This window comes from Nothoprocta perdicaria, unplaced genomic scaffold, assembly GCF_003342845.1.
Source record: "Nothoprocta perdicaria isolate Ctin4 unplaced genomic scaffold, notPer1 scaffold_348, whole genome shotgun sequence".
Taxonomy (NCBI): Eukaryota; Metazoa; Chordata; class Aves; order Tinamiformes; family Tinamidae; genus Nothoprocta; species Nothoprocta perdicaria.
Window position 1 is genome coordinate 74,126 of NW_020455586.1, and position 71,698 is coordinate 145,823.

Sequence of the window (71,698 nt, forward strand, 5' to 3'; positions counted from 1 at the left end):
CCAAGTTTGCATCTTCACTGTAAATCAGCTCCGAGACACCTGCCTGAATGCCAAGCAAGCCAGGCGCGCTGTTGCCCACGCTTAAGGCGRCACCTCCTGACAGGCAGGCACTAACAGAAGCACTTGGGCTTTTACAAATAGAGGTTACTCTGTTTAAAAAAGCATAGTCCGAGCAAATGGTATAAAATTTCTCCCTTGTGTGAGTCACAGGGCATCCCCATGGGTACAGCCCATCTCCCCGGGAAACTAGGGATGCAGCGGGGGGCTCCGACACGCAGTAGGGCTTCACAGGATCACGGAGAGGCGCCTCCGGGGATTCCTTCCCAGGTCGGTTCTCTGTGTTTCCATTGTTTCCAGAACCATTCTCCTTTTCATCTTCTGAAATGTTAGGCATTGAATGATGCTGAAAAAAGAGTAGCGCACAGCTAAGAATATASGTATTTAAATTGCTGTTACAGCACAGTCTACGTCATTGCAAGATACTGATGAGGTATCTGGGGAGAAAAACAAAAAGGAAAAGAGTTAGTGCAAGTGCTTCAGCTGCTAATACATCAATAGCTACAAAGCTTATTTTTGAATTTAAATCCTATAAAAGATGACATACTCTTCAAGATACAGTACACATTCTGCCTGAACATAATTTTCCCAAGCATCTCTAGACTTCTAAAAATTGATTTATTGTGAACCATCATCCCTACACATCAGGGTGATATCATGATGGTGACATCATGTGAAATTGGATTTTTAAATCAGCTCTRGATTGAAAAATTAAGTTTCCTACACATACCTAATCGTGGTTGACCACTTCTACCCTTCGCAGTCAGAATATCTGACATACGTGGAACATAATTTATGCATATTAACAACTTACAGAGACAGCCACTTAAGGACAGATTACTGAAAAAAATAAAAAAACTACCCATTTTTGGTGCAAGTGACGCTCAAACGTACAGAAAATGACGGCCACGATAATCTCTTGTTTATTACGGCCTGTCAACACCCGACTCAGTGGGTCCCGCTGCTTTATCACACGCGGCGGCCGGGAACCCCAGAGCTCCCGCGGGGGCAGCCCCCCGGCGGAAGCCCCGCTCCGTGCGGGCGCCTGGGGCTCCCCTCGGGCAGCTGCGCAGGATCCGCGGGACGCAGGAGACTCCCCTGCCCGTCCAGCGGCCGCCGCCACGAGCCCCGCGGTGCCGGCGGCGCCGCTGCTCGGGGCCCCGCGGCAGCGCAGCGCAGCCCGCGGCTGGAGGCGCTCCCTGCAGCCCAAGCGCCGCGGTGGCAGGGCCCGACACCCGCCTCCCGCCGCCGCACGGGGAGGGGAAGGGGAAGGGAAGGAGAGCGACGCGGCCCCTTACCTGCGCGGCGCCGCCATTACCTTCGCCCTGGCGGGAGCGCGCCGGGAACGGAGCATGCGCGGGGRGGGGGGGGGGGCAGCGCCGCGCTCACCTGCGGCCCCGCCGGGCGCCACCACCTGCCGCCGCTGCGCGGGGGAGGCCGCGGGGGGCGCGGTGGATCCGCCGGGCAGAGCCGGGCGTGCCCCGCCCGTGAGGCCTGCGCGGCAGCCGCGAGGGGCGGCTCTGCCGCCCCCCTCCCCTCTGCTGCCCTTCCCCCCCCGCCGGGGCGCTCTCGTGGTCTCGTCCGCCGCTGCCCGGCGGGAGGGGATGGAGGGGAGGAGGGGGCGGCGCGGCGCGAAGGGGAGGGCGGGATGTAGATATTCCTTTTTTTTCCCCTAAATAATAATAATAGTAGTAATAATAATAATATTTAATAATGGTTGGAGGAAGCCAGAAATTTGTTTTTTTCCTGCTTGATCTCTGCCAGGAAGGCGCCTAAGCTAAGATGGGTGCCTGGGTGCAGGAAAATCCAGTTGCAAATGACCTGTTGCTGCCTGGAAATGCCGGTGCTGACAGAGGGACACGTGCGGCCGCGTGAGGCTGCCCGGCTGGGCGGCCGGGCAGTTATTTATCCATCTGGGAATGCGCAGACTTGGAGTGTTGAATGGCTGCTTATACGGCTCTGCATCGCAGGACGAGTGAAATTGAAGCAAGAAACGGAGAAAGCGGGAAGGAGTTGGAGCCTCCTGCTAGCCAGGGATTCGGGGTTGTTGCTCATGTCTATTCCCTGTGATTCACATACCGGGGTGCCAGGCTCGGCAGCCATGGAGAGGAGCGTTGGAGCCTTAAGGGTGTCTCATAGCTCTCACYGATGCGGTGGAGGGATGTCGCAAAATTGCTCTAATGCACCAAATTGGTAGTAACAGTGCAGCATTTTATACGGCTTCGTCGTGAGGAGATTGACCTCTCGTAACTGAGAGTGTCTGCCCAGGCTTCGCCRGCTGGAGAGCCTCAGCTGGCCAGCAGCCTTCAAAGTGATTAAACAGTTCTGCCTCCAAAGCGTTTTTAATTTGAGCCAAATTACAGGCATTAGGGTAGCAACAAAGCTGGCTTTGCCAGGCAGGACTAGAATTGGGGTTTATGGTTTATTTTACAGCTTGTTTGGGTGCTGGAAAACAGTGCCAAATGTGTACACAGATTCCCTGAGCGGTATTTATGCGGGGGAGGAAAATCCGGGAGGCAGAAAGACAAGAGGGTAGGAATATGTCACCTTTACTTCATGGATATTCTGCTTTTTTTGCTAAGGTGCCAATCCCTCTTCACTAGGAAGAAGGAGTGCAGTATTTGAAATCGTTACTTATGGCATTTCTTGTTAAATAAAAAATCTTTAGGATTCTCTTCCGAGGACGTTACGGAAGATAGTCTCAATATCTTATTTCATACAGCAAAACCCAAGCTGTGTAGTATATTTCAGTTTATAAAATAAATATCATAAGGCAAAAACTATTGCAGCTGAAGCTTGGAATTTTTTAAGGCATTCTATGATGAAATTGCTTGTCAGAAAAGTCTAAAGTAACTGATCTAGATGGTCCTTTCTCAGMCTACAATTTTCTAAAAGCAATTGATTTTTTTTTTATGCCTTTCTATAAAAGTATTTGCAGTCTTTCAAAATGCAAACCACAGAATTCAAAATCAGACTCCTTGATGAGATTTATTGTTTGCTTTATCCAGAGAAGAACAGTAAAGAGCAAAACTGAAGCAATCTTTTCGGATGGAAGTTCTTCCACAAAGGAGCCTTCCTGTTCATGAGGTTTTTCCAGCTAAATAACTAAGATAAGCATTTGGGTATGTGTGTGCACAGATGTATTAAGAGCAGTGTCAGTGCTTGACACTTTCTTTCCATGTTTGTTCTTCCACACAGAAGTGGCATCGTTTTCCTGAGTTCCATGGTGTTAACCATAACCCGCTTCAAGAAACTGAAGACCTTTTAAACCTTTCTCTCTTGGGCATCAGGGTGGCATCTTGCAGCCATCAAGACCTTGGTTGCTGCAACCCAAACCACCACGCTGACACAACTCCGAACTATGCAGTGAAATCCGCCGCAGCTGCCCACAGCTGTCCCTGGTTGTCCTGGTCCACACGCCGAGCGCTTCTTTCCTTTTCTCTGCAGTCCAGGGAATGTTCCTTGATGTTCCTTTAAGCTGATCCTGAACAATTTGAAGRTACTGGAGAATGGAGGCTTTCCCTGAAGCCTGAGGGCCACCCGTCTGGTCTGGGTGCCTTTCCACACCCCTATACTACCTCCCCATCTGGGAAGGGGATGCACTCCAGCCTTCACAGCATCACTCCTACCTTCATAAAAACATGTGGATATACCTATATAATCATTCAAAAGAGCACAAAATTATGACAAAACGCTATGTAGAAATGCGTTGAGTGTGTAATTGCCGTGCGGCCAACTTGAGTCGTCTTAGTGAGGCGGGCAGTCCATCTCTTCTCCAGAATAACTGGATAGAACAAGAGGAAATGGCCTCAAGTTGCAGCAGGGGTGGTGTAGGTTAGACATTAGGAAGAATTTCTACACAGAAGGAGTAGTCAAACGTTGGAACAGGCTGCCCAGGGAAGTGGTGGAGTCACCATCTCTGGTAGTGTTCAAGAAATGTGTAGATGAGGCGCTTGGGGACATGGTTTAGCTGGTGTCGAAGGGCTTACAGTTGGACTCTATGATCTTGAAGGCCTTTTCCAACCATAATGACTGTGATCTTGGCTTGCTTTCTTGCTGATAACTCAGAAAAGCTGTATACTGATATATTTTTTTATATATATATTTGTGGTTTATATTTTTATTATTTATATTTTTGTTGAATAAATTTTAAGATGACAGTCAATATAATTGTGGTTCAAAATACTTCTCAGTAAGCTGTGCACCTCTACCATTTTTAATCTGCTTGCAGGGACAGAATTTGGATCATTTTGCAAACACAGAACGTAACACTTTCAAATAGGATTGGCTCTAGACAGTGCAGCGGACTTAGGTTAGCAGGTACTGTTTTTATCATCAAAGATCCAGTGCCTCCCCTGGGACTGTGGGATGTGACTATTTGGATTATTATATTTGTATTAATGCAAATATACATCTGTGGCACTGTGAGCGATAGTACATCCCAGCTATACATAACATTGGGGGAAACGTGCAAACCTAGCCACACAGGCCTTCAAAGCTAGAAAATTGCAGGCTAGGGAGCTTAGTCACGACACTATCTGTTCCGATGCAGGAATTTGCCAACGTTTTCCTGTTCCGATRCAGGAATTTGCCAACGTTTTCCTGCCCGTTACGCCGTTTCTCACACTGAGGAGGGTGAAGGGCAGCGCAGAGGCGTCACGCGGCCTCGCGAGGCGCTCGGGGGGCGCTGGGCGGGGCGGGCGCCGCGCCCCCAACCGCCGCCAACGKTCGCCGGCCAACGGCCGCCCTCGGCGCCGCGCGACTACAAGTCCCAGCAGCGCCGGGCGGGCGGCGGCGGCTCTGGTCTTTTCGCGCTGAGGCCGCACGGAGGGAACGCGTTGTCGGCCCCTGCTCCTGGCTCAGCCTCATGCCGCCGCGCCGCGGGCGGGACTGCGCCGGGCGGCGCTGAGGGGCGGCTCGGCGGGCGCGCTCTGCTCCGCGGCTTTGCCTCGCGCCCCGGCGCCCGCCCGCCCCTCTGCCCCCTCGCTGGCTCCCCGCTCCCCGGCGCCGCCGATGTGCGGCCTCGGGCTGCTCTGCCTCGCCCTGGCCGTGGCCGCGGGCGGAGCGCGGCAGCCGAGCGCAGAGCGCACGCGGGTATGGGGGCCCGGCCTGAGCGCCGAGGCCGCCCTGCCCACCCGCTACTTCTACGTGCAGGCCGTGGGCGAAGACGGGCTCGAGTAAGTAACCGCGGTTAAAACGGCGCTTGCCGACCCCCCCAGGCTGTGCTTTCATGGCCGCCTCCCCGCTGCCATCCAGATGGTGGGACTGATCGCACGGGGAGTTGGAGAGCTCTCTAACTGGCCTGCCCCAGGCTTACCTCCGCCCTCCCATCCCCCAAATATATTTTTTATATATATATATGTGTGTGTGTGTGTGTGTGTATGTATGTACTTTTTTTTGGGGGGGGGGGGGAGGGTGGTGGTGGTGGTGGTGGGGAGGGATTGGTTAGTGCATGTGAAACTTTGTGCTTTCCCTCGCTGAAGCACAATGCTAAAATTCCCATTGAGATCCATGCATCCTTAGCGGGACTAGCCTTACCTACTCGCACCCCTCCTGAACTACTTCAAACTCTTACTAACTTAGTAAAAGCACTGCTTGCTTTTGCTAAAAGTAGTAAAAGAGCTGCTTACTTTTGGTAAGTGCTTGCTTGCTTATTCTTTGCAGAAAGGGAAATAGCTGATGCTGAAGGCTCCTTATGTGGCTTGTGCAGTATGTAACCTGGAAAGCTAGTTCAATCTTTGCATGGGTGTCAAATGCTATGTAACACTATCCTTATGTTAATTCTAGCCGACCTGTTTGCATAAGAAATGTCTGGTTTGGGGCAGTTTTTGACTAAAAACAATGTGCAATAAACTGTAAAGGTGAGTTCATTGATGGAATAGAAGACCACAAAGGAGTCTGTAGAGCTAGACTGTTTCAGCCGTTGGTTAATTTGTCGAATTGATTTGATTTTTCTGATCCACAAGATGAAAGTAGGGAATTGTCTTAGTTATTATGTAATTACAGTCTTTTCCAAATTTCTCAGAAGTTGTTTCCATTGTGTTTATATAAAATCTTTTATACCATTTTTATACCAAATTTCATATGAGGTAAGCATTTTAAAAACTTAACAAAACAGGCACTTTATTCTGCTTTTTCAAAACCTTAGCAATAAACCATTAATTTATTATATGCATTCTCAGATTTCTCTGTTTGTTTCCACTGCTAGGTGTACCTGTATTTCTCTTGAACATACAGTCACCAGATCAATATAGTTAATTGGAAGGTACTCCAGACACCATTGGGTAAACTGGAAGCATTTTAGTTTTTTAGTTCTCTCTCTATATAAAATAATTACAGTATTAAGCTGTAGTACCTCTTCATCACTCTGCTACTATTGATAAAGGGCTGTACTACATTTTAAATGTTCTGTGTTTCCATATAAACAACAGCCAAAAAAAAAAAAGTATTTCCTATACTGTTCAACATGTAACCTCAAATAATTCTGGAAGTGTGTTCATGACTTGTCTGAGTGGCAACTGCAAGTAACCTAGTGCTTCTGACAGCACCAGACAGTGTGTCCTTACCTTGCAAGGTAACTTATTAAAACTCTGTTTGGAAAAAATCATGCCTTACCTACCTGAACATTAGGACATTGTGGTCACAAAGTCAGCCCCAGTGAAGTCTGCCAACTTGAAAAGGAGTAGATGAAGCTCTAAGAAAATGTTTGTGTGGTTTTTTTTCCTAATTAAGCTTTCCCTTATTTTCTGGTTAGGTTCACTTCGTCACCGGGTGAGAATGCGTTCCAGGTGAAGATAACTGCTCCAGATGAGCAGTTCACTCGGGTTGGTGTGCAAGTATTGGACAGGAAAGATGGTTCCTTCATTGTGAGGTACAGGATGTATGCAACTTACAAGAACCTGAAGATAGAAATTAAAATGAAAGATAAACAAGTTGCAAAGTCTCCATATATTTTAAAAGGTAAGRAGCAGCACTGTATAGAGATTTCATATTGTGGCTTTTTCTCCTAATCTGTGCATTTTGTCTAGGATTAGCATGGACCTTCTCAGGAAATGCTGAAAACTATCCAATCCCTCTGGAGTTATGTACAGTTATAAGTGCTCTGCATATACTATTAAGTAGACAAAACCAAAATACATGCTATGAAACTAATGCATATTGAGTACATGTAAATCTTTCAGTCAGAAGCAGCCAGACATGTTCTTGCAGTCAGTACGTGTCCTTGCAAAGTTGCACGAGGATTGGACCTAAACAGGCAGTGCTCAGTGTCTGACCCTTTTGTTCTGATCTCAGTGGCTTGATGGTTTCAGTTTCTAAAAATAATCTAATAATTGTATTTCTAAAAGGACCCGTTTACCATGAAAACTGTGACTGCCCTCAGGAGGACAGCAGTGCATGGCTGGAAGAAATGAGCTGCCCACAGACTATTCCACAGATTCAAAGAGACCTAGCAAATTTTCCCACTGTTGATCCAGACAAGATTGCAAAGGAAGTTCCACAGAGGTTTGGACAAAGGCAGAGTTTGTGTCATTACACCATCAAAGATAACGAGGTACGGTATGAGTTGATCTGAAGTCCATGTGGAGATCTGATCAGTTAAGCTACTTGGCTTTTTGCAGTTCAAAAAAACTATGTTAATCTGTTCTTTTAAGAAACTGCTTTTGCTTCTCTGTCCTTCAAATTGAATATTTTAAATACAAGCTCAATAATACTTAACAGTAAAATGTGTTCTGTCAACATTACAGCCTAACAAATTACTCTCCAAAACTATACAACCCCTCAATAGGAGAACTGGGAACACAACTGAATCTCCTAACTAGTGTCCAGTTTTCCATCCTCTGCATAGTAACTGCTGTGAAGTGTCATGATGTGCATCAATAAATTATGCTGTGCATAATTCTGACGTAAAGAAGTAACACCCAGCTCTGTCAGAGCTATAGTTCTTCATTAAAAAAAAAAAATCATTAAAATTACTGTCTTGAGTACAGTTTCACAGGGAAATGAGAATAAAAGAACACGAGAAACAGGCAACAGTTTCTTCCAACAAAGACAGACCTAGAATGTCTTCAATGAGCAAGTAAAGCTTGTCTTTTTTTTTTTCCCTATTTTCCTATGATTCTGTGAGAGACAAGATTTCTAAAGCTTCCCAGCTGGTTCATAGTTTGTATGATTTTATTTACACATTTATCTGACTAGATCTTTACTATGAAGCTAGAAGAGTTTCAAATTATGCCAGCCGTTCTCTGAAATGAAAACACCAGTCCAATAAAAACTTTGGATTGTTTTTAGGTTTATATAAAGACATATGGGGAACATGTTGGCTTCAGAATTTTCATGGATGCTATACTTCTTTCTTTGACAAGAAAAGTGAGTACATCTATACATTTATTTATGTGTCATAATTTAAAGRAATGTGAACTCAATAAATGCACTTGGGTATTTTTATTATATTGGTTATAAGCTGTTTTTGTTCTTGATTAATAATTGAAAGATCAGATGGAATTTTTTGGCTGAAGTTGGGATATTCTGGAATGCTATATGAACAGTGTATGGAATATCACAAATGTTAATTGATTAGCAGAGTCAGGTAGGCTTGAAGAGTTTGGTCTTTTTTTTTTTTCTACAGAGTAAATTAGCCATCTTGTAGGATCTGTGCTTGCTAGAGAAAAAATAAGAGACTTTCTCCACTAAATTTATCATTCTCCACTAAATTCAATGTGTTGAAAATAAGACAGGAAGCATCAGAAGTCTACATGGCATGTGGGAAAGGTCCCTCATCTATAGGCAAAAAGCACCACCCAGGCTCTTTGCTAGAGCATCTATTAAAAAAACCCTGATGTTCTCTATGTAGAGGCAGAAGGAATAATTAAAAAATAAAGGACTGAAGTTTCAGCACACACAGATTGGGACACCTGTAAGGCACCCTATGGAGTCTTCTATAATTTGGACAAGTTCCGTAATATCTCTGTGATAGAAGTGATGACCTGATGCCTACAGAAACCTCAAGCATAAGAGGTGCAGAAATGGCTGTAAGTTTGGGGAGCATTATCTTCAAGGCAAGTGTTCAGTGTATCCAGTGTAAGCTCTAAGTCCAGACTTCACGAACGGTAACCCTGGAGAACTGAAATCAAATACCAACATATAAGGTAGAGAGCAGCTATGAGGAAAAAGCGAGTTGTTAGTGACACTAATAAACAATACCAAGGGCACAAGGACACATTCCTCAAAGCCAACTTGGCCTCTTCCTATTCTTGCTAAGGAACCAGCTTTCCAGTGACCTGATGTGCAATAAGGAATTGGAAGAAGTGGAAACTAGTTCACATTACTGAAATATCCATTAACGTTGTTAATACATGTGATTATTATGTACACAGAGTAGCTTCAGAAATAGGAAGGTGTCTGAGTTAAACAGTATCTGTTTCTGTCTGTAAAAATGACACAGTACTTGTCTTTGAAAGAGGAAGAGATGGGAGCTAACAAAGGATGGGAGTTGTTACCCTAACTAAATTACTTAGAAATCCGTGTAAAAAAAAAAAAAAATCATATTATTATTTTTATGCTTATCAGTATCAAACAAAATGGAGTTACTATGAACAAAGCCAGACATTTATAATTTTCATGAATAATAGATTTTGTGTGTGATGACAAATGTTTCTATTTTAGAAAGGCTTCTGAGGGTTCAACTCTGTTGAGCTTCTCATGAACAAGATAGAAAAACTTCGATTAGAAGAAACTGTGTAACATGGTTGGAAAATGTTTCTTAGAGAATAGTTGCAACAGGTGAAAGGTGCCCCAAATGTTTCTTCCGAGATTTGTCCTAGGCCCATTTAGTAGTGTTTTGACTGAACAATGAATAGAGAATATACTTAGTAAATTTACAGATAACATAAAGCCTGGGAAAACCTGCAGGCACCTTGCAGAACAGCATCAAAAGTAAAGATGCTCTTGATTAGTAAGAGAAGTTGTTTGAAAAAGTGCATGTAAATGAAGTAAAAGGGGCATCATCCAACATAAAGGCAGAATAAACCAGACAATTAAAATGAGTGGTAGTTTCTGCTGCAAAATGATTCAGTTAATGACATTGCGGAGGAAAGTGGTAAGAATGACTGGAYGTACAAAGCATGATTCATTTAAATAAGGAAAGTTTCATCTCGCAGAAACTGATGGAAATATGAAGAGAGTCTTTGATTCATTTATAGGGTTGCTCTGTGGAAGATGGAGGGAAACTGTTCTCTGTGGCAGTAGTGAAAGATAAATAATGGAATTAAATCTCATCACAGGAATATAGGTTAAGTGTTGRAAAAAGACTTGTTAACTCCAAAGAACATTTATCATCCCAGAAAACACTGTTTGCTTCATTCCCAAAAGATGGCATAGGATTTTTTTGTTCAATAATGTGATTGAACAGCAATGCAGTGGTTGGTTTGGAAAAGAAAATATAACCTGTTGGGTGATTTTGTTACTACTGATATAGACAAAATGTAATTTGTAGTTTTTTCATGTCCGTTAGATGGCACTATGCTAATTAACATTACTGCTGAGGATGGGAAAGTGTATCCAAGCTCCCTTTGAAATGAAGATACACAATGAAACCTCTCCTGACAGTGCGTACACAGAAGGCAAAAGCTACCGCTTTGGGCGCTCTCTTTAGCGCTTCAGGATTTGTCTGGCAARGCTTTGCATATATTATCAGGCTAGAGAAAGTATCTTCAGCCACTCAGGAGTATGTACCCCTCGTTTGATACCTGACAAATGATTAATTCCTATTTCTGTCCAAAAAGAAATGTAATGAAATGTATTTGGGCCACTGAAAATCCTGAAATGCTAGAACATGACCAGGTGTTCTGACTTCAGGAATAAAGAGGTTTAAAAGCAGAAGTTTTTTCATAYATAATATAGCAGGGAGTCAGCATGCTTATGCTTTATACTTGTAACAGTATCTTTTATGTGCATATACTTTGTGAATTATTAGCCTGTTATATGCAAAGTGTTCTTCCTTCAGAAAAGCTACTTTCTCATACAGAAAGTGACATAACATGAACAAAATATTCATAATCATACATGATCTCTAAATTATCTGATACTAATCAGGACCAAGATCCTGGTGCTATTCCAAGAGTTTTCTAAAAACAACAACTTAATAATCAGATGCTCATAATATTCAAATACTGCATTATGAATTATTAAGGAAGTAAGAACAAAAGAAAAAAGATGGTGTTTGTGTATAAAAACCTGTGGCCTTCCTGCCTGTGAATACTGTGTGCAGAGCTCATTTCCCTCAAAAAGGAATATACAGGGACAAGGGTGTTCGCGTGTCAAGTGACTTGCACAGCAAGACAGGCTAATTAACCTATCTTGCTTTTGCTTTGAAAGAGGCAGCTGCAGGAGATGTAGAGATTTATCTACAAAAAGTACACCATGAAGAGGGTGAACTGGGAACAGGTAAAGGAGTTTTGAAGTCACACTGGCCCTGCATTCAAGCTTCTGTAGAACTGTATTATTTTCCCTTCAGCTTTCTGCTGTTCACGTTGAAGTGTCCCACATTTTTAGTTACTCCTTACAAGGCAGCTGGTTGATCCCTATCTGAGGAGCTGCTCTCCCTTGTACCTTCTCTTACTTTGCTGCAGAAACCAGAACTGCACACGATGCTCAAAATCTGGGCACATCAAGGCTGTTACATAGCAGCAAAATGATGCTCCCTGTTCTCACAACATCTCCTGGTGATGGTCAATATCTTGATAGTCTTTTGGCTGCTACTGCACATTGAGATGTCATTTCAGATAATGGTTTCAATATCATTTTAAAAACTAAGGATGCAATGCCACGCTTAATTAGCAACCCTAGTGTTAACTAAGGGTGATCTTTCCATTTTGGTTGTTCGTTCCTGTTACTTGTGTTGGATCTCTCCACCATGCAGATAGGTGACAGATCAGATCAGTTCACTGATATGTCAGAAAAGTAGCTGACCAACTCAACAATTTTTCATACAGTCCACAACACAGTCCAGCTTGTGCTGGAAGCAGACAGTTGCTTTCTAGATTCCAATGCTAGACTGGGACAGGGAATATATGGCTAGTTATATGAAGTATAATACAAAATCTTCTAAACTGAAGTGCTCATATCCCTGAAAATAGATGTGATTTGGTGCAATTCTTTAAAAAATATATATATCTTGTAATTCTTGCAGTTACTGTTGGTCTAAAAGGTTGAGATACCACCAGAAGAATGCTTCTTTTAACTAAAGTACATTTAAAGTATATTTGTGCCTTTTTTGTTTTTGTGTAGGTGAAAATGCCAGATGTAGAATTTTTTGTTAATTTGGGGGATTGGCCTTTGGAGAAAAGGAAATCTCCACAGGCTCTCCACCCTATTTTCTCATGGTGTGGGTCCAGCGAGTCAAAAGATATTGTCATGCCAACATACGACTTAACAGAYTCAGTTTTGGAAACTATGGGAAGGTAAGAAATCACTTAAAATTTTCACAGCATTATTATAGTGAATAATCTTCCAAAAAGACATTAACGTTACCAATGTTAACTGTTTAATTTTTTATTTATTCAGACACTAGTAGCCTGTAGATAGGCTAAGAATATGCAATAATATCTTCGTATAGCCAATTTTTGCAATGTATAACATATGTATATTCAAACATACTTCATTTTTATTTCGGAAATCACAATTATTCTGAATATGGTCAAATCAATGAAAACTGCACTTGGAGTAAACATTTCAAGTGTGTTTAGGATTTTTTTTTCTCACTCTGTCAATATGTTGATAAGTAGCCAGATCTCTTTCTTCACAATCTTCCTAGAATCTATTTTTTTCTTTTTAAAGCCCTGMTTAGCCAAAACTCTCATCTCCCATTTTGATTTCTGTTAACTTTTCTTCGTAACAACTGTATTGCTGACTTCAAATACTACAAAATCAATTTCTAAGATACCTTCACTATCCATTTTTAATCTATTTACTATCTGTTTAGGTATCCGTTCCACATGCCCTGTCACCACTGAACTGTTGCTGTTTGCCACAAACCTGTTAAACAAGGAATGCCAAGTTATTTTTATCTTTGAAAGAAATAGGAGTGCAGGTGCATATATAGATGTACCATGACTGACCTTGYATACCGGTGCTATAAATTCTTTCAGATAACAGTACTGAAATAAATGCAAGTAGTATTCCAAAAAAGAATCTGTTTATACTCCTTTATTAAATGATTTCTCTCTCCTCTTCCAGAGTCAGTCTGGATATGATGTCGGTTCAAGCTAACACGGGCCCGCCCTGGGAGGAGAAAAATACCACAGCATTCTGGAGAGGACGCGACAGCCGGAAAGAGAGGCTTGAGCTTGTAAAACTCAGCAGAAAATATCCCGAGATCATAGACGCTGCTTTCACAAACTTCTTTTTTTTTAAGCACGATGAAAGCCTTTATGGCCCAATTGTGAAGCACATTTCATTTTTTGATTTTTTTAAGGTAGGTTATTAATTGCTTTCTGTAGAACTAGGTCCTCAGTGTTTCTGATTATCGAATAACTTTGTATATATTATTTATAATAAAGGCCTGCAGTTTTCTATCCCAGCACCAATGACAAGCATGACTAGRTACCTCTCTAGTGGGCTTAGCTGCCGTATAGCTCAGACTGAAGATAATTGTTTGCTTTGCATCTAAAGGTTCATTAAAACCCCCTTATGCAATCTAATAACTKCAAGTTCCTTTTTATTTCTTTTTCCTGATTCAGTGATCAGGACTACTAACATAACTAACATAGTTGGAAAAATCAGTGGATGAAGTGGCACATCTACCCTCACATGAGAGAATGAGCATCTAAGGATGGCCGGAGACCGTAACTGATGAAGAAGGCCTCTCTGTACTCTCTGCCTTGTGATGAATCCCATCCTAAATAACAAAAACTGCTTAAAAATTGATGCTTGCCTAGCCAGTCCTGCCTTTCCCAGTATCAGCAAGTCAGTAATACCCAGTGCTCCCAGAATAATAAAACCTAACCCAGCTACTCCAATCTTCTGTTTGTTAATAACTTCTGGTCATTTTTTTTTCAGTATAAATATCAAATTAATATTGATGGCACAGTGGCAGCATACAGATTGCCTTATCTACTAGCAGGAAACAGTGTCGTGCTAAAGCAAGACTCCATCTATTATGAGCATTTTTATAACGAGCTGCAGCCATGGAAACACTACATTCCATTTAAAAGTGACCTGAGTGACCTGCTAGAGAAGCTACAGTGGGCAAAAGAGCACGATGAAGAGGTAAATATGTACTCATAATGCAGTGTCTCTGGACAAAACAGACCAAAAAGTGCCTAAGTTTAAATTAAAAAAGAAAATCTATTAGAAGGATTTCTGATTATCACTGTATAAAAAAGAAAAGCATTTCTTTACAATACATAAAACTACAGTTAATTTGGAAATTGATTTTTTTGACAAAATAAAAATAATTTTCTTCTCATTTAAAATTAAGAGTTCTTAAATTAATCTCTTCCATTTATCAGTAGATTTATGTTATTTTATGGGCAACTCAATTCATGGCATATAGCTACYAGGTAAAAATAAATGATTGTAATTATTGTAAACAATCAGTGCTGTACTTAACATCAGAAGCAGTATCGGCATCCTGAAATAACTTTGACAGGATGTTTTTTAACTTTTTGTTTTCACAGGCAAAAAATATTGCAAAAACTGGACAAGAATTTGCAAGAAATAATCTCATGGGAGATCATATTTTTTGTTACTATTTCAAACTTTTTCAGGTTAGTACGTTTTTAAAAGGATTTTCTATTTCAGTGATGGTATCAGTTATTTTTTATTTTATTTTATTTTATTTTATTTTATTTTATTTTATTTTATTTTATTTTATTTTATTTTATTTTATTTTATTTTATTTTATTGTGGGGGCGGGACAGAGCTGCTGGAAACTGGCCACTCTAGCACTGAAGCCACAAAGCAAACAGCAGCAGTCAAACTTTACCTGGATTATAAACACTGTATGCATTTATCTTCTATGAAACCTCTTAAGATTGTGTTGATAAATTGAGAGAAGGAATCAGATCCCATAAATCTTGATTTAATCTGCAATAATACTTTGCCCACAATGATCCAAGAATTCCATATCGCCCTGTGATTCATCCACACCCTGTGAACCACAGCTGAAAATATCTGTGCATTAGCACCAAGATACTGAAACTCCAGGGAGGCACCCACAGGGCTTCCAGTCAGTGATTAAGTGTCTGTTTACCCTTYCTGTGACACTGGATGGAGGTTTAGGAGGAGACGGTGGAGCCACATTAGTTTTACAGAATTATTCAGCTGAGTTGTTGCAGTCATTTGCAACCAGACATATAATCTAATAAGTTTATAAACTAATATTTTTTTTTAACTAGGAATATTCCATTTTGCAAGTAAATGAACCAAAAATCAGAGATGGCATGGAGAGAGTGCAGCAGGCTGACGATGACCTTTTCCCATGTACTTGCCACAGGAAAAAGGTACAGTACAGAGTGTTAAATGCAGTGCAAGAGCTGAATGTCTTCACCTCATTTGCAGTGAACCTGGTGTAGTTATTTTGTAGTAATGCATAGGATCAGTTATCACAGTATTAAAACCTGTTAGTCTTGGAAACTTCTTTTTCCCCCCTTAGAGCATTTATAGCGCTAGRCAGATGAAAATTGAGATTGCAATTAACTGAAAAAATGACTGTTCCTTCTTGATTTTCAGACCAAAGATGAACTGTGACAGAAATGAAATTTTTTGATTAGTTGCTCTCATTAAGAATCCCTTCTTGAGGAAAGAAGGGAAATTTGAATTAAAACTTCACTGGCCATGACGAAGTTTTTTGCATCATGGTCTCCATTCGGAAGAAAACCAAACGCCACCAAATTTCTTTTTATCATGCAGTCATTGAGCTTTGTTCAAAATTTTTTTTTTATAATTTTTTTAAATAAAAAACAACTTCATAACAGAGTCTGGTGTTCTTGTTCTAAGATACCTTTCTTAAAAATAACCCATGTGCTATCCTGGGGCTAGTCACAATTGTGTTTTGCAAAAATGGCTAAATAGGAATTGCAAAGCTCCCACCCCGTTCATCTCTCCCAAATGGTCTTTCTCAGGCCATTGCTTTGTTCCTTCTGACAAAACCAGTGTTCTTTGGCAGTAATGAGATAATTAAGTAGAGTTTAACAGTGACTACTGAAATTAAACTCATTGTTACTTCTCAAGGCTATTTTGCTTTAAAAATACCTACTCTGTTACAACCACATTAACATCATCTCAAAATGCTATATAGGTAGATTAACAGTCAAGTCTAAATTTATGAAGTTCGAAGAATGTATGTTTCTGAGGATTTGTTTTACTTCGAATCACAGAGCCAGTCAATTTAAAATCTATATAGCTTCTTTCTTTGAAAGTCTCTTTTGGAAATAGTTTTGAACATTTAACTGTATGCTGTGCTTATTMAATAACATTACTGTTGGGAGATCAACATTTAGGAGAGACATTGTGAGAAACAGTGGAGAAATATTTTATMTGCTCACATTTACCTTTCACCTGTCTTGATTATTTTTGCTATAGCAAAAAATAGACTACAAGTGTAGTTAGTTGTTAGCAGTAGCCTTCTRCATCCAACACTGTCAACCCAGAATTGTCAGCAAAGTAGTTTTAGAGAACCAGTTCTTGCCGAGGAAGCTGAGTGGCTGGCTTAGTATCATATATAATTTACTGCAGGTCTGTCTTTTACTGTAGCAGTAGTCTCTCTCACATGGCTAAAAAACAAGCCATATTTGAAATTTAACCAAAAAAAAATTCAAAGCAACCAGGCCAGCTGGCTCYGTGCTTTCGAGATCTGAGTTCTGTGAGTGATTTCAGAAAAGTAACTCTGGACAATAGGGAATACAATGAATACTTTGTTGGCTCATTTGGTAGGCCACYTATGCTGTATATTTTTGAACTATAATGAGTTGAAGTCTTCAGTYATATTTTTTAGATTGCAACACCAACCAAAGCTGTTGGTCCAATCTCCTGCCTAAAACCTTGCAGAAATCTTCTGAGCTCAGCAGGGCTGACTCAGAGCCCACTGAAACAGCTCTGCAATGTCATTCACAAAGCAGCTCCTGGGAAGGACCTCTAAGCTAGAACTGACCTTTCCCTTCAGCCTGATCCTCTGTAGCTGTGAGCTACAAGCCTGTCAGGAGCAGCCTGGGAAACTGTTGGCAGTGAGATGAGCCCTACACTCGGGAGGCAACATCGGGAAGTTTGTCACAGGACTGGCCAGCCCTTCAGCTCAGCATCAGGGCTCCTGGCTATAGCTGAAAACAGAAGCTTTTCAGTCACTTCATAGGAGACCAAGAATGGGGTTCCTTCGAAGGCCCAGGTCTGCAAAATCTCAGTTGGACCAGCGAGTACCTCSTGATGGGAGAAGGTACTCAACCAGACGAAGATCTCTAGGCCTTTAGAGACAAGATGCAAAAGATGCTGTTGGCCTGGTGAGATAGTTGGTACTGGCTCTAAAGGAGCAGCACACAGAATTTCTAGGCTTATATTCAGTTTCAAAACAAGGCAGCAACCTCTTTGGTGATTATCCAGGCCAGATTCCAACAAGCCTGCAACAGCACCTTGGTATCAGGCCTCTGGGTAACAGCTGRGCATCACCTGGGACACTATCAAGGCTTTCTGGATGCACAACTTGCTGAAAAGCATGAGGCTGATCCAAGAAAGTGGCCTTCCCAGAACATCTTTCCCAAGAGCCTGTCCAATTTCAGAAACCACCTCTGTGGCACAGTCCAGCACAGCAAAGCACTCCAAGTTCATGTTTCAAAAATTTCTCCAGGGATAAACAGATTTTGTTTCCCACAAAACCAACACCAACATCACAACACTACTTTGCACACCAACACAGTGGCTGTAGCACAAACCCTAGCAGCTTCCACCAAAGCCCCCATTCAAGCTGAGCTGCTACTGAACAAGTCTTCTGACAGTTCAAGGCGCACAGGCCTCGCTTTCAAGATGAGTTTGACCCCTGCACAAGGCAGCCCTGTCCTGCTCACTGCACAACTCACACGCGTGCGGGAAACTCTCACGCCCAGCACAGAGCTTGTTCTCACCTCACAGATGGATGAGATGTTTTTATTAGATTCGCCAACAGTGTTCTATCCAGCAAAGGGCAAGGGAAGATTCAACAATTACCTCCAAACCGGTTCCCCCTTTGTGCATTCACTTCATAACTTCAGCCTGGCATTCTGTACTCTGCTGGTTCATTTGAGCACACTGCTCTATTCTTTGGCTATACCAGCAGACAGGAYACCCCCAGCCCACAGTGGGGGTGAAAACGCACCAGCTACATACCAGGCTTCAGAGCTCCGGGTTGGAGATTGCTCCATGTCTATCACAGTTCTTGAAGTCGGCTGAGCTCAAGGATCTGGCACAAAGGTATGTGGGGGCGGGCACAGGCCGTATTGGGCAGTCCTGCATGGCAGGCTCACAGGCTTCTACACATCAGTAGAATAACATTTCATTTAAAACATTTTGAAAAGTATCTTTTCAAAACAAGCCTAACATCAGTAACATAATCAGAAATAAAATAAACCTAAGGATTCAGAGGCTTCAAAATAGATTCCCCCTCCCCCAGAATATTACTTTGAATATTAGAAAAAAAATTTATTTGGTAATGTAGATCAATAAAAAGATACAGGCATTTTCATGGAGATCTAGAAAACAATGCTGCCCYGATACAGAATATTTGGTAATTTTGTTCTTTCTTTAAAAACAACTCTTCCTTTTACACAGTTTTTACATTCATAAAACGTTATACYTGCATTTATATATAGACCTCTCCAAAATACTTGTTTTCAAAAAACCATCAGAAATAGACTCTAATCTGCTATATTTAGGAAATGTTACCCTAATGTATTGATAATCATTTGTGCTCCAGTTCAATATTTTCTGTGAGCCAAGAGAAAACCTGTGTGTTTATTTCTTCCATGATATCATCTGTTGTTCGGCCTTTAACTGCCATCCCATGGTTTGCTTTATCAATCCAATGGATTTTTTGAGGGGCTTTCATTTTCCTCACCACATCTTCTAACAATTGCTACRGAGAAAATCAAGAATGGGAAAAGTCAGAGAATCAGATGCTAAAAACGGTGCCATTACAGCTGTTTCTTTACCTGTGCACAATATAATAGGTAAACAAAAAAACTAGGCTGTGTGCGGATTAAAAATATGTTGGCAGAAAAGTCAATCCCCCATTCAGTAATGAAATTTGCTAAAAGGTGATCCCCCCCATGTCAGTCTTCACTCAGCTGGAAACAGCAGAAATTCAGAACTTCACAAAACTGCAGATGTCAAGGCCCTGTGAAGGTTCTTTCCGTGATATGACAGCATGATAGAACTTAAGTCAGAACTGTCTACAAGAGCAGAGTATCCGTGTCACTCCCTAGAGACCAGCTTTGATGCTACACAACTTTCCTGGTAAGTTTAAGATAAACGATAAGCCAGCCCAGAAAGAACTGAGATTTTCCTCCATTAAGAAGACACTCCAAGTATCTTCTGGTCGCTACTAATTTTGGTTGCAATCCTTCATGAAAGTGTTATGAGTCGCTATGACCTCTCTAGGCATGGAAAATGCTAAGCAGGCAGTCCCAAATTCGAGTAAGACTGTTTAAGGACAACATACATGCACCATGCAAGAAAACAGAGCAGAAAAACCATCTGATCATTAAACACTTGAGTTTTTATCTCAAGAAAAATATSACTTTCTTTCACGGATGTCTTTCTTGGGGGCAGAACTGCTTTGCTGCAAAAATGTCTTATGAAAATATGATGAATGCAGACTGGGGGCATAGTACAGTTTGATTTACAACCTGAAACGGTTAAGACAGAGTTGAGACAGCATAGCAAAAAACTCTCTCCTTCCACATACTATTTATAATTTGGCACAACCTATCCTATCAAGAAAGASAAAACACTGAAATCAGCAACATTTTAGTGGCCTAGAAATGAATTTATTACAGCAGCTGATCAAACATGAGCCAGAAATGCAGAGCAGCAAAAGAAAGYACCTCAGATTTTCTTAATTCTAATACAGACATTTCCTACCCAAAGCTTCCTTCAGAAAATATATATTTAGAGAAGACTATTAATCAAAATCGCAGCTGTGGCCACCAATATTAAAGTCACTGAGATTAATTCCTATTCCTCCATACTGCCCTTCATAGCACGACTTACTGCAATACTCACCTTTTCACACATCTCATCTGCTGATCCTGAGACAAATAGCACTGGACACCTGATAAATAATAAATCCTCATCACGGAGCTTGGACTGAAGTTTTGGTCGATGCAGCGGGTAAGATAAACACACTAATCCTTGAATGAAGTCATCATCACCATCCTGGCTAAGCTGACGTATCACTGAGGCAGCAGCTCGCGAACCCATGGAACGGCCTTTCTCCCATGTAAAAATAAAGCAAGAAAGTTGATCCACTGTCATCTCATCTGTGTTCTATTAGAATAAACAATTCCTAAGAACAATCCTATATTTTTTTCAATGCACCAGTGTTACAAAATGATAGAGATACTTTCATTCATCAACTCTGTGGAAAGTACTAACCAGAATTTCTTGATGAGATAACTGACTGATTATATTATGGTTTCACGTCACTATTTAAGAAGAGGAAAAAGAAACAAAGAGGGATCTTTTGGGATACCAGAAAGTGTAATAGTTCATCCTATTAAAAAACATGCGCTACATTCCAGACCTTTGAAATTCTAAATAACTATGCTATTATCTTGTATTGATTTCCTTATGCTGCTCTAAGATTAAGATTTCCTTAATCTGCTCAAAGTAAAAAGAAAGTTTTGGGGCCCTTGCCCCCAAACCAAATCTAGGAAATGTTTATGAACACCTCAAATTTCAGCCTAAAACTAGAAGTAAAAATAGAAGCGAGGGCAGAAGGGGGAGAGATAAATAACATATATATTTTTATACTGCATAAATAACAGCAAGGGGGTATCAAAATATCTCCTTAAAGGAAGGCATATGAGTTTATGATACTCTAAAATTGAATTTTACGAGTGGTTGATTCCAATGGGACTAACCTGTATTAAGGTGGATTTGGTTTAACTTACTTGGAGGACACTCCAATTTTCCACTATCATCTAGTTAACTCTAGTCACCCCCAAGGAGTCAGCAGGATGTGCTGGGAACCCAATCATTTATTTTTGCATTTTGTCAGAGAAAAACATTCAAGATCAAATAAAACTGCAAAATCTTCCCATACTGCATCCTAAGCTTCCCCTGCACTGCCATGCTTTCCAACTTTTTGCCAAGCAAAAAAGCTAATTRGCACGTCTTCTGTGTCGAGCTTGTTAACAAGCACTATTAAACAGATCAGTTCCCAGATTGGATCTTGAATTACATCAGCATCCAACACTAGCTCATTAACCCCTCTTTTGGCTGCTCCCTTACCCATCTAACAATTCTGGTACTAACCTCTAACTAAACTACTTCCCTCTTAGTTATAAAGCACAGCAGTAATTGAAACCCAGGGTAGGATGCATCTACTTCACTTTTCATATAACACAACTGATTTTTTATCTGCCACTGGGTTTATTTACCAAAGCGTGGCTTCGGAGAACAGCAACTTGCAAGTAACTGAAACACTTCAAGACCTGTAGTAATCCCATACACATGTCCTATCACTTGAGAAGAAAATTATCTTTCAAAGAAGCTGGAAAACATGGCCTATTTTTCTTCCTTCTTCTAAAGCAGAATCTGCAGCAGCTATAAGCATGGTGAACAGGTCTGGACAACCGCACTCCCAAGAGATTCTCTTGAACATGTCAAGCTAGATATTCCCATTTTTGATGCAAGCAGCAGCACTGCTCAACACAACTGCTAGGGAACTGAGCTGCACACCCGCCTGGTTTATCCACCAGCTATGGAACATAGAGCTTTCAGCCCCAGGTTACAACACCCAAAGGCTGTAAGTGGATTACCAAAGCATGTAAGTGGATTTGGCACCTATGTCCTATAGTATCTCTACCTAATGAGAGTTTATTTAACTTGTTCCTATGCTAGACAACAAGCATTTCATGCCTATCCCAGGCCAAAACCTGCCCCCCACATCTGAAGTTCATTTGTTCTATACCAGACTTCAAAAGCAAGTAATTAAAATTATTATAATTAGGATTGTTAAAACTGATTTATAAGAGAGAAAAATATAGATAGATAAAAATAGATAATGATTATCTTACCTGCAAGGAAGACACCTGAAAGTTTATACTTATCAGAGAGCTTTAAATATTCCTATAGAAACAAAGAAAAAGTACAGCAGCATTAAGACAGCTGAAGGGCTTTGTTCCTGTGCATGGCTACTAAACATGAAATGTGAGGCATTTCCCCTTACCGATTAAACAAAGATACATACATATATGCAAGATTTTGTGTATATATATACATGGTATATATACAGTTTGTGTGTATATATATATATATAATACACGTATACAATATTTTCTTGTTTTTCACACAAATAACCACATAATATTTCATTGCAAAAATACAAGATGAGTAATAATCATGAGCAACTTCACATTAGTTCTCRGCAAGTCTGAAAGTTCAGAGCGGCTATCAAGTTCCAAAACGTACCTAATTACTGTTGATCAGCCTAGTTATAGTAACAGACCACATTTAGGTTTTTGGCCCTTCACATAGCACAGTAAATTAACACAAAGACCCTTCACTGAGGGTTTCAAGGTCATGTATTTTATCYCATATTCCAAACAAAAAGATTAAGACACACAATCAACTGCTTCTGACTGAAACGATAAAATTCAGCAACTGAATTTTTCAGTTTATAGAAGAAACTGATTTTTTAAATCACTCTCTACCATCTTAGCAGAGGCCTTTAAACTACTGCTATGCACTAGTACATTACTATAAAGTGGCTAACAACTTTCCTTATGATTTGAAGAAAAATATCATAGAAGAGATGCATGAATACTAGCAAGCAGGGGAATAGTTCACTCCTTCATACACTCTTTACAACATGGACTCTAAACTAAGGATTAAGGACTCTYAAACTGATAATATTATATTCAAAGGTTGTTCATTTTAACAAAACTTAGGTATGTAAGAACATCTTAAATAATCAGTTGGAACAAAAAGAAGCAAAAACATGTAATAGCTCAAAACTGATTTTGTTACTAAAAATTTTTCAGTATCTAAATCCCTCACATGCTATTTTCAATCTCTCCTGACCCCAAACCTTCTGCGTCACAGTCTCCTGCTTTATTTTCCACAAAGTTTGTTCTCTCAGTGTCAAACACTCAAGACACAGCAAAATCCCAGGGTTAGTTTATTTTCTTTGAAATCGCCTCCGAAAGCTGCATCTCTTATTCCCCCTTCTCCTCACCAAACAGCTCACCGGGTGCCCAGGACACCCTAGTTTTCATTCGCACCCTGCCCAAATTCTTTCATTTTTTTTCCCAGCTAAAAATTCTCTCCTGCCAAGCATCCTGCTTCTAATCTTTGGTGGTAATTTAAGAAATGCAAAGGCAGACAGAATTGTGTGTATATATATATACATATATATATATATATATATATTTTTTTTTTTCAATTAGCTGAGAACATTTCAAATCAAGAAAAAAAAATGAGGTATTATAGCCCGCTATGGAAATACATCATATTAATTGGTCAGAGCTTTGACAGATCTGGTCACTGCTTACCACAACTGTTTTGTATGCTCTAGCCCTATATGCAATGTTTAGGCCTTTGCAAGTAAATCGCAGACACAGAACTCCGTGGGATGCAACATAGGCTGCCAGGGAAACCAGCTGAGGGAAATTCATATCTCCTCCAGCTCCATGGGTAAGAATCACTCCATGTGTAAATGTCTTTGCTGGGACAGAAAAAATAGCATCCAGATATTTGTTTCCAAAAGGTATTTTCACTTTAACCTAGAAACAAAACCAAAAATATTATGAGAGAAATGAAAGTATTATTTCCAGTCTATAAATTATGATGAAAACCAAATTATACAGAAAAAAAAAAATCTGTTTAAGAGTACTAGACAGCACTATAAGAGAGTAACTCTACCTTTCATTTAAGGATTTTCCATGTGACCATGAGCAAACAACTTAGCAYTCTGCACCTCAGTTTCTCCATATAGAAAATGAAGGAACCAAAGCTTTTCAGCTTCTCAGGATCTTTCRCAGCATAAACTGACTTCTTACTAGACATTCTACGTATCTCTATGTCTACCTGAGTGCTAAATAGCATCACTAACTTAAATAGTTTCCTCGCAATTACAATTCCCTATATCAAAAAAAAAAATTAGGCTCTAATCACCTACTGCAGGGCATTGCACTGCATGCTTAAAACTGATTACCTAGAGAAAATACTAAAATGAAGCACCATGATAAATGCATTTGAATATATGAGTTTTAGACATTAAATGCAACTTTGAAGCTCTTGAAAGCAGAAGAAAACATACTGGGACCAGGAGAGGACCCCTATTTCATACCTCTGTATATCCAGCTGCCACTGCATCTCATTCTCCCTTAGCAGTGATCTAACAGAGGAACCAAGGAAGTGTCTGTGAGCTGCCTTACAGAAGCGCTGCCTTTATAGCCTCCTCCCTGCTTAGCTGAAATGCAGGCATGCAAACATAGGCTGCCAAAAACGGGATTGCATTAAGTGGTCACACATATACATACAGAGAAATAATACCAGAAATCTAACTATCCAGCACTTCTTAGCTAAAGAGGTATTGCTCAGGGTTGCTTCTCAAGGAATATACCAAGCTTAGCTCCACTGGTCAACTCCATACTTGAAATTTCACCTAGAAAAGCAGTATTAGCAACAAAGATTAAAGCTAGCACGACTCACTAGGACATGCAGGTGCCAAAAACTGAATCGCCTTAAGCTTGTAATAGCAAATTTGGAATACAGCTCCAAGTAGATTGTTTCTCTGTCTTCAGCCACAGCTGTCAAAAGAAGTTAAGCACTCTGCAAATTTCCTATGCAAAACAGACTATCTCCATGCAGCATAAGGTTACTACTATCCAAAATTACCAAAAGGTCAGGAATGTATAGACTAAATGACTATTCCAACAACATGCAGTAAGGCATGTGTAAGGACTTGAAAGAACTGTAAGGATTTTGTTAGCCTACTGCAGAGGACACCATATTCTTCTTTTAAGTAGCAACACAAATAGAATTGTATACATGTATTTTCTACAACCTACATGAATGAAAATCTGCAAAACACCACACTACAAGTAGCACTGCCTGAAATATTTTGACTTCCTTATTTCTATTTGCTTGCAGAACCAAGTTTAGCCAGACTTTCTTTCACACTTCCATTTTAAGCAAAGGCCACACGGTTAACGGAAGCAAACTTGGAGAACCACTCAAAGCCGCAGCTCCAATAACTGCTTATTGCAACGTTTTCACCAAAACCAAGGGGCCGAAGCACCAGGACAACAGAGCCACCAGGGTGGTCAGGGAGAGGCCACCCCGTACCGCGGGCAGCGCAGGGGCAGGAAGGCCGCCCGTTACCTCAGCGTGCCTGCTCATTCTCTGGAGGAGCGGCGGCCTCAGGGAGAGCACCGTGGTAAAGACACGGTTAATGGGGCGAGGCCAAGGCGGCTGTTTGGGCTCCAGCCCCAAAGCGCGAGGCACTAACACCTCAGACACGCGCTACCCAACGGCCACCACGTGCTGCCGTTAACTGTCGTTAACGGCTGACGGCGGGGAACATAGCAGAGGCGCATGCGCGCGCAGAGCGGCGCTCTGATTGGCCCGCGCAGCTCGTGATCATTCCCGCTCCCCCGCCCTTCGGCTCCGCCTGACGTCAGGTGAATGACAGCCCGCTGCCCGCCCTCCAGGACTGCCGCCGTGCTTGATTGGCAGCCCGGAAGGACTAGGCCACGCCCCCTAACCGTCGGGGGCGGGGCCTGAGAGCTGCCTAGCCACCAATACCCTAAAACAATATTTGCAATATTTCAAACTCTCCTTTTTTTTTTTTTTTTTTTCCTTGAAATTCTGTATGACAAATTATTTAGCTAGCAATCATCTGTCCCTGGTTTATAAGACCTCATCACCAAACAACTATTCTTTTACATGTTAACCTAATGGAAAATAAATGTGCTGTGGCTGGTGTGCAATTTCACCTTTCTGGCTRGATTTTATGAATGATGGTCCAAATACTCAGGTCTCCTGAGAAGTTTACCCAGCAGATAAGCTCTGACATAGCCCATGTCTCACTGGTGGCCCTTGCTGACCTTGCTTTAACTGAGGACTAACAGTTAAAGCCATGTTCCAGACCTAGACATTACCACCATAACATGAAAGTGTTAAGAATGGAAATGAAAAGTTTATCTGTAATAAAGCTGAAAAGACAAAGAGTGGTATTTGTCCTAGAAATGCCTAAAAATCTTAAAGCAAAATCAAGGAACTGAGGCATAAAGTTGAACGAAAGTCACCAAAGCTGTTCCCATATATTCTACACAGCTTGAGTCAGTGAGGAAATGACTTTAATGGACTCAACCATATGAGTTTGAATGTATTCAACCTTTCTGCAAAGAGCTGCAAAGAGTCTTGAGGTAGCTGTGAGACACAGCTCACATCCAGGATGTCCTGCAGGGTTGTCCTGCAGATTGGTAGACACAAAAAGTCCACGAGTTTTCTTTACTGTTGACTTAGTAGTTAATTGTAGAAGTGTTCACACCAAAGCAGTACCAAAGAAATTCATTGTGGTTGGAGATCCCCCAGTTTCGATTAATACTTTGCACCAACACAGAATTTATAAATGAGATGCAGATTAAGAAGGTTTAGTTGTTATTCTGAAAAGGATGCTGTTTCAACCTCGATCTCAGTTCTTGTTTCAGAATAAAGAGATGCAGGAAGCCTCTATATTGCTGTAGGCACCTCTGACAGATGTATAGGCCAAACAGAGCTGGATTCGAAGAAACAGTGGCTGTTTATTAAAGAGGATGTTATCCATGATCTAAACTTGCAACTTCTTGACTTCCTATAGAATATCAGACAATCCCTGTTTGCTTTTATTTCTTTGGATTATAAATATACATTTTCATGCCAGAAACTTAGGTTTATATGTAGTAGGAGCAACAGGGATGACTTTTCTCACTGCTCTTATTTCTGAATAGATGCATTTAGAAAACTAGTGCATAAAATATTCTCTCTTTTTTTTTTCTGTATGTCAGAACAAAATAACTAAATGCTGAAGGGCATAGGGGATAAGAAGTACTTGTTTCTGTTTGCAATCGTTTAAACAAAGCAGCATCAATGTTTTAGTTTGGAGACAGGTACATCTATATAGAAAGTTATACTCTTACTCAGAATTAGAAATCTAGCTTTTGAAGAAGAACTTTCATTCTCTTTTTTCTCATAGTGTAAGTATATATATGTCAACACATTCATGTGCTGTGTGTGCACAACATGAAAAGTATAGACCTTTTACTATATTTCTAAAAATGAATACCAAGCTATTATTTCATTATCCAATATATTTTCCAGAGTTTAAAAGTAAAACTTATACCCAAAGCACTGGCTATTTTTTTAACTCCTGTCTTTTCTTTAGGCTTTGAAAAAATATTGAAGTCTTAGGGATAAGCAAAACCATTATAGTATGCAGTTTTTTTACAGGGCACATGTAAAGCCCTATTTTATAACACTGAACCCAAGAACATGGCTTTTTTCACTGGATGACTTGCCCTGGAAAGGCTGAAAGACCAACCTAGATGCTACATTCAGTCAATGCTGATGTCATCCACCAGGAAGGTCAGTCAGCTGTCTTGGTTAGAACACGATTTGGCACCTTGGACTCATCGGAACGTGAATTACTCAAATAGAACTAAAAAAAAAAGTCTCAAATCTATTTTTCTTAGTACTAATTCTATAATTCAATTTGATAAGCTGTTGTATCCACAAAGTAATTGAATCGATCAACATCAATAACAAAACCATTGGTTTATTATATTAGTTTCTATCATCATRTACATCTATCACTTTTCAGTAAGACTTGCTGTCTTGCTAGGTAATAACATAGCAATGAGACCATAATGTGCACAGGGAACCTGCTTCTTTTTTTGGAGTTTTGTTGGCTATCAGCTCTGAGAGCACAGATGATTTCAGGTAACAAATATGATGTATTAACATTTTCATTTTCCATAGCCCTTTCAAAGTGTGCAGGTCTCCTAGAGAAGAATTTTGGCATTGTAATAGTAGTGCTAAATGAAAGGCCCGTGCTTTAATTAGGGAAGTTGTCATCATAATGCGTGCTCCTGAGCAGCAACTTCTGGATGCTATACATTTCTCGGGGTCTTTGTGAGGGATTTTGTATTACCTCATTGTTTTTGGTATAATGCAACCCCTTCGTTTTCAAGTAGCAGCTGTCACAATTTATTAGGATGCTGGATATTGTTGGCAGGAGATAGTCCTGGCTAATCTCTCCCTAGGACGATCTGAGAACTCACCGGCTAAAAGCCACTGAAACAAACCTTTCTACTGGTGCAAGAGAAGAATTAATAGTTTTGGCATGCTCGTATAATCTTTGAATGCAAAACCCAATTGAATATATATATTCGCTCTGAAGTTTCACTCTGCATGTACTTATTTACATASAGCTTTTTTTCAGTGAGTCAGCATGCTGAATGATTATTGAAGAACATGGTTGCCGCTTCTAAGATTACCTTTATTTGAACTAAGAGCTTCGTGTTAAGAGAATCTTTAACATTTAACTCTCAGTCCAAAAGAAAAAATGTCTTCTGCAGTCATGTAGTCAATTGAGTTACCTATCCAGAGATTATTGCTGTTTGTAATTATAAATACACCATCTAAATGTGATAAATTAGTATTTTGCTTCTCATTGCAAGCTAATGCAGCAGATGGCACTTCTCTTTAACACATGCAAATGTGCACACATGTTAAAAAACATGATTTATTTATCCATAAGTTCATTTGTCCACAAATTGTCAGAGCGTGGGCAACTGCAGGGCAATCCCAGTCTTAAATTGCGCCTTGACTCCAGTCTACAGGGAACTCAGCTGTGAGCACCGGAAACAGAAGGATAATCTGTGCAAGTTGAGGTTTTGTTCTCCTTTCTGAAAGGATCTAAAACAGTGATGACTAATTTGAATTGTTGTATTATTTACAAAGTTTTAAAACTCTTTTTTTAGCATTAAGTGAGATTCCATGTGAAAATGTGTCCAGCACAGAGCGCTTGCAAGCTGGAGAAGAACCGACATGCTCAGCATATCATGAACTGCTCTGGAAATATCTTTTTATCAAATCTGTGGAGGACTTATCTGTAAGTCTTTGTGATAACTCTTTATTCCCAGATATTGAAGTAAATATGTTTGTGATCGATGCTTTGATGAACTGTGCCTGGGAGAGCAACAAAACTGAGAAAGCTTTTACAAACAATGTGCATTATAGAATTCTTAGCATCATGTATACTGTCCAGAATATTTTTTGTCAGGGTAAAAAGAACTGGTTTAAAAATAAAAATCCCTCTCGGCACCAAATACATGGCATTATTTAAGAACCCCCTAAAATAAACCCCAAGTTGCATTCCTAGGCAGGAAGATGTCACCTGTCAGGGCCCAGTTCTTTTTAAAGCTATTTGAAGATGTTACAAAGGCACTGTTTGGATACCTGGTTGTTGATTTTAATGCTTCTACATCTGTGGCTTTTAGGCAAGCACTTGTCTTTTCCCGACAGAACCATTTCATATTGAGAGATAAAAAAACAGAAAGACCAGTGCTGGGAAATAGAGAGAGATGAGACAGATTGACAGCCTGTGTTGCCAGTAGTGCAGACTCAGGAGTGTGATATTCCAGTGTTTGAAGAGTAGGCTCTTTCTCCTAAGGAGATTAATAGTCTCCTTCTGTGGAGTTATTCCATCCTGGACAAGATCCTGTGCAATGTGCTGTAGGTGACCCTGCTTCAACAGAAGGATGGACTATAGGATATGCAGAGGTCCCTTCCAACCGCAACTGTCCTATATCCTGTCCTTACTCCAGCACAGAAAGCACCACTCTGCACTGCTCCTGATGGCCAAGAAAAGCCATTTCTGAAATGGCACTGAATAAATACCTTGAGGGGTATTTATTCATTCTATTACCATCCTTGCAGATACATAGACTGCAAATTTATTAAAAACCTGGGTAGCGAAAGCATGTTTATTGGTCCCCTTCTATGTTTTGCTCTTCTGTTCGTCATGGAGTTTCTGGTAAATGAGTGATGGAATATATATATATATATACATATATATGTGTGTGTGTATATATATATATGGTGCCTGAATATCAGCTGGAGCAACTAAATGTGCTACTTTTAACTGGACAAACATTAAGGCTAATGTTTGAGTCCACTCTTTGGATGCTGATGTGAGGGATGTTCTCAAGAAACGGGACTTGGTGACTTATGAAATTGTACATACAGCCACTCTGCAAAAGTCTTTAGCACACATGAAGCAGAGCGGTCAGGAAGGGGAAAATAACTTTGTTTTTTTCTGGAAGAAAATCAGACAGAAGCAGGAAGCCCCTTGGGACTCCTGAGGACACCAACTCTGTTGAAAAAGTGTTGGGTAATGAGCTTCTTATGGCATAGGAAGAATACACTAGTGCTCCTAGATAAACAAGATTGACACAAGCTTGTTTCATCTTGATTAACCAGGGAAGTTGTATACTCAAAAGAAATGCTGTTAAAGAACATCCTTCAGATTCATGCTCCTTCAAGCCTGACTGCATAAGGGTGTAATGTTTTTGTGCAAGCCCTGTGATGAATGTGCGATCTTCAGTCGTGGGTAATGCAGCAAAAMGGGACCTGTGTGTTTTGCAGCATATGGTCGTCCTGTTGGGCTGAAAGTGGATGTGAGGGCCTCTCACATCCACAGGCTGGAGAGTTGGCTGGAGAGTTGGGCAGAGAGGAACCTCATGAGGTTCAATAAGGACAAGTGCAGGGTCCTGCACCTGGGGAGGAATAACCCCAGGCATCAGTACAGATTAGRGGTCGACCTGCTGGAAAGCACCTCCACGGAGAGGGACCTGGGAGTCCTGGTTGACACTAAGTTAACCATGAGTSAGCAGTGTGCCCTCGTGGCCAAGAAGGCCAATGGSATCCTGGCCTGCATCAGGAGGAGCGTTGCCAGCAGGTCAAGGGAGGTGATTCTGCCCCTCTACTCAGCTCTGGTGAGGCCGCACCTGGAGTACTGTGTTCAGTTCTGGGCACCCCAGTATAGGARRGACGTGGAGCTTCTSGAGAGGGTCCAGAGAAGGGCAACCAGGATGATTAAGGGAATGGAACATCTCTCGTATGAAGAGAGGCTGAGYGAGCTGGGCCTGTTTTCTCTGGAGAAGAGACGGCTCAGAGGGGATATGATTAATATGTATAAGTTCAGGAAGGGAGAATGCAGGGAGGAAGGGGACAGGCTGTTCTCACTGGTGGCCAGCGATAGGACGAGGGGTAATGGCCACAAGCTGAAACACAAGAAGTTCCGTCTCCAGGTGAGGAGGAACTTCTTTACTGTTAGGGTRACAGAGCAGTGGAACAGGCTGCCCAGGGAGGTTGTGGAGTCTCCTTCTCTGGAGGTCTTCAAAACCCGCCTGGATGCCACCCTGTGCCACATGCTCTAGGTGTGCCTGCTTGAGCAGGAAGGTTGGACTAGATGATCTGTAGAGGTCCCTTCCAACCTTAAATATTCTGAAATATTCTGAAATATTCTGAAATATTCTCGGTCCAGCTCACAGGACTGATTTCTTCTTTGACTGCTTTTGCACAGGGGACCTACTGGGCACCTCTTAGGAGGGCTCTGTATCTCTGGGGCATTACCCACCTTGTTTGTACCCTTTGGTACCCCTCCACATCTTGAGCTTTCTGCCACACTAGACCTGTTAGGGCTTATTCTGCAGTCTTGTAAAGTAGAGCAGCCCACATTTGCATTCAGGTTTGTTTAGTCACTTTCCCTTCACATTTAAACTTTTAACTATTCCTTTCATTAGCTTTTCTTAAAGAAAGTTTTATCCATTTTATACCTATTTTTTTATATTTTTGTAAAAGGTATATATATGTGCTTTATATATATAGATATACACTTATCTACACACATATCTAATAATAAACTAAGAAGTCTCTTGGAATGTCTGAAAGACTTGATCTGAATATGTATTTTTTTCTCTTGATAGGGTAAACCAACTGAAAGTCAGCTGAGACTAAGATAATAAAGTTATTATAAAATTGTATAAAAATGGTTCTTACAGTCTTTGCTAGTCTGGAAGAGAAAGTCTGGGAAAGCTGCACTCGCTTTTTACATGTGTAGCTGTTTTAAAACCCAGAGGCGAGAGGAGGATGAGGTTAAGGCAGAACATGAGGTAAAGGGTGATTATGGTCCACCTCCATCACCACTGTCACACAGGCAAGAAACATGAACCCCTCAGACCCCAAGGACTCTGGAGATCTCTCATCCAACCTCGTGCAGATGGAGACTGCAAAGACTCTCTGAGCTACTTGCCCTTATGCTTGATTATCTTCACAGAAATACTTTTTTCCCTCTGCAGCCCTGTGGTCTGGAAGTCAGTGTTGCCATTGCCACAGGCTGTTGGGCTACCAGGACAGGCGTAAACACCCATCGGGCTGGGCTGGGCTTGTCTTGACTGCCTGGAGATTTGTTTTAGCAGGTAACAGCAAGGTGTAGAGCACATTGGCCATCACATGAAAATAACCTTGACGGATCTTAGAGTGAGGAGGAAGAACCATCAACATCAGTTTCTTCCCATTGAAAGATTTAGAATAATGATGACCCACCATACTCGGCCTAACTAAATAAACACAAGTATTTTCACTCTACTTTCACTTAAAAAGTAAGCACTGGATCTTTTTTTATTTTTTTTTTTTCTTTCCCAACTCCTTGTTCACCACAAAAAAATCACTTTGGGACACTTCCTTAGAATAATGGATTTTTATATCCTTATTGCATAAATTATTTTTATGGTGCTATGGTTTTTACTGCTAAAGTTGATCATATGCAACTCCAATAAAATATGTCATGTGAATTTTTTTCATTAGCTTTGTATCCAGAGCACATTTGCTGGTTCTCAGACACAGTGTTTCTTATAACAAAGTTCTTTAGCTGCTAGAAAACTGCCCCCGGACTATCCCCATATTGTTTCTGGCATTTTTTTCCAGTATACTCATGCCAATGCATATGTTTCTTAGAACGTTTTTCCATGTTGGATCTCATTTTGTTATTAGGCCACATTCCTTCCTTCCCTAGATTTTTTTTGTTATTTGCATTCTTTGAATTTTCCATATTCTTCATCATAATATAAACTACYGATATAAACCCATTATTTGTTGACCACATCTTCCAAGTAAATGAAGAGGTTAAATAAAGCCCAGACTGCATAGCAACTTCTCAGAGGCATCATTAAACATGTCCTGACCTAGTTCTTTTCTGATCTTATTGCTATGTGAAGTTAATCATGCCAGGTATTCTGATCTCCATTTTAAGTTATGGGATGCATGTCACAAAATCTGCCTGCCTTTTACAAGAACTCACGTAGTGCCAAGTGGAAAATCTTACATGAGATGGTGCAAAGGGCAAGAAATTACTGGAATTTGTCTGACAGCTTTTAGCCCCAGACATGTTTGGTACTTCTTTTCCTCAGCACATGTAAACCAATATCTTATATGACCAGAATAAGTTTAGAAGAAAGATGAAATACAGGACTTTATCCATAGTGAATACTCAAAGATCCTGTAGTATCACACGACTTTTATTTATGAGAGACCAGCCATCCCAGTTTTGACTTCTGAACTTTCCTTGAATACTCAGCCTTGCCTGAATCACTTGGCTACTTCTTTATCAAGCAAAGACCAAGCATTTACTTTGAAGACTGGATATAAGATCACAAGTCTGTCACATGTCCATTCTCCAATAACTCAGTAGCTAAAAAACAACCAAGAAAAAAGCCCATTGCACATTAGCCTTCTGGGAAAATGCTAAGGATAGTAACATTACACTTAGAATTTAGAGAACTCATTGCCATAGGGAATTTTTAAGTCTTTGCCAATGGCAGCAAATCAGGCTGAGGATGTCTGAACAGTGACATCAGGCACGTCGTCCCTGGAGTCAACAGGAAAGTTGGCGGTCAAGTCCGGAGGAGGCAGACTTGATAAACTGCATCATGTGAACGCCAGCCTGCATTGGTGCACACAGCAAGGCTTTGGCCCTGAGCTTTATCAAATGATGGACAGGAGCAGAGCTAATGGAAGGGATGCTGAGAAGGGCCTCCAAGGAAAGATCATCTGCAGAATTAAATTTTATAGTGCTATTTGTTTTGAGGTTTAGTTGCTGTTGACACTCCAAAAGCAGCATTTTTTTCCCTGTGTTTCTTGTATTTCTTTTTTTTTCTTTTTTTTTTTTTTTTCATTTTTCAAGTGAACAGCTGTAAGGATTCTGGATAATTAGCTTGAAATTTGGAGCCTTAAGAAGATGAGTCCATTGCAGCCATTGCAGATTAAGGCAGGTTTGCCAGCCAGTTTGGACCATGATCAGATGTAGTCCAGCATTGTACTGTTACAAATTCAATCATAGGACMCAAAGGTGGCAAACTGTGTTTATAAACCCATTCTTCTCTTAGGTGCCAAATTCACATTGAGCTCTTGGCCCATGCAAATGCTGACCTTAGATCCCAGGCCCTGTGTGGGCTAGGACTGTGGTCTGTACTCTATCTAAACCACAGGAAATCATGTGTGAATTTGTATCATAGATCCCATGTTGCCATTTTGTTACTTGAAAGAGTGAATATTTGCAATTCCAAGTTTTCCACATTTCTTGCAACTAATGAGCTCATTCAACGACATTCTTGCAAAACTACAAAGACATGCTTTTAATGCTAATGTTGTGCTCCAGCACAGAAGGAATTAAGAACAATAGAGTGATAGGATGAGTAGTCAAACAAGAGCTGGAAGAAACTAATAGTTTTGAATTAATTTAAAATTCTAATCCATTAAATTCTTAAAATCTTTTTTTTTTTTTCTGTACGTTATTGAAATTCTATGGAAGATAATGCAGCAGTAAAATGTCTCAGTAGATACTTTAACATTAATGCAGTTAAGTATCTTGCTAGGGCTTTTCCCTAGAACGATGGGAGTTAGAAAATTGGAAGCCCACTATGTCATCTAGCCTTACCCTGCAAGTGAGATGTTAGCCCTGTTCAAATCTGAGTATTTCCAAGTCTAGAATTTACAGCACTAACTGAAGGAATGTATAATTACAATAATCACTTCCACAACCTATTCTCAGATTTTGCATGTGATAATCAAGTCCCTTTATCAGATCCTTCTCCTTTGCTGCAATAGGCTCCTGATATCCATATTTTTCTAAGAGGAGTAACAACTTGAACTTCCAATGCGTTTCCCCTTCTACAGTTGAACAGGTTTCAGAAGAATGTGACAAAATTAACTGCTAGTATGCTTAGGACTTTACATTACCTAAATCCTAAATATAAATGTTTGCTTTCATCCACATCACAGTATATTGGGTTGTGGCACATTCCATGACTTCTCTCACTGGATTATTGGCTCTTCTCAAAGTTATGCTGGGGTCTACACTTCTCTTGGGAAAGTATTTACATCAGATTTGTTGAGAAGTGTGAGATGCCTTCCCACGCAGTAATCGCTCCATGGATGTCTGTGACAGCAGAGGGAGGTAGAAGTGGAGAATGAGCTCTGTGCAATGCACCAGCAAGAATGCAGAAAGGGCCTCAGGAGAAAAGCAGAGATTGTGGCTTTTTATGTTAGAGAATAAGGAGCCATCACACACTATGGTCAACTCTGGCCCAGTTGGAGGCATTCAAATTGTACCCACTAAGAATTTCTGATGTTAGTAAGACTTTGACATGAGTTATTTCTCTTTTTCCTCAGGTAGAAGGACGCGACTACTCCTGAATTCCTCACCTGACCAGAGTGCAACCATCTCTATCAATAACAGGATCTGCTGGCATCACCATGCATATCTTAATGCCAACCAAAAATCTGAGGTTCTGCATTAGCTTCATGCTATGGTATATCATGACACTGTGGTTCACTCTYGCACGGAGTTATGCTTAGAGTTATCCCATTGATTTCCTAAATATTTAGCGCTCCTGCAAGTAATTATTTTAAATCTCACCACTGTACATTGTATCAATAGTATCAACATAAAGAAGTTTAACATCACAGGTCTACACAAACACCTCCCTGTGCCCTGAGCTCTATCTGTACTAGTGAATGCGACGGTACCAGGGCATATACTCAGGCTCTTGATGTTCCCTGGCAGTTGCATTTCTGCTAGCTAGCCCGCTCCCAGAGTAGCCAGGAAAATAGCAGGTGCCAGGAAYGGTAAGGATGAGGTTACCCTGGTTTGGGCAAAGAAAGGGAGATTTGCCTCACAGTTGCTTTCCAGGCTGGGTTTGTCCTTGGAGCCAAAGCACAGCTCAAATCTTTTATTTACCAGGATGAATGTAGACCCTGATGAGGTCATTCTTACTCTGTTTGTGTATGACATTCACTGAAATAACTGCTGAGAAAAAGTTTACTTTTAAAAACTACGGATAAGGGAAGAAAGAGTCTGTGTCACTACAAACACACCAGATGACACTGCATCTAAGTCCCTTTGGTGATCTGCTTAATCCCTGCAGCCTCCTCACTACCCATAAATTTCTATGTAAATTAAAGAATATAATGAACTCCAGATATTTATTCTCTCAATCTGTGCCAAGGGGAAGTGGGCTATTGTGTGTGTTCTTTTGAAATTAATTGCAATTGTTTTTTAATTGCACATACAGTACAGATTACTATATGATTATATTTATGTTTGTATAGTGGAGTATTTATGTGTAAATATAAATGTATAAATATAAATGTATAATGTCCTCAGTGCCAGGACTTGTTTATATAATGCTAAATACTGTCAAATACAGTCTAATACTGTTTACTACTGAGCTGCACTTATGGCTACATGCTATAACCCCAGGAACCTTTCTTATTTATCTCAGCAGAGCAGGCAAAYTTTCTACACAATAACTCAGTTTACAAGGACTCAGTTTACAGGGACAGGGATGACAATGTTATCTCTCAAATATGATCCAAGGAGCCTGATGGGCCAAACTGTTTCCAAAGTTGTTTGTTACCAATATGATGAATCTGGATAGCTGGCAGTCGGACAACAAGGATCCAGACTGTCCTCTCACAGCCAGCTTTACTGGATATGCTCACAAAGCAGTGATGTGTTGTCCTTGCTACGAGGGTCTCACCAGTGCATCGGCCAAACACCTTGAGACTCCAGGGAGCTGAAGATGGAAACTTCTCTGTTTCATGAAGATTTACTCCTTTAAGCTCATGTGCTACAGACTCTTTGTTTTGGCTATCTTTTATAAGCTTTCTAAGCCATTGTTTGAGGTTGATAATGCCTATGCATATTTCAGACTTTTTTTTTCTTCTTCAGCAGATACATCCTTTTCTTTGCCTTTCTAGAGACATTTTATTCAACTTTCCTTCTTTCTCTCTTAGGGAGACTTAAATCTTGCAACGTTAGTTGCTCTTTTTGCAATCTTGGGGAAGGAACTTGGCACAAGTTTCTTGTGCTCRGTTTCTCATACCAGCTACAGGCAGCTTGCTTACATTGCACCTATCTGTACCATTGGTTCAGCAGTAGGAACATTGAAGCTACCAAAGATGTAGTTGTGCAGGTACAGCTAATAAATGTCATAAGTAAGGTGTTCATCCCTGTGGATGTCCTATTGCTGGCTATTTGTATTGAGGTACATTTGTTTCCTGGATGCTATTATAGTTACCATCCTAGACAGAACTGCAAGAGCACAGTAAGTGCAGGCTTCATCCTCCTGCATCTTGGTAAGAAACTGTTTACAAAAGCAAGAGAAGAAAATCACACTCATATTAATGAAAAAGTCTTCCATTTTCCAGCTTACTTTTCAAAATTTCATCTGTAAGAGAAGATATGTGTGTTGCATAATTTATATGATAGCAGACCTCTTGACTAATCTAAAGGGAATTAGAATAAGGATTTTACAAACTGCAAGTGCTGACCAGAATATTTTGAACATCAAAGCACAACAGCATTCATCTGTAGGGTTTTTTTGACCTGTGCACAAATAGCGTCTTGTACGACGCACTCATTGATGGGCAACACTTATACTCTTGGAGCTTGCCATTCCTCATTTGCAGTGCTAATGTATACTTACTGCAGGTAATAAGGTACATCAGAATGAAATCACACCGATTCTTTCAATTTTTTTATTTATAACATTTAATCATTAGCCAGAGATTTCATGGGGTGCATTTTCAGATACCAGTAGATGGGGATACCCACAAAAATATGCTCATGTACTCATTCATATGCAAAAGAGGGCCCTTTTTTGCTTATACAACAATTACTTTCAAGTTTATGCATGTTAGGAGTGCAGGATTAAGTTAACTTTCCTCGGGAAGGGCTAGCACAAACTCAGCACTTAAACCCCCAGAGTGCTATTCTGAGAGCTTAAATAACACTACATGTTGTAAGAGCCTCATGTTGCATCTTTCAAAGGGAAGTGAGTAGAGTTTGTTCACTGTGAAGTAATGCTCATGTTAATAGTTACAGGTAGGGTGACCAGGAATACAGGCCTGGAAAATCTGTGATCTTGCTGATTTTGGTGCCCTCTCTGGAATCCTGTGAAAAATCTCACATGACAGCTCTGAGGGTTGCTGGATCCCTTGCTAGGCAGCTGCTCTCTTTAGAAAATTCTAGCAAGTCTTGTGTGAATAATCCCTAGATGGCAGAAATCCCAATCAAAACACAATTTAGAAGAGGAAGTACATAGCTGCTGTAAAAAAACAAAACCAAAAACCACAGACAAGTCTATAGTGTCCTAGACATACTTGTCAGTCAGAACTACTACTGATTTAGAAGTATTGAAACAGCAAAGTAACTGCTGCAGTTTGAGCTCAGCTTGAGCTGTTTTCTTCATTTGTCACATACATTTAAAGTCTACACCTAAGTCCATGCTGTCACCCATACTTAGGGTAATGAGCTTAGTGGCAGTGTATGTATGGCAGCAGGGCAGACACAAGTACCTAGTATCTGCCTGTCATCCCAGTCCTTTGGGCTCAATCAGTCAATAATATATAACCAAATAGTTCTTTGTACAAGGGACGACTCATTTACAAAAGACATCTAAAGTGTGTCTTTGGCAAAAGGTAAGCTTCTAATTCCAAGAATGTGATTACAGCCTCTCCTCACGTGTAACCAAGTAACCACAGAAAATGTTTTCATCTCGGCAGGGCTGACCCTGTCAGCAGTAGTGTCTTAGCTTAGACCATTTAGAAGCTGTGTGATAGATGCTCCCTGGGGACAACGAATTTTTTAGGTAAGTCCAGACTTACCATCAGACTATGCTTAATATACATACCTTTAATCCGAAGACTGAGTCTTTTGAGGGTTACTCTGAGTTCCCCAAGATCAGATTCAATAAACCTAACTAGAGGGGGACCTCATGTGGTCAGAAGACACTGTCCATGTGTATGAGCCCTGACTGCCCAGTGGTGTCCCATGCCATAGGGGTGGCTTGGGTGCCATCAGACACTCCTGAGCAGGAGCTGGTGGACAGGCAGATGGCAGCATATGGGCCAGTGGCAGGTGGATCAGGCTCACTGTGTTGATGGCCATATTCTAGATAGAGTTCTAGCTATCATGAGGAGTATAGGCACAGCATAAAGTGCTTGCATGTACTCAAGGTCCTGTTCCATAATGGCCAGTGATGTCTAGCTCTAGAAGAGCCTCTCTCACTAATGTCATGATGTCTCAAATAGAAATTTGAGGCTGCCCAGCCCAGCAAAGTTACAGGTGAACAGGACTGCCAGAATATGATCAAGAACTGCAAAGGATACCTGCAGGAAGGGAAAGGAAACAGGCCTGGAAATGGCTGTGCATGAGAGGGTCAAAAGCATTAAATGATTGAAATTGCTGTAGGCAAATAACAGCTCCTGACTTGGAATATTATTTACTTTCAAACTCTTCTAATTTGAGGAGATGAGGGCTAAGGAATGCTACATGCTACATGAATGCTTCATGCTACATGGAAGATATCTGAGGTGCTGGCAAGCGCAAGGTACGCTCCCAGGGCCAAGTCTTATCTCCAGGCTCATACTAGCTCCTGCTGTCTGGGAGCCTCTGAGGAGGGAAAAAGAGGTCGCAGTCTCCTCTTTGGCACCTTCACATCCCAGGTGTGCAGCTTGTGCATAGGAGTCAGAATGGGCTTACAAACCATATATGACAACATCCTCCTATAAATTAATATTCATTGGCCTTCCATGAAACTAAAGCACTTGAGGCACCTTAGCCAAGAATGAGGCCCTTCTTGTCTCCTTACACTTGTCACAGAGAAAAGGTTAGGCTCAGATTTCTTTCCCTCACAGTATTTATCACCTGTGAAAAACTTTTTTGCTGCAGTACATCATTGGTTCAGCAGTGTGTGTTCATGGCAATTGAGGAAGTGAGCTGTGAGACTTATTATCCTTCCATGGGATTTTGTTTGGTTGTTGTGGTCCCAATGATGGCCATGTGTCACTGTGTTTCCTAGCAAGGCAATCTGATGGCCCAAGAATTACCTGGCATGAAAATGATAAAGTGGGATGCAGAGGAAAGAAGCTCCAGGGCCTTTCCTCCTATTGCCATGCCACCTCAGTTATGGCTATGGCCAGATGTGCCAGTGGCAGCAGATCCCTGCAGAAGCCAGGCTGGACTGTGCACTATAACTCCAGTTCCCTGGTTGGTCTCTCCTTCCCTGAGCACCTGTAACACAGTCCACATGAGCCCAACATGCATTATCAGCAGGTCACGAGAGGTGAAAAATGTCTTGGCAGAGAGCAGCCCTGGGGCATCTGGAGGCCATGGGGTTAAATTTGGGGGGAAGAGGTGATTGCTTTTTTTCTCTTTTTTTCTGTAAAGACCTGCCAGAAGAGGAGTGATGGCTGGTGAAACATGTCATAGGGAGTTCATTCTTTTCTATATTTTCTCCATTTTATTCTGACCTCCAGAGGTTTAAGCATGGGGTTGGGCCCTTACTATGAGATGAGATGTTCATGTCACATTGAAATGCATCGACATGTGAAGTTACAATCCAGCTAACTTGCCTGTCCTCATATTTCCCTACAAATCGCTGCCTGGCTGTCATCCCATTTCATTCTGTACTTCTTAAAAGAGTTGCTATAAGACATTCCTGTAGAAAACTTTGCAGAATTTGAGGAACTAAATGAATAAAAAGCCACAGAAGATCATTCCTTTTTCTTATCCCCAGTAAAGGTAGGTTTCTGCCCATTTATTTTTTTGCAATAGCTTGTCATCAGATCAAGGGGGCAGGAGGGCACATGGGAGCATCTATGACCCCATCTGTGACAGTTCACTGCTACTTTGACCTCATTGCAGTGATGGTGCAGCCTCCATCTTCCCTCAGCTACACATGGGCATCCAAGACAAAGAATCTCACAGTGGCTCCTGAGGGGAAGAACCAGAGCTCGTCTGACTCTGGTCAAGACAAGAATAAAATATAATCTTTTTTTAGGCAGTAAAGGAGGCAGCTATGCTTGCGTAAATACATGGCAGATTTTCTTTCATTGCTGCTTATTATGGAAAGCCGGGAAATGGAGTGTCCCCTGGGATATTTTTGACCATGGAGGCCTTCTCATCAGAAACTCAATCCTCAGAGTGGCAGGGGGGACTCCAAATGTTGATGTGCAGGGGACACTCTGCCATCGTTCCTTACATCAGCCTTTTTAGCTTGCATACCATATCTCACATCTCACAGTTTCCACTAAAAAAGGTGCTAATGACCATATAAAATGAAAAGAAAAAAAATAGAGGAAAGTGTTTCTAAACTCAGCAACTTTCAGACATTGGTGAAAATAATTCTAGTTTTCAATAGTTCAATAGCAAAATCTTTCAATATATAGCATCCCTTTTACACTGGAAAAGCATTTTACACATTTAAGTATGCCTAAACTTTAATTTAATGGAAACACAGCTCACAGTAATTTTATTTTTTTATTTCATATTTATAAGTATATATATACATATATTCTTTCCTACCAACAACAGTGTCTTGCGATCATGGAAAGGAAAGGCAGCATTATATGTTCCCTTGCTTGCAAAGCTCATTTTTTCCTCTAATTGGATGTTAACACATCTGACACTATGACGGATATCACAGACCAAGTCCTGGCACCATCCTCCTGGTTCATAGTTCAGGCTGCGGCAGCACTGTAACTTCTACTTCTAACTTCAGGTTTCAGTTTCCCCAAGAAGGACCATGCCAGAGTATTTCCGCTTTCCTCTGAGGTGTGGAGAGAAGAATCAGAAGAGTGTTTGCTGGCCTGATGCTGCCTGGCTGTGTTGAGTATACAGCTTTAGCAGTGCTGCAGAAAAGCTGCAGAGTTGAAGATCCGTATTAATTTGGAGGTGCTTGAAATAAGCCATGCTCACTTGCGTCCGAAAATTTACCTGTGTTCACTGTGCATTTCTAAGTAGATATATATCAAAGGCTGTTTAAATTAGGGGAGTCCATATGCACACACACAAATGTATACACATTTCAAACTAAACTTTATTTCTCTTGGCACACATATAGACAGGAGCATTCACCAGGACACTGAAGTTTTCAGGGTCCTTCTGTAATCACTAGATGTAGACTTGGGAACAGTTGCACCCTCTGATAGAAGCAAACACTACCAACTTCTTTTTAAAAGAGAAGTAACCTATTACGGAGAATGAAGAACCCTCTAAATGCATGTGCAGCTTAGTAAATAGCTACTTGCCAGGTCATACTTAACAGAAGAGCTTGCTTACAACTATATCATGTCCCTATCAGATCCCAGAGGAGTTTTCTTCTGGGGACCATGCTTAAATATAAGCCCTTAAACACTTTCATAGCTTAAGCATGTCATACATTTCTAGATGCTGAGAGCTTAACATACTCAAGTGATACTCTGCATGGCTGCCACCATGAACTTTACTGAAAAAAATTCTGGGTGTCAGATTGGTGAAATAAAATTATTCAATGCATTTTGCCAGGCTTATACTAGTACTTAACTTAAGTTGCAAGGGTTAACTTTATGCTCGTGGGATGAAATTTTGCATTCAAAGGATGTATCACCATCCTATTCTATTCTCCTGCATCTGAAGGATGAGACAAGTCAGGATCTGCCTAGAGGGGACATYTGCAGCTTCATGGGACAAAAGGATGTTTGTCAGCCTTCACCATCTTGCCGCAAAGAAGAGACATATTTGTTCAGGAAAGACATAACATTGATACATTGGTAACATATATCAATGTTGATAACAACATTGATAAGATATGATGTTTCTCTAGCATTTTCTACAGTAAGGGAAAGGATTATGGAGAAAAATAAACTGAGGTACACAAGGGTGAATAACTGTAGTATTACAGCAGTAATTATTATTGTTGTCTAAGCACATTGTCCCCTGCTGTTGTTTTTTACTCTAAGAAGATAGATGTAAAAATAGTAAAAATAGATAGATGTAAAAATGTAGAGTTGCGGTGACAAAGCTGCAGAGATTTCTTACAAACTGATGAGCAAGGCAGTAGCCCCAGCAGGGGACTATGAGCATGTAAGCCATTCAGAAAATAACATATACATATATGCAAATGCTTAGTGTTGTCCATGTGTCTCCATGCATAAAATCTCTAATTTCTAGCCCCAGAGACCGCTCTCTCAGAACCATACACGCAGGTGTATGGTTTAGCTTTTACTTTACACTTCCAGAACCCTTTCTTTACAGATGCATTTGCAAAGACTTAACAGATTTTTTAAAAAGGCTTTTATAAAGTAATATACATAGAGCGCACAGCTTCATGAACATGGTCCTGACAGTTCCCATACATTGGTTTCTAGCTACTAGAGCTCAGAGATGGTACCAGAGCCTTCACCCAGACAAAGGGGACAAGGAGGAGTACCTAGTTTGTAATCAAACCCCTGTAAATTGCAGGGGTGAAGCAGATTCTCTGCACTGCCTAGGCGCCAGCTTCTTGTGCATGTGGCACCAGTTAAGTTTCCTTGAGGTAAAGCTCAAACTTCAGCTATGAATTACTCCAGGGATTGCCCTTATGATATAAAACACAACTGCATTTTTTTTTTTGCCAATCCAGTGCCTAACGTTTGCCAATCCAGTGCCTAACCACAATAGCATCTTGGCCTGTTGTATGTTTTTTGCTTATAAATGATGCACAGCTAGTTGTTTTAAGTTGGGTTTTATTTGTTTTGTTGAAGTGATTTCAGCATATGGATATGCTGCTTGACTCCAGCCTGTGGTTTGCATGCAGTCTAATGTCCACAAGGCCTTCCAAACTTTCAGCCACATGGGCACTGATATGGGAAAAATGAAAACGAGGGACAACTGGGAAGCAGAGTACACTATTGCCTACAGCAACACTTGCTACTGATATTGTGAATCATAGAAAGTGATTGTTTTACAGTGTGAGTGTTTTACAGTCAAACAGATATGGTCTTCTTCCTGTATACTCAACAGTAGACTTGAATTAGTAAGAGAAAAATAATTGGCAGTAAAGACATGAAAATAAATAATGCACTTACCTACTGCTACCTACTACTTGAGGGGATCAGACTGTCTGGTTTTCTGAAGCTATGTTGCATTATAGATGAAATAAGCAGTGCAGTTGGTCACCTGCTATAAGTGTTTAATTTACATTTTGACTAGTTCTTTGTCATGACTTTCCAACATTGATTCCCAAGTCCAATGTAGAGAACTGATTAAGGTGCCTGAATTCACAAACCACCTGYCACGGGTGCCTAGGTGATGTATTTCTCTCAGCTTGTCAAACGTTTAAATGTAGATTTTTAAAACGAGGGAGAACAAGATTGGAAAAGCTTGTATTTCTGTGAAAAAGCATTTGCTATAAAGCCTTTGTTATAAAACTGTCATTTCTGTGTCAAAAGACTTTTCTAATCAAGAAGCATAAAGTGTCTTGGACATAAGGTAGGAAAAACGAGGAAGAAACAGGTGARAGAGATAACAGCTCCTGTATTGCTCTCTGTGTACAATGCTAATGGGATGGACTTGGCTGCTCCTGAATCCGATCGAAGCACTGGGTGTCTCCAGCACTACTGCAGAAGAGAAATCAGGTCGTCCCCAAAACACAGTTGTCATTTCCAGTGAGTGAAATGGAGTGAGCTCCATTGCACTGATTTCAATGAGGCARTGAGTGGAAGCAACTAGTGGCTATGGGAAACAAGAGAAGGGAGAAGGTGGCTTCTCTCCTTCCTTCTTTACGGCTGTTCCTCTTGACTCTGCCTCCTGTCACAGATTCCTCCTGTATCCTCRCTCCCATTCGGGTGCTGGTGGGACCCATCAGTGCTTGCAAACGCAACTGGAGTTTGTCCTCCTTGCTTTGGTGTGAGGGTGAGAGAGCTCAACCATGTGACAGCCAGCAAGTGCCAGGCCAGAAAAATGCTGGAGGCAGGATGGGAAGGCAGGYAGAGCAAAGGGGAGCACAACTTGCTTGTCCCATCTGCAAACTGTCCACCAGCTCACACGGTTGCCTGGAGCAGTTGCCCTTATTGGTGTGGTGGAGGGATAAGCAGTTGAGTGCTACGTTGTCTAGCTCCATCCTGTTGCTATAACCCTGCTAATAGAAAATCCCCTCAACTTCCAGTGCTCAGCATGCGCCCCAGCAACCCATCTCAGATGTCTGTGCCATCTCTCCCATCTCACTTCTCAGAGGGTTAGTAGGTCAGATCTAGGATCGTGTGATTGGAGTTGTGCTGCTTAATGCAGGGTGGTCTGAGAGTTCATTCAACAAGGAGCCTCAGCTAATTAGGCCTCAAAGACAGAAGGCCAGAAATAGCTCCTCTGRCTCTGGGGGACATGGCTGGAGATCAGGAGCAGAAAAACTCACCTGTCCTGTTTCTGCACTTGAGTCATCTTGGCAGCTGATCCCCTCATGCACATTGCTAAATATGTGTTGGCCTGCTCAAAAACGCATGCAGATATCTTCCTGCCTGAGCCCAGGCTTGTCTGCTCAAGGGTAGCAGAGGGAGGACTGTATGGGACTTTCTGAATGCTTTTCTGTCACTTTGGCTCAGCCAAAAAGGCCTATAGCTTTGTAATGAGCTCCTGTCATTGCTTCTTCTATTCAATAACTGAAGCGRGTTCTCACTGCACATCATCTGATTTCATGATGCATGAAAACTCACAAATTTGAAAATTCAGAATATTTCAGTTATTCTGGAACCAAGACTCAAGAGTACGAGAGTTGTAGCCACGTCATTATACATGAGGAACACAACATAAGCCTGTCCTGGCCTTTGCTTATGTTCTGTGCTGCTTTTGATCAAATCTACAAAGTCCAAATTATAATAAAAGGACCTTTCTGGAACTATGTGATCCAAATCATTTCAATGTTTCCAATAAGTTGATAAGAACTGGTATTTCTAATAAGAAAAATATATATATATATAACAACATTTGTATTCAAAGATCAGAGCAATAGAACAATCACAGAAGCTCTTTTATTAAAACAGCTATTAACCCCATATTATCATTAGTATTAAATCACTATTTCTCACTTACATGTAACAGGTAATTTCTGATTTTTCTCCTTTCTGGATTGGGCAGGTTCTTGCCATTACGCTAGCTTTGTGATTTCTAACTTGGCTTCTGCAACGAAATAAAAAACCAATCCTCACTTTGCAAGCATGTGGTCATACTTCTTAAATGATGCTCAGAATATCAAGGCTGTAATTCAAGTTGCTGATCACAGACTGCCCAAGTCATTTTTCTTTCAGGCTATTGCCTTGCACTGAACTTGAGATTTGGCTCATGGTGTGTTGGATCGTCTCTAACTGTCAGGAAGAGTGATTAGCACACCCTGGCAAGTCATTCTCTTAAATAATGTGTCACTATCAGTCACTGCAGAATTTATATTAAAGAAAAAGTATTACAAATAGCAAGCTTAGCTGTAKGCATGCCTTTTTTTTCCTCCTGTTTACTGCCTTTTTCTTAGTAACAGATAAAGATTTTAATGTTTTGTGTGTAATTTAGGAATGAATCTGTATTTGAAGAGCTACTAAGCATATAAACAAATCTTTGCCTATTCAGAACAGTAGATACGTATGTTAAACTTGAGTGTGGCACTGCATTTTAAATCTCAGGAAGACCTAAATATATCTCTAAAGTAGCACTTGAGTGGAAATTATCTCCTTGAATTTAACTCATATTTGTTTTATCAATCATTTAAAAAAATGAAAGTAGTATTTTCTGAGGGGCAATTGTGCTGTCTCCCATTTAGTCTGGTAGCTCAAGCTATTGCCATTYTAGTCATCAACAGCCACTGAGGTTAGAACCTCAAAAAGTCTCATCAGTTTTTGTTCTTTGAAGATGCATTTTATCTCCAGGGACTGAGGCTATGTCCCAGGTTCTACTGTGAGTAGAGCAGGAGAGAATTTTTTTTCCTAAGTAGTCAAGGCACAAACCAGTGTTAGGTTTTTATACAGGAGARAGGTTTTAGATAGTAGATGCCACAGGGAATCCTCTTACCCACGTCTTTACACATCTAACCTGTTAGATGGTCTTTTTTAGAGAAGAGCATTTAGCAGCTCAATATTGAAGGAGAGGGGYTGAAATGATAGAAATAATGAATGTGTGTGTGTGTGGGGGGAGCTGACAAGAGGGAGTGGAGGCAACCTAACCTTCATTAGCAAAACCTTAAACCACTGAGAGAGAATGTCCTTTCTCAGGTTTCCTGCACAGATGCTGGAGATAATTCTGACTCCGTAAAACTTTGCTGGATATAGCACTGTTTGCAGTATCTCATTCCAAGTTTGAGGTGTGAGTACATTCTCATCTGGTCTTCAGAGTGTTGTGTTGTGTTGTGTTGTGTTGTGTTGTGGAAAAAAGCATGATAAAGTAACATTTCCTTCCATGTGGTTCTCTGTTGGTTTAGGTGTCTGCTGCACTGGGAGATATATACAATTTCCAGTTAAGCAATGGGCTGCAAGTTTGAAAATTAGTGGAGATGATAGTAGAATATGAGCATTTTCAACATAAAATTAATAAAAAACAGTTTAAATCAGAGAACACTCGACACTTCTTGTCCCCCTGTAAAACTGTTGGCTTATGAGAGATATGAACTATTTCTTGTCATGTCAGTCTCAGTCTAGTAAGGTATCAAGTGATATGGTAAGGCACCAACTAGTCCTAACTCATGCTTATGCACATTTACAATTGGTTTTGGTCATTAAAGTGTTTACACACTTTTTTTTAGTTCAGTCCTACTAAATCTAATGAGATTGGTGTGCTGCAGTAGAAAGATATGACTTGGGAGCTTACAGCATTGCTCTGACTCTGACATGTCATGCATCTGCAATTCACTCTTCATCTTCACTCTTTATCARTAAACTGTAGACTGAACATCTTCTGTGAACCTCAACAAGTACACAAACATTTGTCTGGAAGTATTTAGACAAGGTGCTCTTGTCTTTGGCTGGAAGAATGGCCTTCTACAGTCAACTCCAACTCCAATTGTGATTTGTAGAAAGTTATTTCTTATGATGAATAGAATATTATATGAAYGATAAGTATAGGTACAGGTGCTAAGTAGTAATCATAGTAAAAACATTTATTACACATATTTTCTGTAACTCTTAAGCCTTTCTAATTTTATCTTGATATCTTCTTCAGCTTCTTGGAAGATACATGTATCTTTTAATTTCCTGATTTAGAGGAAGTATCTGTCATTCCATTTGACCTGTAATTTCTCCCAAAAGTTGACACAAACAGAAAAAAAAGAAAGGCTGGATCATAAATGACAATTACAAGGTCCACTTGGGCACCTAATCCAAACTGTATATCCTGTGAATTCCACTCTGGGTTGTCATTTGGCTTTGGTGAAATCTACACTGTAGCTCTGTTTTCATAACTAAAATCCCCATCCTATCTGTTGCTGCTGGCAATGCTTTCAATCTGTCAAATCCAAATGCTGTCGCTCAAGTACAAGGCCTGATAGAGTTTCTTAAGAAGACACCTTCCTATCTATTTTGTCTTCGTTGTGGAAGACCTATGCTTAAGTCTAGCCCTTATCTCATGTTGTACTTTGCATCTGACTGGTTGGGTACCACGTAATGGCACTAGGCACTTGTTAATAGGGAATGTCAAACCTGTTCAGAACAGATACATTAGGAGACTCAGAAAAAGAGGCTTCAAAAAAATCAACAGCCTGTAAGTTGGCCTTCTCCCATGGCAGATAAGAGTAAAGGGGTACAGAAACAGATGCATCTGTAAATCATCTAACTGAGGATAAAAAGGAGCTTTGAGTGCCCCAACTTGTATGGATTTTGTTAGATAGCTCTATTTCTCTTAAAATTTAGATGTCTTAGCTCCTATTGTAATCACGGGAAGACTGGTTGATATAGTCAAGGAATCTTAGAGAGTAACTCAGATGCTATACCAGAAGGGATGGTCTTCACTTCTCTTGACACATGCTCCTAGTGTTATTTGATACCCCAGGGTAGATGAGACACAGGGCTGGCAGATATGATGCAAGCCTTAGTGGAAACCCATGTCCTTTTGGTGCAGCAGCAGGATGCCAGCTGGGATACTCCACAACACTTAGGATTAGACACCTGCTTTTAGGCAACTGAATTTTTCTTTGGAAGAATGAGTATTTTCTAGCTGCGTTGATTATGTAGGATATATCCCCATGGATGAGCATGAMTCAAACTTCCATGTAGGCACCAGAATGTACATGTTCTTACCTGGAACATCATCTCTCCCATGAGGATTAAGTAGTCTAAATACTAGCATATCACATAATCTCAGGTACTGCTGCTGCCACCCTGGAGTGAACAGTATGGGTCTCCCAGCTGTGCTGCACCTCCTCTGTCAGGCCGGTACAATTATTTTGGACCTGCTGGAGTGGCTCAGACAACCCTTAGGCACCTATATTTAGGTCACTGAATCCTGTCCATCTCTTAGTATACATAGTGTCAGTAACAGCCAGAATTTCCCTGTGGCAGAGAGCAAGCCAAAGTACTGATTTTTTTTTTCAGAAGTTTTTTTGCCATGTCTGCTGGCTGTATAAATTTGGATTTCCAGTTCATTCTGATATAGATTCTTTATGCTGATTTTGTGTTATGAAAAATATATTAGAGGCTGACACTGAGGTTTCCATTTTCTATCTATTCTACAGCTCTTCGATAGGGTGATCCTATTAAAAGAATATGAGCTGTGATGTCTTGAACTAACAGTGTTGAACTATTGAACATACATTTCATAAATCTTTCTTATTAGTCAGATCTTTACCGCTATGCTTCTGTAGCATCACTTACAGCCCAGTGCTCCATCCACCACACAGATTTTTGACTTGCTTAAACCTGCTTCTAAAAGACTATCACTGAGTAAGTTATGCCAAACTGTGAACTGCACTTTAGTATTAGCTGCATCTTTTTACCCAACAGTCCTAACTCCAGGAATCTGAAACATAATTTGTTGTCAGAATGTCAGAATTTTATTTTCTACTTGTACTGAAGACACCTCCTTTGGAGCCCCTGTTAGCTAGACTGTTGAAGGCCTGTGGTCAGTGGTGCCTCCCAAGGGTCAGTACTGGGCCCAGTGTTGTTCAACTTACTTATCAATGACTTGGACGAGGGCACCCTGAACAAGTTTGCGGATGATACCAAGCTGGGTGGAGTGGCCGACACTCCAGAGGGCTGTGCTGCCATCCAGAGGGATCTGGACAGGTTGGAGAGCTGGGCAGAGAGGAACCTCATGAGGTTCAACATGGACAAGTGTAGGGTCCTGCACCTGGGGAGGAATAACCCCAGGCACCAGGACAGGTTGATGTGCTGGAGAGCAGCTCCATGGAGAGGGATTTGGGAATTCTGCTTGACAACAAGTTAACCATGAGTCAGCAGTGTGCCCTCGTGGCCAAGAAGGCCAATGGGATCCTGGCTGCATCAGGAGGAGTGTTKSCAGCAGGTGGAGGGAGGTGGAGGGAGGGGATCCTGTGCCTCACCTCAGCTCTGGTGAGGCCGCACCTGGAGTATTGGGGGCAGTTCTGGGCTCCCCAGTGCAAGAGGGATGTGGAACTTCTAGAGAGGGTCCAGTGGAGAGCAACTAAGATGATTAAGGGACTGGAGCATCTGTTATACGAGGAGAGACTAAGCAAGCTGGTCCTGCTTAGCCTAGAAAAGAGAAGACTGAGAGGGGATCTTATCAATATGTACAAATACCTGAGTAGAATATATAAAGAAAATGGGGCCAAACTTTTCTTTGTGGTAGCCAGCRACAGAACAAATTGAAACCAGGAAGTTCCATCTGCATGTGAGGAAGAACTTCTTTCCTGTGAGGGTGAGAGAGCCCTGGAACAGGCTGCCCAGGGAGGTTGTGGAGTCTCCTCTGGATTCTTCAGAATTTGTCTGGGTGCGACCTAGAACCCACATGTTCTAGATTCCAGTCCTCTCTTGAGCGTTGGACTAGATGATCTCTAGAGGTCCCTTCCAACCTCAACCATTGCTGTGACAGAGGGACTTATCTTTGGATCTCTTTTCAATTAATCAGAAGAGAGCTGTGAATTTGATTTTGATATGCAGTAGTTTTAAATTTTCTTTTGATATTAGTCTTGGCTTTTCATTGAGTAGCATTATGTACACTAATAAWCTGCATAAATCCAGTAACTTTTTTTTATACTGGTACTTTGAGGTGAGAATGAATTTTAGGTTTGTTCTCAGTATTAAAGGTCTAAAGGACAGGTCTAAAATCTTGACCTGAATTGAAGTGATGACAGGAAGGGGTAAGCTAAAGACCATAACAGGGAGCATCCCTAACTGCAAAAAGAAAGCATGATATTTCACCATGCTTAATCATTGCTTGCAGCATCTTGGAATTTCAAGAGAGATTCACTTGGAGAATATCCTAATATTTGCTTATACAAGAGAAGTGTCTAAGTGCACTTAAATACTCATCTTTGCAAGCATATCTTTCCATTATGAGATAGCAATGCACTTTGTTCTGATCTCTTGTTTTATCTCCCTGAGCAGATGTAAGGATAATGAGCTCAGTTCCAATAATTCCCTAATGCTATGCTGCCATTCCATGTGAAAGGAGGGATAAGAGGGAGTCTTGCTGCTGTGATGATGAGTGCTTTCCATTGTCAGTTCCAAATGCAATCRTGTACCCAATTCAGGAGAGTAAAGACAACAGCTAATGTCAGATTGGCTGGGTTAAAGCTGTTATTTGAGGATCCTAAATCCCACCCCAGCTGTTTCAAAATGGAAGCTTCAAATTAACAKTTCACAGAGTCCCATACAATAAACAGCTCGAGATAAATGCAAACCTATCTTCTATCTCACCAAAATAAACATTTGACTTCTTAAAGTGAAAAATTCAGTTATCCTTCACTTACCATATATGTCATAGGAGCCCACAAAATCAAAATTAGAAGCATCATTAGAAAAAAAAATGGCAAACAAGCAAACAAACAAAATTTTAGTGCAAACAAAAAGCAACCACAGAAAACCCCTGCATTAGGCATCTCTTAGACAGAGAATCCTTATTTGGTGTTTTGTAAGTTATTTATAGCTATAGAAAGACTCTCATTAAGTACTCTCTTCCTGCTGGTTGCAGAAACATGATCAGGGGGAGAAGGGTTTGTACATAGACTGCACAAGGATACAGATGCCTCTGAAGTGCTAGATACTCTGAGTCTACGCCATCCTCACTCCATCACTTTCTTCAGTTTCTGTCCAGTACTGACCTGTCTGTGCTCAGCACATACTTGACTTCTAGCAGGGTGTGTTTGGTCACAGTGTTAATACTGAATTTCTTTTTTGATGAATCTTAAATATAGGCTTCAGAAATGAAACTGAAACATATTACCCTGAGACAAGTCAGGGTATACCCTGAAAAGCATACGGGTCTCCCCGTTAGTGCAAATTACCAGTAAATGCCCAAATAAGGTCCTGCCCACAGAGGGCTGAAACAAGTTGTTTCCATCTCTGGAGCATGGAGCTGGCATAGAAGAGCAACGTGTGAACGCGACTGTGCTGCTCCTTGCTCATCAGAGGTTATTTAACATGGCAGGAACTGCTCTGCAAGGATTGTAAGGATACATTTCAGTGTCTGACCAGGAAAGGAAAGAGAAATAACACAACAGGATCCTATAACGTAAGTCCACACAGTGCTCTTACAGAAATGTAAATAAGAGTTTCCAATGAAAGCTCGTTAGCACGGCAGACACAAGAGAGGATCACCTCCTCTAAAGACACTCACCCCTCTGCATGAGCCGCATTCCCTCACACTTTAACACTCCTGTGGAGAAAGGCTGTGCGCCTGCCAACTCTCACAAGTTTGCAAACAAGCCACATGCGAGCTGTGGACAGAGGGGAGGATGAGTAAGAAAAACAAAAATGGGATTGTAATGTCTGATGCAATTGCCTGAGATCGCTACTGCAGTGGTGCTGGGTGATCTGCCCTGGGCTCTGCAGCAGGATACTCTCACTACTGACATTCATTTCACTTGATAATTTCTTACATGGCATACCCACACGCTCCCTTAACATCTRTCTGCTCCAAAATACTACAGTAATGTTCAGCAAACAGTTATTAAAGATACATTTTTTTTTTTTATTTTCCCYAAATGGGCTGGTGCACACATCTGAAAARGAAACAAGTCAGGTTCCCCAGGAAGGTAAAGGTGATTGCTGTGATTTCTATAGCTGATGGGMGGGTGAAAACAGTGAAGTAAGTGGCAAAGAGCTGAGATTGCATTAGGGCTYAGACTAGAGCGTTCAGCAGGCTCTTCCCAATCCCCCTCACATCAACTAGGGTGCAGGCAGCAGCTATGCAAATACACTGAATAGTTGTGGGCCACCAATCAGGGTGCATAGCTAAAATATTACATATGAGTATTTTTGCTTTTTTTTTTTTTCCTTCCCTTAAAGGTTTCTCTGACCTTTCTGTGACCTTAAATGTTTCTCTGTGAGCAAAACTCACCCAGTCACTGAAGCAGTATGTGAACACTGCAAATGGAAAGTGATCTCAGAAAGTCTGGGCATCTGCAAAGTAAAAAAATGGATTCTACTTCATTCAAAGTAAGCCACTGATATGTGGTTTGGGACTGTTTTGTCCTCAGAGTACAGCATGCCATCAGGGCATTTATTGGGACYAAAACTGACTTAAAACTCATGAAACTATTCATTTTCTCTTGGGGATCTTGTGGGGAGCATTCGGGCTTTGCAGTAAGAGTCATCCCAAAATACCTTTTCCAAATAACATTGCAAAAGCTGCCAAACAAAGCTTTAAGTATTAGTGGTACTTTCCAGATAACGTAATTCTGCTTTCTCTGGGCCATTCCTAACATATTGTACACATGCTGCATTGCTGCTGAGGTAACATGGCAACAAAAGGCTGTCATGATGATCTAAATCCTTGAAGCCACATTCCTGGGTCTTTTTTCTTCTCATCTCTGTAAAACACACTGATATGAGAGGTGAAGCTCAGTAAATAAAGTACAATTCAAGTGTCCTTCTGATAGCAATTGTCCAAAGTCTCCTTACTCCCTTCCCTTCAAACAGCCAGACTTCAGTTTATGTCCCTCAAAGCTAACAAAACTCTATCTGGGCTTTTGTAGATCAATAAGAAAAGAACTATTTTTGCAGTCCTAAAGGCATCGGGAAGGGCACTTTCCAGAAACCCCCTCTTTAGTGAACTGGGGCTTGACTGCTTTCTGATTGACAGATAAATAAAGATGATCAAGTAATAGATGTTAATCATTTTAGACTTTCATAGAGCAAAGTCAACATCCTGTTCCTACTTAAGAGACTTCCAGCAGAGCTAAGCCTGTGAAACAGATGCGGAGTGAGATACAGTGTGCAAGTCAGCACTGAATTTACAACTCACAGGACTGGACAGATTTTCTAAAACAAATATTAGCATCGACTCAGGATTAAATTCTGCAGTTCTTACTTGGACAAAGCTGCTGATGCTGCACATCTTCCTATGGTTTAGGATGACACAAGGACCAAGGCAGTAATGYAAGAGCTGACACGGCATTCTCAGCAATTTGCTTTTGTCTTTAAAACATATTGCACACAGATGCTTGTTGTATTTCTTGAGAAAGTCCACATGCAACCGAAGGCTTCAAGTTACACCTTTTATACCAAAATGCATTATACAAATTAAAAATAAATAAATAAATAAATAAATGAATGAATAAATAAATAAATAAAAAGGAAGAAGAAAACCTTGCATTTGTTGCCACCAAACATAAAAAAAAATCACTTCAGTTTTACTGACATCATCAGGTTGGACTCATCCAGGCCCAGGACTGCGGACACCCAGGTGTAGAACTGCAGACAATAAGACAATAATACAGTAATAGGCAATAACCTTTTATTGCACTTTGAATTTGTTCAGCTCAAGCACTACCAAAGTCAGGTTTGTTAAACAACCAACCAAATAAAAAAGACACATTACTTTTAGGTGTCTGCGAAGTGAACAGTGACTTCCATCTGCTGCTTTCTAATAACGTCAATTTACTTCTAATAATAATCTGCAGAGTCTAATTTCTGAATACCTAACTCCTGTTGCAAAAACTAATTGCTTAATTGTAACATTGCCTGAGGTGTTCATTACCTCTTTTTTTGAAATTACTTAAAATTCATTTTTTATCTTCCTTCTAAAAAAAAGGCTATTTTTTTTCACAAGTAAAGGAGATGCAAGGAAGACATTTGGCATGCATATTGTTAACCAGATCTTGCAGGCTTGTTCCTCATCCATTTAGTCATTAGCTCTTACCACAACAAAGTTCTCTGTGACTTCAGCAACTCTGTCTGAATAAGAACTTGCAGAATTCAATTCCAGGGAAATACTAGTACAAGAAGAAAGTGACTAGGAGTCCCATAGGAAAGGCTCTTAAAAAGCCCTCCCAGATTCATTCCCGTATGATGTTAACTACAGGCAGTAAAGAATCCAGCATTGTGCATGGTTTGCTCTTCTAAAGCCCAGCCAGCTCTAGTTATTTATTTCCGTATATGACAACCAGTTCTACAGAGAAAAAGTCAAGGCAGCCTTGCTGTAAAACGGCCAGTCAGTAAACTAAGACCATCACAGTCTTTGCTCTATAAAAAGCTCTGTGGAATTGGTTCAATGTCTCTTCCCTTGCCATAAGGAAAAAATAGCAGATGGCACCACGTCCTTCTCTGAGCGACCAGCTGASAAATAGCACAGGGAAGATGAAAGGTAAGACAATACCCAATGGCAAAGCAGAGAGCTCCTTAGTGAGGAGTTTAAATTCTTCCCAAGCCTCAGGGGGTTTGGGTGGAAATAGAAGCTTCAACTTTAACAGCTTCTTTCCCCAGGGAGCTGTGGATCTCCAAACAGGCTTGGCTTAGGGTGAATAAATAGATGCAAAAGGAGTGGCATGAAAGGAAAAGAGACATCACATAAAATSAGTGCAGGCACCAGGAAGAACAAAGAGCAATAAGGCAACTAAAGAGTCTCCTGAAGGCAGATACCTACAAATTTTGAAAAAATCTACTCTACAAGATGTGGAGACATCGTTGTAACTCACTGCAACAGGAGAGCATGGCTTTATAAAAAAGTAGGAGATCTCAACTGCAAAAAAAACCCCATTGGGTGCGTTTATATCCTTTGCTAGCAATACTGTGAGCACAGTTGTAAAAAATCTAAAGAACCTGGTCCACCAGTGCTTCGTGGACCGAATGTCCTTTCCCACATGTTCCAGGAGACGTTGTGTGTCCCAGTGCCTTATCCTTGGTGCCTTTGCTGGTTCCCTTCTGCAGTTTTACTGCTTTGACAAATCTCCTCATGCAAGAGTGTTGAACCTGTAATTAGTTTACTTAATGGGTCCTTGCTAGCTAAGAAGGTCTAGTTGATTTTGATAAAAATAGATTAGGAGGCAACTGCGGGAGTGGCTGAAGCAAAAGAAAATWATGACTTTCAACAGGGACTAGTGCTAAGCAGGTACAAGCTGGGGCAGGGGCACCTCTCACCGGTGTCTGTATTTATAGCATTTGCTTATGCTTAAATTAAATAGTGAGCTTTATAGCTGGGAGAGGCTCTTGGTAGAAATGGCTGTGAAAAGTCTGAAGTCTGTTTATCTCCCCTCTGCCAGCAGTTATCAGTCCTGCTATGGCAAAGCCATGTGCAAGGGATGCAAAGGACTGTGTGAGCAGTCCTCATCTAATTCTGCAACAAATTGGAGAGGTTAATACCAACTACTTTACCTTGAAACAGAAGAGCTAGGCCTTAAGAGCAAGCAAACAGGCAGTACTGGCAGTACATGGCAACATCTTAAGTCAGTGCAATGAATTTATGACCACAGCTGAAAACAGACCTCCATGCACACTCAGCTCAGGAGTCCACATACTCACCTGGCCCTACGCTTATAACACTGCCGTTTCACTCCTCCCCTTTGCACTCCAGTTCTGCAGTTCTCCACTAAAGCAGGTGCACAAGTGAACATAAAGGAGTTCAGGATGGAACGACTTGTGTGCAAAGAAGGATACAGAAGAAATGTGTAGAAGCTGGATGAAAGCCTCTATGGCAAGGAAGTCGCTAGAAAGTGAAACTCTAACTTCTGGTATTGGAGTGCTTAAGTCACACTGAGGAACTCTCCACCTAAAGGCAAATGAACATGGCTTGTACTCAGACCATCCCAGAACAAATTTTGACTCTCTTGCTTTGCCTTTGATGCAGAAAAGCACTTGTGTAAGAGCCAGAGATCACACACACCATCACAGAAGGTAGCAACACATCTGTTCTCAGGTAAGAGAACAGATAAGAGGTTACTTGTTCTCTAGCTCTTCTAGCTCTAGCTCTTCTAGCTCTTCAGCCTAAGTACAAGCAGCAGAGGAGAATTAGAAGAAAGAGGCAGCCAATTCAGTCATATTGCCCAACATACTGGTTCTTGTGGTGAGCCCAGGCGATCTAGCACTGATATCCTCAACAGTTTTGTTGCTGAATGGTAGAGCTTTCTCCAGGTGAGGAGGAAGTGGAAGTGGAAGACAGTGGAAGACAGCACTGGTGTTGAGCACACAACACACAGCTGATGTCCGTTTGTAGCCAACACGCAGAGGCTGCCTGGTGCTCCCCCTCTCACCGTAAAGGGTTGGAAGATGCATCAGGCTGCCTTCTTCATTCTTTCAGGCTCTAGGGAATATGAAGATCCCCTACATGGCAACATGGTTTGAAAGAATTTCTTATGTGACAACACACTGCTTACTCTTCTTTGAGATATTGTTCATTTTCTCCACAAATAAGCTTAAGCCTGATTAAATTAAAATACAATGTGCAATATGAAATCATTTAAATAATACGAACATTTTTTGTCCTGTTGTTTTGGGCAGCRATCTGTATTTCATATGCACAGAGATGGTAGGCAAAAATAATAAGGGAATAAATGCGAGCAGGTATTTTCTCTGGATTACGGGATTTGCCAACAATGAGTCAGACTATAGGTATGTTTGGCAATGCTATGAAAGAGGAAAAACAAAACCAAAGCATTTGATAAAACAGCCCTTTTGGGAGGATTCTCCTCTATGACTGAAATCACTTTTCCCCTCCCCCCCGAGATTAGCACATTATTTATATACATATTATTTAAATCTTTATATACATATTATTTAAATCATATGGTTATATATGCAAGAAACCATGGGAAAAACTAGACAATCCCCACAAGAGCAAGTTCCCAAAGCGGGTGATTCTAACTGGTATCTAACAAATCACAGTAGAGAGAAGGTGGCAGAATTTGTAACATATGTAAGTCAAGAATCCAAATGCTTGAAATTATTTTTCTTTAGAACTTTGCTGCAATCAAATGAAACATATCAAAAAATTTAAATAAGCCATATCCACCCATCCACTCATCCCAAGAAGAAAACCACCCTTATCAGCTAGTGAGTAAAAGAAAGTCTGTACCAAAGATAAAACTTTCATTTTAAAAACAACAGGCTTGGTTTCAGGGTCACAGTCTGCATATTTGGCCAACACCAATTAAGGCAGCCAGCAGTGGTTTTTTTGATATTGGTGACTATAAGCTGGAGATGCAGATCCACTCCTACGGCTGGAGGAGTGGAAAAGCAGCCCTGAAGATGCTAACCTGGCACCACTTTCACGTTATAGTTGTCCAGCTTCAGCAAACAGCGCAGGCCCTGTCAACACCATGTTCAAAACATTTAGCTGGCTGCTGATGGCAGCGAAGAAGTCCTGCAATCTGGAGAATGCAAACACGCCTGCTACATCCAGAAATGTTCAACAGRTCCCTAGAGCAATAAAAGAAGAGCATCTATTCTAGACCTGGAAGTCCATCATCTCCTCTTCAGTCATTCAACAGGCCACCAAACGCGACCAGCAAATCCTTCAGGAGGGCTAAGACCCTGAATGGTTGAGTCAAAGACTTCTGGATGGGATGCTGCAAGCAAGAGACACACTACAARCTCCTATAGTGACATAACAACCTTCCTTTTTTATTCTTTCCTTATAAAATCCAGTAGTCCCTTTTTGATTTCTGGCATGCTTTGGAAGGATATTTTTATATAGCTGACTCCAGTGCTATATATTAAGTGTTATTGCTTTCCTAAGTTAGAGCCTGTCCTGTATATTACATGATACTCATCAACTCTCAGTTTCATTTTTCGTATTATTATTTCTCATTTAGTGCCAGGGAACCTTTTGGAACTCTCCAGCTTGATTTTATTTTCACTGTCCTGAATGCATTATTGCCACCACACTATCACATCTTTCAGGAATATGCTCGATAGCACACCCCCCAAGGGACTTAATTACATAGTAAATATGACCATTGCCTTTCTTCTGCTTTTAATTTGTTCTTCTTTTCTTTCATCATTTTATTATTAATAAAAAAATCCTTCTTTCTCCTACCAGCAAAACACAGTTTCTTTAAGAATCTCTCATGTGTGGCCTTATTAAAAGCTTGTAAAAATGAGGTACCTTATATTAACTRGAGGATTTTGATCTACAAGCTTGTTGGCGCTTTTGAAAGACTTGAAAGATTCTTTTTCCTTTTCCACACCGGGCCATATTTATTAACTAGCGCCAACACTATCGCTCCTGTCAATTTGCCTAGTACTGGCAAGCCCTGATCAGATGTCAGACTTACTGGCCCGTCATTCGCTAGATCCCTCTGGCAGCCCTTTAAAAATACACAGTTTATATAAAAAGAAATGCAGACCGTTTCCTCCGCTCTGGTATAGATGCTGCTTTAAGCAGTGGGGACTCTACCCTGGCTAGTAGTGAGTAATTCACATTAGCGGCCCTGGACTTGTGACTCTTCACTTTTTTCTTCCAAAATCTTTTAACACTTCACTTTGAGACATTTGATGTGATTTATCCCCCAAAAAGCATTCAGATGTATGAATATTGCATGGTGAGAAATTCCTTTAACTTGGTTTGCTCTAACTTTGTCCTCTTCTGGCACAGATCTGGCAGGCTTCTTTCATATTCAGAAAAGACGTTACTAATATTTTCATATCTGTTCTTCCAAACCTTCTAATTAAAGTCTCAAGGATTTCACATCCTGAACCTAATTTGTTACTGTTAACGGTAGAGGTACTTTTGTTTTAAATTTAGATCAATTCTAATCTGCCTGTATTTTGAGGCAGGTATCACTGCTGAGCTTGGTGAGAACCAGAGCCAGGAAGAATACTCTTTCTTGTTCTCCTTGTAGATTGACAGTACTAAAACAAACAAACAAAAATATATATTTATCAACTAGGCTTCATACAACCAGATTTAAAAAACAAAAAGTCACATGACATAATAAAAATACATTCTAAAAATATTTGAAGAATAAATTTACCTCATCACATTCAGCAGCCTGTTGCAGKTTTTTTCCTCAAACAGTCCAATCACTCAAATGTTTAGAGAAACTGAAAAGTTGACCAAATAATTTGAAYATTTGTGGAACTAAATGTTCAATTAATAACTGTAAATAGCCTTTTTTATGTTCAGGACTGAAGGGCTGTGCTTCCTCCAACCTGCATCACAGACAGCAAGTCTGGAGAAAATTTTGATTAAGTTTTAATTAAGAATCGATTAGGCATAGACTACAGCACAAAAAGCATTTGCAGAAGTTACATGGTGGATATATTTTAACACAACTACATTTAAGAACGWTAGAGCTTCTTTCTTTATATTTTACAAACAAGAAAAGAAGCTGTATCTAAGTTATTCACAGCTAAGTTGTAAATGGCTCCTAACACTGCTATCCTTATTTATTTGTTGCTTACCCAACATATAGTATGCGGTGCAAGTTAAATACTTTGATATAAAAAATATTTATGTTCACCGTGGATGATATTGCCGTAGTTCCAACAGGACTTCAGCAATAGCAGTAGTCTGAGCTACATCCATCCCCCGTGACAAATCCAGAAAATTTKAAAATCTGGGCAATACTTGTTGAAAAGCTCATGCCAAAATAAATAAATAAATGAMTAAATAAATAAAAGTTAAAAGGACTAGGACAATCATCCATGCAGCAATCTATCTACCCTGTTCTAATTATGGCCACTGACCCAGCTCAGGGACTGCTCATCRACTGCTTGCGAAATCAGATGGATGTGTGAAATGCTGAGGGATCACAAGCAATGTTTAAGACATTAAGAACTTAACACAGCAATATCTTAATATTTGGTCCCAAGTGTCAAAAAAGGGGTCTTTTAAACATTAAATTTTGGAGAAARAAGAAAGTAGTTGGCCATTTGAATAAGAACCCCAAWGTTTCATACACTTGGAATGACTACTGGAGACACCCMGTGGCTACTGAGTGAAATACGGAGCAGTAATGACGGGAGGAGAAGTTTTTTCTTCTTTTCTTTATAGTTCTGGAAGATACATTACAAGAGTTTAAATGCTGTGCATAGAAAGATGGACACAGGCTCTGAACTTTAAAAGKCTAAAACTTTCTGCTAATCAGCTGAAATTCTTTTCAACAAATCTTTTCCGAGAACAAAAGGAGAGGTGAGAAGCACATCAAAGTGGTTAATACACATAATTCTCAAATTCTTAAAATRCATGCAAARAAATGGAAATATTAAAAATGCATTTCTTCTCCAATCCCTGCAACACTTGTTGGTGCTTTGAAGCAAGTCGGTAACAGGACTCCCACAGGGAAGCGTGATCATCGTGCASATAGGCACTCTTTTAGGGGCGAATAACATAGCTGCCGCAGGTATGGGCCGCCCTCAAGATCACAGGAAAGCCGTCGCTTCCTCAGGACTGGCAGTTCCCCATATTCTCCGTGAGTCACTGCGGGCGAGGGGACCGGAGGCTCAGATCAGAGGGCGCAGCGTGACTTGACCTTTCGCTGGCAGGAGGCTCTTCRGGGCCCCATGAACTTTCCTCTGAGCTTGGGCCGCTGCCAAGTGGCCACACGCGTTATTTTTGCGCCCACGATAAGTAGCTCGCTTGGGTCGGGAGCGCAGGTAGCAGCATGAAGGCAGGGAAGGCTCCACCTCCCCCAAGCCCAACGAGCGAGCAGAAGCATCGGAGATTTTGTTTTTGAGGCCACGACGCTTGGGGCTTTGAAGCCCAAGAGCAGTTTCATTTCGTCCGGCAAACGTGAAAGAGTTTAGTGTAACACAGTAAGTTCTTAGAGCGCTGCCTGGTAATGCTGCTCTAAATAGCCTGCAATCCTACTGGCTGGAGCGGAGAATTATTCCTTCCAGGTGCAGCCCGTATAAAAACCTCTGGCGGGTGCATCCTGCGGCAGGGAATGCCCAGCGGCCCCTGCCACAACAGGTAACTGCTGCACGAGCGCTGCACTAACCCAGCCTGTTAGCACTAACCACGGAGACCCAGCTCCTACCACGTGCATGATCCTGAGGGCACGGGGGCTGCCTCACCGTGTTGTTCATAGGATTCTGGTTCACAGGAGCTGGTTTGCTCCGTCGTGCCTCGTGTCTGCGGCCGTGCGGTGCAGTCCGAAMGCGGCAGCACGGGAACGTGCATCACTAAGGCAGGCACTAACAGACTTGAATCACCAAAGACTAGGTTTAGTCCTAGACTGCGCAGCTAGAAAGAAACATTTGTTTTTACATCAGTTTATGAAATATCTTAGTAATATTTACAGTAGCTGACTTGCTTCTTTTATAGTTTTGAAGAAGCCTGGTGTGCTACTGATGTACAAGTCGAGAATGAAAACATTATCTTTACCGTCCCATCTAACTCAGGCAACTGACGGATACAAGGATCATGTCAGTCTCCTCCAAGCATCAGTGCAGCCAATGCAGTTGTTTTCTAGACCTCCTGAAAATTTCAAAAGGGTTTTAATAAAAATTGACTGTTCTTATGGACAAAAAAAGGAAAAAAYAAGAGAAAGCATTAAAATTTATTTTGAAAAATGTAACATGGCTAATTTAAACTATATATCAACCTCTACTGAGTGAACAATAACAGTTTATCTCATAATTGGAACAGCAATTATATTAGGTATTTTGCTGACAATAGAAAATTATTTACAAGTCCTTAACACTGCTTAACAAATTTATATTTATTAAAGGTGTTTCTAAGATATTTTGTGGTGTTTGCTGCTACATGTAGCCAACTGAAATTTTGACCAGCTGCAGTGATAACTAATTTAAGCATGAAAGAAAGACAGGATCACTCATCATCTTAACAAGGTTAATAAGTTTATAATTAAACAAGCCTTTCAAGTTTCTACTGTGCTGTAGGAGTATCAGATAATGGGAAGTTTCAAGGTGCTTTTTTTTAAGATTATGCTTTCATTTAAATAGCAGATGTCATCCTACAAGAGCCTTATTGCCACAGTAAAAAAAGTCTTAGAAGAAGTAGTACTTTGAATAAACATAAAACTTTCTGCAGACTGAGTCCTCAAGTATTTTTTCTTTCCCTCTGGCTGTAACAATCACTATTTCTTGCAGTTTCTTCTCTTCTGATTACGCACCTTGTCAAAAACAAACAAAAGTTAATATCTTTTCCCACAGATTTCCTAAACCATTAAAATGAGGGCAGGCTTCAGTTCTAGCTTTAGGCATGGAGGAGCAGCACCACTGCAAAGCAGTCAGAGCGTATTTTTGAGAGATTACACAGAAACCACATTTGCTTGTTTGCTTTTAAGAAGGCAGGACTCTTCACAAGCAGAAGAAAAGGGGACGAGAAGAGAAGAGAAGAGAAGAGAAGAGAAGAGAAGAGAAGAGAAGAGAAGAGAAGAGAAGAGAAGAGAAGAGAAGAGAAGAGAAGAGAAGAGAANAGAGAAGAGAAGAGAAGAGAAGAGAAGAGAAGAGAAGAGAAGAGAAGAGAAGAGAAGAGAAGAGAAGAGAAGAGAAGAGAAGAGAAGAGAAGAGAGCATTCATTCATGTGCCAGGAAACACTGTAGAGGTGATGCTACATTAGTCTCTATTTTCATCATTCATTGAATACTATGCCAAGTGTAATAGCTAGAGGAAGGTCCTCTGAGGGGGGAAAAAATGCGGAGATTAGTTTACTTTAAGGCTTTACTTTAACAGAGACAGTGCAAAGCCACGGTGCCATATTCATGAAGGAGCGTGGGGCTGCCCAACCCGCTTTGCCCGGCCCAGCCCTTGCCAACAAACAGGCCAGCACCAAGGAATGTATCAGGTATCAGTGAAACGGCGGCAGGGTCGGTGTCGTGTGTGCACATAAATCACCCGCACAAGTCAGCAGTCACTAAGCTCCTTAAAAAACTACCTCCAGGCACCGCTTCAGCTGCGGGGCTGCGCCAACGCGCTGCCCCTCGCCGTGGGGCGGCTGGAGCGGCCGACGTGTGCAGCTCTATCCGCAGGGCAGGCAATGTGGAGCCAGCGGATCACTGTGGCCGGAAAAGACCTTCGAGATCACCTGGTCCAACCAGGTCCAACCATAAACCCATCAGTGCTGCCRATCCGAGTGCCCGAGCACCGCAGCTCCGCAGGCCGCTCCGCTGGGAGCTTTGGCCGGGGCCTCTGCGCCCAAGGGCCTGGAGGGCAACAGCGGGACAAGGAAAACACCGAGGCAACGGCCAGGCTGTGGAAAYGCCGGCTGCAGACGGGGAGCACTACCGCCGGAGAGCCGAGGCACAAGGCCCTCTTGGAAAAACAGTTGTGTGGACGGACACAAACAGAACAAACATACAAACAGAGTTTTCAGTGGGTATTTCAGTCTTGTGAGAGTCTTCAGATTGATTTAGTGATACCGGAGTAAGTTTGTATTGTCCACATAATGGATGGAATGCAGCTGTACAATTAGAACTGTAAATAAACTAGAAAGAAGTTGCAATCAGGAGGCTACCTCCTATGATAATTTCCTATTCTTTCAAGCTATCAGTTTACAAAGAGAAAAAAAATTATCACTCTTTCCCTCCTTATAATCACACCTTACACAAATCAACTGTATTTAAGTGCTTACAAAATTCATTTTTTTCCCTTCCATTCCAGCGCTCTCGCTATGATCTCCACACAGCAGTCACCCTTCTCCAACAAAACTGAAGGAGCAGCAGACTGCCAAACGGAGGAAGAAGAAACCTGTGAAGACCAATATGACTCTGAAAACCGCACTCGGGGCTCTGAACATGAATCGTCAACAGCAGAATCCAACTCAGGTTTAATCCAATTTAAATATTGCAATTGCTACATCATGCTATATTTCATACTTACTGTTTATCAGTTTTAAATTTTTCTGATGGCGAAATCTATTTTTCCGTAACTTACGAATAATCATTTGCAAACCCTTCTTCTTAGGCACCAAATTCAAAATACAGAGAGATTTTCCAGTATCAAATGGGAAACCCAAAATTTCCGTTGGGATTAAGCTTCCCACAAGTGAGAACTATTGCACACCTGTGTTATACCAGAGCATAGTATAGCTCATGGCATATCCTAAAACAAGACAGTTCAAGTCTGAAAGACTTCTTAGCAGACAGAGCTATAGACTTGAATGGGTAGATCCTTCCACAGGGCTTAATTCCAGCTGCAGATTGTCCATGGAAAGGTTCAGCAGGTCAGGATAGGACCACAGCTGCTTTGACTCCCCCTATATCACACTGTCCACCTTGAACAGCAACTCATGTTGAGGGCAGCAATCCAACGAGCTTCTCCAGTGACCCTTTGTGTATGCTCTATTGTGGATTATATAGGTGTATGTGTTTTTTTTGTGAATTACACAGGAACATTTATTTATTTTAAACAAGTCACATAAAATTCATGCATTTATGCATATAAAACTAATTCCATCTTTTCTCCCACAGATTCACCAGTGACTCTTAAAATACTACAGAACTGGGTTCCCMAAATTTCCCACTACTTTGACAAGGAACACTACACTTATGTGGGRCACCAGATCGTCATTCAAGAATCAATAGAGCACTTTGGAGCTGTGGTGTGGCCGGGTGTAAGTACTGGATAAAACTGCATGCTTTACATGTTATAGAAGCATAAATCCCGACTACAGTGTACAAGTATTTAAATTTTTTTTTTTAGACAATGCTCCTGACAGAGTTTTCCCTAAGCAGAAAGAAATGTGAAGTACTTTGGCAGAAAGCTCTGACTGATGCTCATTTGTTCATGTGCAAGAAGTCTAGGATTTTATARCGAGCAAAATATAAACTCTTTTTAAAATCATATGCCCCTTTCCACTTAAAGACCTGAAACCCCTCTCTCCCCGCAAAACTCCTCTCTCTCCCTGAAACCTTGCTAGTTGTTGAATGTGTAAATTGAAGTAAAAAAATATTAAGAAAGTTCAGGAAGTGTCCAGCTTATTTTGTGTCCAATCAATGGTCTTACATATTTTGCCATGTAAAAACATAGATGAGACTGTGCACACCCCACAACAAATCTTAGGTATTAATACCTACAGAAAGTTTTCTTTTATGGCTTGATTCCGTAGTTTGTATAGAGTTTCTATATGAAAGGGACAGAATAATATAAGGACAGTTGTGTTACCCTAGATGATCCATAAGCAGCTTGTTAGTGGATAAATCTTGCTAAATGTCCAATCCACCCCCTCAAAACAAACAAACAAAAAAAAACACCCCACCATTTCCATAGCTGAAGATAACCTAAGGAAGGATTTTGACCAGCCTTCTGATCTGAACATTCAAGCTAAGACTTGGGGTCTTTTTATGTAAGATGGACTCTTTGGAACAGGCAATTCAGTACTGGGGATTTAGATGTCTGAGATTGGACAGAAGACTACAAAAAGAAAACACAGGCTCCCCTGTATAAACATATTATCTATTTTAAAGTCTTTACATGGAAAGCTGTACTTGCAAAGAGGTCTTGTCCAGTCCTTGCTTCTACTTTTAAGAAGAGTTTTCTGTGAACTCAAAAAACACCTTTGAGCAAAGAGAAGCTCAATTATAGAAGATATAAAAACTACCATTTCGTATTTAAGATTCAGACCATTTACACCAGCATTTCAGACTTTGCAGATCCAGAATATTTACTGGAAAAAGTCACAGAATTTTCTTTTGAAATAGTCTGCAATTAAGAAAGAAAACGTGTACGAGTGCTGAAACAGTATTTTCCTTTGAAGTGTCAGATCATCACTTCTCAAACTAATCAGGTGCCAGAATGCAGATAGTAAACATTTCCAAGAAAACCTAGAGGGAGCACAATTGGGCTGGTGATTCATGAGTTGTCAGCTTTCTGAGAGCAGGTGCTCGGTGCAAAGCCCAAGAGTTAAAGCAGTAACAGCACTTGAGAAGCAAAAACAGGAATTTAATTTCTCCAGTGTTTGTTTCTATTGTTTATAAACAGCTAATTTATGTTCTACTGATAAGATCTTTATAAAGAGCTTGTAAGAACTTCTCCTGTTCCCTTAACATTGTGGTAAAAAAAGCATGAAGTGAGCTCTATTATTGACAGACAAGCGTTGAGTACCTTAATATCTCATTAAATAGCAATTTAACATTTTCTGCTTAAATATATTAAGATCCCCTGCCAAAATCAGTTTTCAAAAAGTCTCTGCTGAACTGTGAACCTAATAATAAAACTAATAAAACAAATAATAAGTAATAGGTTTAATGCAAAAAGCAGTGTTAAGACCTAACTCGCTGTGTTGACTGTGTGCATACCTGAACAGTTTATCAGAGGAATCAAGAAGTACATAGAAAAGTGTAGCAAATCCACATTCCACCAACCTAGAAAATAAACAATTTAAAAACAACAACAAAAAAAATTTTGCCCCCTCCCCAAAGGGAATTTTTCTTCCCACCTGCTACTTACATGTTACAGCCCTCATTGTTTTTCACTGTATATATAAACACACATAAAACACATACATGCAGTTTTATGCAACTTACCCAATTGAAACCTTTTGGGGTGTGTGTTAACGTTTCAGGCATTGGCTTTATCTCAGTATCTGGAGTCAAATCAAGACCGATTCAACCTCAAAGACAAAAAGGTTTTGGAAATCGGTGCTGGAACAGGCTTGGTTTCTATTGTGGCCTGCATCTTGGGTTAGTAAATTCCAATTCCTTTTGATTTTTTTTTTTTGTGATAAGTGACCTAGATCTGCTAATATCCTTTTAAGACAATGAAGGAACAGTTCTAACTAAGGCTTGGTTTGCCTTTTATTTTAAAGTAACTCTCATTTATTTTAAAGTAACTGCCCTTATTAAGTTGGGGGGAGAGAAGTAGCAGGATATATTTGTGTATATTCCTATGTCTATACACACCTATGAATTAAAACAAGTTAATTTCTTCTTCAGGTGCTTATGTTACAGCTACTGATTTGCCTGAAGTTCTTGAAAACCTCTCCTTCAATATTTCAAAAAACACAAAASATGCAAATACGCACAAGCCTGAAGTGAGAAAACTGGTGTGGGGAGAGGGCCTGAGCGAAGACTTCCCCCTCTCGAGGTGCCGATACGATTTCATCCTGGCAAGCGATGTCGTCTACCACCACGCAGCCCTGGACGCCCTGCTAGCAACGATGGCCTATTTTTGTCAGCCAGGAACAGTCTTATTATGGGCCAACAAGTTCAGGTTCAGTACAGACTACGAGTTCTTGGAAAAAGTTTGCAATATTTTCGACACCACCATTCTAGCGGAATTTCCAGAATCAAACGTCAAGTTGCTTAAAGCCACAATGAGAAAGAATTGAAGCAAAAATAACTACTAATTTTAGTTTACTGGCAGCGTCATGCAGCTCAATGTTTTAGAGCATTTTAATGCAATTATAGTGCATTTATGGCTGTACAGTTTTATGTTTTCCACCAAAATATGAAAAAAGACACATGATGTATTAATGTCTTCAGTTCATGCATGTAATCTGTTCAAACAGACCCGTTTCACACCACTGAAGGGACAATGTTAGTAGGGACAGTTAGTGGCAAGACATTATCAGAAAGCACCGGATCTTCTCCTATTTGTAAAGCATTTTCTTTCAACAGGTGTCACTTATGGACTCTTGGAGAAACCAAGACAATTTTCAGCTTTATTATTTGTTTTTATTAATTATAAAATTTTTTAACGTATCAGAGTGCACATGGTGTTTTTCGGTCTTCAGTTCTGCACATTTATTCCATTGTGTTTTACATTTTAAACATTATTAAACATATATGTATAGCTTTACAATACCTGATTAGGATTTAACTGTCTGGCACTTTTATACACGTATCAGCCTGTCCTGATACACAACTTCACACAGATTTGAGTTTGCCTGAAATCACTCCAAAATGAAGATATATAAGAGCACCTATACATCAGCAATTGAGTTACACATTGTGACCATTGGAGAGGTTGAATTTTTCTTAAAAAACAAAACAAAAAAACAAAAATAAAACAAAACAAAACCTGTTGCAAACAATTCAGGTAATGATGTCCCATTACTGCAGTCTAATAAATAAGATTTTAGCTACGTTTGATGTAGCTTTAAGGCCTTCATACAATTGAAAATGAAATTAAGATTAAACATGTTAAAATTGTTTACTGTAAAAAATACAGAGCTTTTACAGGTTTACAGTTAAAATTAACAGTTAAGAACCTAACTTGCATGCAATAAGCCTTCTCAGCCCAATTTCAAATCCTTGGTGTTGGCAGTTCTGGCACATCCATTGCCAGCAATGGGATGCACACTAAGGAAATTCCCTGGTGTCAGGAGTTTGGTTAACAGGTATCAAGCTGTACCCAGGTGCCTTTACTGATAAATACACACAATTTAATCGTCAGCATTCAGTAATGAAAACATGCGTTCCAATAAAAAGTCAAACTTAGCTTTTCATATCCTGCCCATATAAAATCACTTTAAAGTTTACAAGTGTAGGTTTTTTAGAACACACAATAGTCTGGTGGATACATGACAGGAAGCCAGTTTTCAGTGAAAGTTGCACAGTGAGTCCATCCGAGTAACTTCATGAGCTGAGGAAAAAGCAACCATCAAATACATTAGAAGCTCTCTTGGAATCTTCTTCTCTTAATCCAAAGCCTCTTAATGAACACCATATTGATATCAACGTCTTAAAGAAAACTATCATCAGAAAGACAATAGACTGGAGAGCTTTGATATGCCTAATCCTGAAAGGAAAACAGTAGGGTCCTACCTAATCTCCACTCTTTCAATTTGATGCACAAAAGTTTTACTGTAGGATCACGCTAAATGATAACGTCCTAGGTGTGGAGAAACAACTCTCCACACACCATATGCTACTGACAATATTTGTAACTAATACTAATAGCAATTACAGTTGAACAGCAACATAAATATCATTCTAAATAGACAAAAGATTGAGTTGTCACGCTTGCTATGTCCAACAGCAAGTTCCAAAGTCTAATTTTCTTCCAAGTGACAGTTACTCACAAAGTAGCTAGAAAGAGAAAGGCTTCACTACTGAAAAATGGAAGGCAAACCCTAAAAGCCTCTATGTTACACTTGTTAGGATGCTTAGAGAGTTCTGCAATTTAAATGGTATCAAAAATCCCCAAAGGCTTATAGCCCTTATTTTCAAAAGGTTGTCTTTTAGCATGAACACAGTCTCTCTCTCTCAAACAAGTGAACGTTACCTGAATGCAGTTTTTCAAGTTGTCCTTTGTTGGCTTCTCCTCGGCAAGTTTTGTTGCGAACTTGAGGCCTCTCCCATACATTTTGTTTACCAATGCATGCTTATAGGCAAAAGTCAAAACCTACAGCAGGGCACAAAGAAGGACAAATCAGACTTTAAAATATTTGAATATTACAAAGCTTAACAAGTAACAAAATCTCTTCAGGTATCAGAAGTAATTTAAACMAAGTAAAACATTTACACAAGTTGCTTGCAGTTTTTTTTTTTTTGTAGTAAAACAGCTGAATCACAGCAGCAGCTCTAAACATGAACATCCTAGAGCCTATTTCTGACTTCAGAACATCCCACATAGCRGACACAACCCCAATTCAAATATTGCATTAATCACATTTCTAGCTTCCTTGAATTTTTATTCTCTAGAAGCTACTGTTTGGTATACCCTAAATAAATGAGAAACTAGGCAGTTATATCTTTGGCTCACAAAATTAGAGAGCTGATTGTAAGGTTCGAGTCCCAAGAAACCACAAACTTAT

General features: G+C 40.7%; 5 protein-coding genes across 10 annotated transcripts in view; 2 read left to right on the plus strand and 3 right to left on the minus strand.

The window, feature by feature from the left end:
* BIVM (basic, immunoglobulin-like variable motif containing) overlaps positions 1-1,471 on the minus strand; it is a 12,927-nt gene extending 11,456 nt beyond the window's left edge. For 2 of the 4 annotated variants that reach the window (XM_026044040.1, XM_026044036.1), the window contains exons 1-2: positions 952-1,057; positions 1-494 (exon numbers count right to left, since the gene is read on the minus strand). The exon at positions 1-494 is cut by the window's left edge and continues 96 nt beyond it. In XM_026044040.1, the coding sequence (XP_025899825.1) occupies positions 1-394 (394 nt within the window). In that variant the 5' untranslated portion in view covers positions 395-494; positions 952-1,057. Of the gene's footprint in view, positions 495-951; positions 1,058-1,355; positions 1,404-1,446 lie in introns of those variants that run through there. The other 2 variants (XM_026044039.1, XM_026044038.1) reach the window with 2 other exon arrangements.
* Positions 1,472-5,153: 3,682 nt separating this feature from the next.
* KDELC1 (KDEL motif containing 1) lies at positions 5,154-15,993 on the plus strand. The gene is made up of 10 exons (XM_026044046.1): positions 5,154-5,234; positions 6,812-7,017; positions 7,404-7,609; positions 8,347-8,424; positions 12,343-12,515; positions 13,291-13,528; positions 14,113-14,322; positions 14,733-14,822; positions 15,453-15,557; positions 15,787-15,993. The coding sequence occupies exons 2-10, from the start codon at positions 6,936-6,938 to the stop codon at positions 15,802-15,804; spliced, it is 1,200 nt and encodes a 399-aa protein (XP_025899831.1). The 5' UTR covers positions 5,154-5,234; positions 6,812-6,935; the 3' UTR covers positions 15,805-15,993.
* A 2,259-nt stretch (positions 15,994-18,252) lies between these two features.
* On the minus strand, positions 18,253-24,020 carry TEX30 (testis expressed 30). Its single transcript, XM_026044045.1, has 4 exons — positions 23,796-24,020; positions 22,320-22,371; positions 20,302-20,507; positions 18,253-19,153 (listed from the first exon to the last, which is right to left on the minus strand). The coding sequence occupies exons 1-4, from the start codon at positions 23,916-23,918 to the stop codon at positions 18,980-18,982; spliced, it is 555 nt and encodes a 184-aa protein (XP_025899830.1). The 5' UTR covers positions 23,919-24,020; the 3' UTR covers positions 18,253-18,979.
* A 38,360-nt stretch (positions 24,021-62,380) lies between these two features.
* LOC112951364 (protein-lysine methyltransferase METTL21C-like) lies at positions 62,381-69,268 on the plus strand. Its single transcript, XM_026044035.1, is given in 7 exon segments — positions 62,381-62,497; positions 62,833-62,875; positions 62,878-62,947; positions 65,602-65,765; positions 66,411-66,553; positions 68,504-68,621; positions 68,874-69,268. Coding segments are annotated over 7 exon segments (1,050 nt in total).
* A 669-nt stretch (positions 69,269-69,937) lies between these two features.
* Positions 69,938-71,698, minus strand: part of TPP2 (tripeptidyl peptidase 2) — a 48,434-nt gene continuing 46,673 nt past the window's right edge. For 2 of the 3 annotated variants that reach the window (XM_026044043.1, XM_026044042.1), the window contains 2 exons: positions 71,167-71,286; positions 69,938-70,524 (listed from right to left, as the gene is read on the minus strand). In XM_026044043.1, the coding sequence (XP_025899828.1) occupies positions 70,435-70,524; positions 71,167-71,286 (210 nt within the window). In that variant the 3' untranslated portion in view covers positions 69,938-70,434. The remainder of the gene's footprint in view (positions 70,525-71,166; positions 71,287-71,698) is intronic. The other variant, XR_003250181.1, reaches the window with a different exon arrangement.

Bases quoted from the DNA above. Each gene is read 5' to 3' on its own strand.
- TEX30 (XM_026044045.1), bottom strand. From the start codon at position 23,918: ATGAATTTCCCTCAGCTGGTTTCCCTGGCAGCCTATGTTGCATCCCAC. The intron at 22,372-23,795 runs GTAAGCAGTGAC...TTGTTTCTATAG, and splicing joins GAGCATACAAAACAGTTGTG to GAATATTTAAAGCTCTCTGA. The intron at 20,508-22,319 runs GTAAGATAATCA...CATGGGAGAAAG, and splicing joins TTCAGGTGTCTTCCTTGCAG to GCCGTTCCATGGGTTCGCGA.